This window comes from Gossypium arboreum, chromosome 2 (assembly GCF_025698485.1).
Source record: "Gossypium arboreum isolate Shixiya-1 chromosome 2, ASM2569848v2, whole genome shotgun sequence".
Lineage (NCBI taxonomy): Eukaryota > Viridiplantae > Streptophyta > Magnoliopsida > Malvales > Malvaceae > Gossypium > Gossypium arboreum.
Window position 1 is genome coordinate 39,827,830 of NC_069071.1, and position 72,089 is coordinate 39,899,918.

Here is a 72,089-nt window from a genome sequence, read left to right on the forward strand (position 1 = left end):
TCTAAAAGTTCTCAATTAGTCCCGATCTTTTTCCGATGGCTGTTTTGGGCCTCATACCCATATTAGGGATAATTTATGTATCTATGAATGAAGTTTTTTTAAAGAAAAATTTTATAGCCCGACGTTTTGCATAAATGAATGTGTATGTGATCGGTAATGCCTTGTATCCTATCCCGGTCTTAGGTACGGGTAAGAGGTGTTACAGATTGAGTGTATGTGGTTAGGCAATTGGCCAATTTGTTGGGATGCATATTATCGATATGCTTATTTAATATGAACATTATTGGTAAGTTAAATTCCTGTTATACGAACTTACTAAGCATTAAACTCTTACTAGGTTTTCTTTTCTCTGTTTTATAGTACTCGAAAGATTGTAAAGGTTGGAGAGTAGTCGGCGCATCATCACACTATCTTTCAGCTTGTTTTGGTATAAATAAGAAACTTACTATGGTATAATGGCATGTATAGGCTAATGGTGACAAGTGAGGGTATGTAAATGTTTTGGTTCGGAATGGCTAGTGATAATATGTTTAATATATATATATGAGGTTATATCATTTTTGGTATGTGAGTATGCTTGGATTGGAAATTTAGATATAGCCATACTTGGATAAGTTTATGAACTAAAAAAGGGGTAAAATGAATACTTGAAAGTATGAGTAAACATGTCATGTATAAAACTTGAATATTAGCTTGATTTATATGTCTTGGATTGGTTGGTAAACACATATAATAGGTTGAATGCAAATTTGGGTGATAAATAAGGTTAGGAAATGGCCTTATTTTGTCCACATGAGTAGACACACGAGCGTGTGTCTCGACCGTATGTGACACACAGCCTGGCACCTGGGCGTGTAGTTTGGTCGTGTGTCCCCTGCATCCTTAAAATTTAAAAACAGAATGCTCAAAATCGATAACACAGGCAGAGACAAAGATGTGTGTCTCAGCTGTGTGAGACACACGGCCTAGAACAAGAGTGTGTGTCTTGGCCGTGTGAAACCTGCACCTAATTTTTGAAAATTAAATTGATCAAACGGCCCAACACACAGGCATGTAAGTCAGAGAGTTACACGGGTATAGATACGGGCTAGGACACGGTTCAAATGCCTACATGGCCTAGGACACAAGCGTGTCTCACACAGCCCACTCACACGAGCGTGTAACCCTTGTACATAAGAAAAATTTTGAAATTTCATGAAAAATTCATTGAGTTTTCGATTTAGTCCCGACTTGTTTCTAATGCTTAATTTGGGCCTCGAAGGTCCATTTAAGGGACATTGTGATTGGATATAATTAGTTTCGAATATGAATAGTATTTGACAAGAATTTACTGTAATTATTCTGTAAACTCTGGTAATGTTTCGTAACTCTGTTCCAGTGATGGATACGAGTTGTGGGAGTTACAAAATATCCTACCCAACTCCACTACACACCAAAATGGATTTACCTAGAACTTGCATAACCCAATCACACTAATTGATAACTCTGGATAGTGTCACCTGAATTTGTAGTGAAAATTGCTAGATCAGGGACATGTGGCCAAGCCACTAAATTATAGTCAAGTTGCCAGAACAAATTTATGGATAAACCACCAATAATGCAGATCATTAAACTACTAGAAACTTCCTCCTTGCATATCACCCCAATTCCCATGTAGTATGTCATGGCATGCAGAACAGAGTCAATGTGATAAGAATGTAAGTCATGCTATCGTACACTAGCAAACTAGTAGGCATGGGAGTTCATGCATTGTAAAACAAATTTATCAAATTTCAACAGATCACATCAGATTGCCATGAAGTCATATGCATTGTTATAAATTAGAATCAATATCAATCAATTCAACATATTCGGATATCACATTTTCTAAATCAACAAATTAACACAGAGCCGTACATCTTACTTATCTGAATATAGATTGTACTTGGATAAGTCACTTACCTAAACGTATCCAAACAGGGGTACCTTATATAGTAGCAATCATCTTTACTTACCTTAACTCAAAATAGTCATACATATAGGTAGTAGATTATACACTAACAATTCTTGAATTTTATATCTTAATGCAAATCCTATAGACCATACAGAAGGCCTATATTCAAAACAAACGACGTTCACAACCTTAGGGAAAATTTTAAATTTTTGACCAACATGCTTGTGTGGATCCATACGGCCTAGGTGTCTGGCCCGTGTAGCCCACACAACTTACCACATGCCTATGTAGCCCTCTTAGTAACTCACATGGCCTGTCACACGACCTCGAACATCGCCGTGTGGTCTCAAATAGTGAGTTACACGGCTTAAACACACACTTGTGTGACTCTAAACAGTGCTTCACATGGCCTGGCATACGGTCGTGTGGTGTCGGAGGCCATGTTTTCTGACGTTGGCAAATCACAAAAATTCAGGTTTTTAGTACCCACCTGATACAATTTTGACATAGAAGCAATAGAGACTATCCTGAAACCTAAAAAAATGACTTTACAATGACTAAATCAAACGAATAAAATGAAACAAAAAGCTTGAATTAACATCCAAACCGAAGTTCGTCGAAGGACTTTGACGCTGAATCTTAAACGGAGTTAGACGCTTACCCTTGCTCCTAAATTGAAACACGAAACTCAAATCATTGAGGAAAAGCGTTATTCTTAAGATCTTCGCCTAAAAAACTTGTGCAAATTAGAAATCTACTCCCTCCGGAAAATATAACTCCATTCATCAAAACTCATACACAGAAAAACTTGACAAAGAGCACTTTACAATACAACAAAAATTCAAATAGTAGATACAAAAGGATTCAAATAGTAAACTAAGGCTGGGAGAAGATCCCAACCAAAAAACAAAAGAAAAGGAAACGGTAGAGAGGAAAATGGGAGGAAATTAAAAAATGTAAAAAAGAGAGGAAGTTTTTCTTTGAAAGAAAATTAATTTTAGAAAGTAGAAACTAACTTGCAAGGCAATATAACAAAAAAAATTTCTCATTGCTTTCGCATAAAGTTGAACACAGGACCACATGGTATACAAAATCTTAGCCATTGAACTAGTAAACTCATTCTTGATATCATCTGAACGAAAATAACTTATAAGCCATATGTCCAAAGATAGGGGTTTAATCAAAATAGAAAATTTTCAATAAATAGTTTATGAACCTAGAACCTCACGCATCCTAACACAACACTTAACCATTGAACCAAATTTAAACTATTGTCAAAAATTCCAAAATCTAAACTCAATGTCAAGAGATAACCACTCTTGATTTAACAACTCAATTTCTTCTAACCTGGTTTTTGGGATGTTACAAATCTCCCTCCTTTAAAATAATTTCGTCCTCAAAATTCCCACAGTCTCATTGGTTCTTAAAGCACAGAATCTGAAATGTTCCCATTTATACAGATCACTGCGTTGTCACTGTGCAACTCAAAGTTAATACAAAACCAGACAATATTTCCAACAACTTCCTATTCATCAACTCAAATTATCACGCTAACACATCACAAAAATCACAGTTGGTTCCTAGGTCGCAGATTCGAATTAGTAACACTTGTACTCCTCTCGTTGTTTGAGGTCACTTAATCATAGGTTCTTGATCCACAGATTCAATTTGAGTCTCATCGACCCTAACAAATCATTAAACATAGCCCGACACCACAATGCCCTACGCTTCCTAATTACTGCCCTCATATTCGGGCATCCTAACAAATTCAAGATTTCTCAGATTAGGCTCGTTGCCTCAATAAGAGGACTTGATTCGAGTCACTCGGCTATACCCAACACACCCTCGTATAACTAGGCTATGTGTACTCATTATACTAATGTACAGTTTCAGAAATTTTATGGTTTAGCTTAGGCTTATTAACAATACTAAGTCTGAAGTTTTATTAAAGGTTTTCACAGAATTTCCATAGCTTTATCTAGGACAGAGTAATCAAAACACTACAATTTGTGTTAATTCTTTTAATATAACTAAGGTAGAGATACTTACATGATCGATGTTAGAGTTTTAGATACTCCATTTACAGATTCAAGAATAATAAAAAAACTGAACACACACATTTCAAAAACCTAAATCTCGAAGTCAGTCAGAAGTTCCACTTAATACATTTTCTAGGAAGAGTTCTAAACCCGAAAACCACAGGCTGAGTTTTCCAAACCTGGCTTTGGTACAACTAAATGTAAAACCTCAAAATTGGCCTAGAAGCTTAAGCTAAATCTGGAAGAGTTACACCAACATATTGAAAGCTGATTTCGGCAAGTGTTCAAAAACCATTCAAAACTTTACTTAGTTTGTAGCAGAAATCTTTTCGGATTTTTAACTTTGAAAACAAGAAATCCCTTTTAGTTGATTTAAGCAATTTTGTAGTTTCATGTTTGGAATTGTCAGATACTAATGAGTTTATCAAAAAGAATGGTAGGTTTAAAATAGATTACAAACCCCAAAGATCAAATCATAGTTACATCAGTGCAAAAAAAATTCGAGCTCCCGTATGTCATCCAAACCTAAGTCAGATGTCCCCCCCGAACAGATAAAGGTAAGATGAAGGGTGAGCTACCAAGCACAGCGTATAACCAAACTCAATTACAAACAAATAAATCATAACATAAATCATAGTGATGTAGAGAACTTAGAAACAATGATACCAAGTACGAAATAGATCTAGAGTATCACAGAGATTTCAAAAACTGTAGTGCAACAGAACTGAACAAAGCATAACAGAACATAATAGAACAGAACAAATCAAATAGAGCAGAGCAAAACAAAACAGAAAATATATGTCGATGTCGATGTAGTATGTTCTTTTCAAAACAAATCATAATGTAGATTTATCAGAAAATATCCTACCCAACTCTACTACACACGAAAATAGAGTTCCCTAGAACTCGTCTAACCCAATTACACCAACAGATAACTATGGATAGTGCCACCTGAACTTGTAGTGAAAATTGCGAGATCAGAGAATATGGTCAAGCCATTATATTGCAGTCAAGCTGCTAGAATAAAATTGTGGATAAACCACCAGATAATGCATATCATTCAACTACCAGAAAATTCCTCCTTTCACATCACCCCAACTCTCATGTAGTATGTTATGGCATGCAGATACAGAATCAAGGCGATAAGGATGTAGGTCATGCTATCGTAGGATAGTAGAATTAGTAGGCATGGGAGTTCATGCTTTGTAAATCAGATTTATCAAATCTTAATAGATCACATCAGATTTCCATGAAGTCATATACATGGTTATAAATTAGAATCGATAGCAATCAATTCAACATATTTGGATATCACATTTTCTAAATCAACAAAGTAACACAGGGGAGTACCATCCTACTTAACAGAATACAGATCGTACCTGGATAAGTCACTTACCTAAACACACTCAAATAGGGGTACCTTATACATTAGCAATCATCCTTACTTACCTTAACTCAAAATATTTATATGTATAAATAGTAGATTATACAATAACAGATCAATAATTATTGAGTTTTATAGCTTAATATAGATCCTATAGGCCCTACAGAAGGCCTGCATTCGAACCTGACTATAACAACTCATTTTCAGTGAAATCGAAATAGTAGTTTTGGGACCACAAATTCGAGGTTAAAATAATTATTTTATTATTATTTTAGTGTCTACAGTATGTTGATTGAGTCATATGAAAATTACGTTAAAAAATTTAATCGTTTGTATGCTCAATTTGATGAAAAGGACTAAATCGTATAAAGTACAAAATTAGAGTTCTATTAGTAAAAGGACTTAATAGCTATGAAATTAAATGTTTGGAGGGCTTATATTGTAAATAGACCATTGTTTATTTGAGTGGACAAAAATGGACATTAAATAGGTGAATTTTAAGTTAAAAATAAAGGTTAAATTTGTAATTCATTAATTAAGTATAGTAAAATAATAGAAACAATATATCATCTTTATTTTTTTTGTTCATCTTCCACTGAAAATAAAACTAGGAAAATCCATTGAAGGAGCCTAAACATTCGGCTATTCAAGTCCCTTGCATGGTATGATTTTTTATCTCATTTTTAATGATTTCTATGTTTTTAGAGTCGTTGTAGCTTAATCTAGCTAGCACAGTGACTAATTTGTAAAACTGTTAAAAGGCTAGGGTTTTACTATTCATGAATATGTATGTGTTTTGATGTTTGATGGTAGAAAATGAATGCTTTTTGTTAGATAAACGATATTTGTTTAGTGAATTTTGATAAAATTATCAATTAGGGATTAAATTAAGAATTGTGAAAATTTGTGGTAAATGTGTGAAATAATGAAAATTTTGGGCTGCTATGAGTCTATGTAGAATTTGAATAGTATGGGTTGAAATGGAATTTCATGAATTTTTCATTTTTATGAGAAAAGGACTAAATTGTAAAGATGTTAAAATATTAGGGGTAAAAGTGTAAATTTGCAAAAATATGTATTTTGGGATAAATTTAATAGGATGAATACTAAATGGACTGAATTTGAATATTTAAATCAAGTTAAGCCTTGAATGGATCTAGATTGAGGGAAAGATAAAGTATTAGACTAGTTGATCCTATTCCGTCGTTTTTGTGATCGAGGTAAGTATGTTAATAAGCATTAATGTAATTATGTTGTAAATGCTTTATTATTACATTATTGATGAATACGACTTCACAGGAATATTCGACAAAGATTTGGCTACACATGAAATCCTAATTGAACCTTAGGAATAGATAGGATACAAATGATACGTCATTAGGGGTTATTTTGTTTTGGGTGTTGGTCTGTACGTTCTACCGGTGGCGAGTCTTCTGACATGTGTTACAGTTACTCATCAGCTTGTATGAGCAGCACCATGTAGTTACATTTTGACCGTCAGCTTGTATGAGTAGACCCGATGATAGCTTGAGAGTGAGCATTATATGAGATATGAGATTGAGATGGTTTCGACCATGTATTGGCACTTAGGGTGTGAGATTCCTGAGTATCTGATAATATTCCAAATGGTTCAACTGGTATATTGAGGATATGAAAGGGTGAGAAATTAATAAGTATTAGTACAGGTATGTATGTAAATTATATAAGCATTGAATACATGAAATTTGTGAGTTTCATGATTAACTATGTGAATGAATATATGTTAGCCTTGTGAATAAATGGAGTTGTAGTACATTATGTTTATATTACTTAAATTGTGAATGAATGGTGAGTTATACTTATTAGCCATACGAGCTTACTATGTAATGCCCTAAATTTGGACCTATAAGGAATGGGCCTTGAGCGTGGGAACACATAAAAGTTTATGTGTGCGAGAAATATCACAAATTGCATGTTAGCTTTAGTGGCTAAGTATTTGGGCATATTTGGGAGTGTTGGAGAAGTCCTGGGTTCAAACTTGGGCTTTAGCTAAATTTTTTATTTAAGTGAATAAAACCCTTGGTACTTGGAAGTAAGCCTTTTAAATAATTAAGATTAAAATATGGCACAAGATGAGCTTGTAGTCCAGTGGTTGTGGTATTATTAAGGTGGTAAGAGAGCTTGAGTTCGAGTCACTCTATGCACAAAGGAGTATTTATTTTACTCCTTTGCTGTGTGAGTGGTGGAGTTTGAGTAAAACACTACAAGGGTGGTTGGAATTTGAACTGGAGGAATGGATTATGGAGAAAATCATATAGGGATTTTAGGAGGAAAAAGGGAGTTTGAAGGGAGGTAAGATTGTGCTGAATTTGCTTGGGAAGTACTCAGAAATTCGACTACGAAGGGTGCCTTTCTTTTTCAGCTTTTGGTGATCATTATTTTTTTTGGTTTTTTTTCCTCTGCAACATCTTAGCCGTATACTTTCCTTAAGTGGCCGAATACATTTTGACCTATTTTCATAACTCCTTTATCTATCATTTTGAGTACTACGATCAATCCTATTCTACTTCTTTTTCTATTTTTCACTTCGACATTCGTTTACCCATACTTCCCTTTTTGGTTAGCCTTCTAGTTGTATTCTCTTTTCTTTTGAGTTCTTGCCAGATACCTTTTTCTTTTTCCTTTTTGTCATTTCCTTTGATTTTTGGCAAACGACTATTCTTTTTCCCTCTCTTACTTCTGGCTTCTGCGATTGATTCTGAGCAATCGGCTGAACATCTTCCATCTTGTCTCTCTGCACTTCTCTACCTTCACCTCCAATTGCTTCATTGGCCGAATACTCATGGGTAAGTATCCGAATTGCACTTTCTTTCCTCTTTTAGGTTTTTCCCTTCCTGGCTCTACCCCATCTTTTATTTGGTAGTCTAAGACCGTGGACCAATCGTTTTTAACTTTTTCCCCTCTCGTACTCAAACTTCGGTGTAGCAATATTTATCCATCAGATCAAACTCTCGATGAGCAAAGGGGGTTCTAGCAATAAAGTGATGATAGTGGTGCCGGCTGGGAGTAGACACGTAGCCTCTGCCCCCAAGTTTAAACGACGTAGGGTGTCGGTGGTTCGGGACTTTTCGCCGGGTTGCAGAAGGGTGACTGCACCAAACTTTGGACTAGGTAGGAAAATTACAGTCGATCGATCTACTCAAGTCAAGTGGTAGTTGATCTTTCAGTTAGGTGGTTGTTAAGAGTTTTTCTAACACTATTTGATTAGTGATTAACTAAATGTTATGTTTGAATTTAGGTTCTAGCGATCGTGAATTCTTAGTACTCTATGTAATCAGGTGTGTAACCGTATGCTATATTTGATGATCGGCTGGAAAGCCTAAAGCGTATCTATTTGTATGTGGTATTCGATAATCATTTGAAAGCCGAAAGTATGTGTTGTTTACACTGCTATGACTATAGATCGACGAAATGCCGAAAAGCCAAAAATATGGCGTATGATGCCACATGGGCATGCGATCACATGTGGTGAATCAAGCCCACGGACATGGGCGTTAGACTATAAAGGCCACCACGAGCACTCTCGTGGTCTTGGGTTGTTCTTGGCCTCTTTGGGCTAAACAGGCCGTGTGGCCCAATAGGGTTGTAGGCCCCACATAGATAAATGTATGTGATGTGGTAAGTGTTTTCTGGACTGTGATGTTCGCATAGCTGTGGCTATTTCTGGGCTAAATGGGCCACACGAGTGTGTGGGCCCAGTTAGGCTAAGAATGGGCCTTAGGCCCACTTACACCGTTATGTTTGTTTAGGTTACTTAAGTCGCTCGAGACAACGGTGGACCATCTGTTGGGTCGTTAAGACCCCGATTAGTAAAATTACCAAAATACTCCCAGTTTGTAAAATTATCGAAATACCCTTGTAGTGTAAAATTACTGAAATACCCTTGTAGGGTAAAATGACTGACTTGGACTACGAATTTGACCAATTTGACTGTGACCAAATGACTGTGTTTTAACTGCCTTGACGGTGGTTGTACGAATGATATGCTTTAATATATGTTTAAATGATTGTTACTAAGCATGGCCATTTTACTTACACGTGTGATGATTGAGCATGACATACAAGACATACTGCATGGGGTAGGGACATTGATACGGAGGAAGTTCTGATAGGATCGCATGGGTCACACGAGACGACTGTGGATCCAGTATTGATCTATTAAGGTTGCACGAGTCGCACGAGATGACTGTGGACCGATGGACGACTTAGTGCTGCTTAATCTAATTATGGCTCTATACCAACCTAAATATGGCTCTATGCTATGTTGATTATGGCTTTGTGCAAATCGTATTTACCAGTGGCTATGTGCCTATCATATTTATTGATAACTTTGTGTCAACCATATTTACTCATGGTTGTATGCCGATTATATTACCGTCACTGATGGCTATGTGCTAGATTTATTACAGTTACCGATGGCTTTGTGCCAATTATAATACCGCTACTGAAGGCTTAAAGTTGTATATATACTAGCAGCTTTTCTGCGATTTCGATTAGTGCTGCAACCGGTGCTAACATTGTAAGTGTAGGGATGGCGTGGGTGAGTTGTTCCCCACAGGTAGTGTAGGGTTGGACGGAGGCAAGTGCAGGGTTGGATGGGATAACATGCATCCATGCATTCACACATTCTGTTTTGTTATTGAGATGGACTAGGCCCAATTGATTTTGTTATGGGCTGTCACCCAAATGATATTGTAATGGGCTTTGGCCCACTTATGCTCTGAATTGGACTGTACTGTTACTGTTATAGGGCTCTGGCCCAGACTATTTCTATTTCTGTATACTGGCTGTTACTCTAGTAAAGGGATTACACACTGAGTTTTCATAAACTCACCCCTTTTATTAACCGTGTAGGTAATCCCCAGCGATAGGTGGATCGGTGCTGGGAGGACTCGGAGGTGGCCACACTACGAATAGCTTTAAATTTTCGTATTAATTTTACATTACTTAAATTACTTTCTCTTTGGGTTTTTGATGTAATAAGGCCTTTTCTCTAATTTTCTAGCTTTTAATTTGGGAGTTTTTAACTATTATGATTTATTTCTGTTAAAGGTAAAGCGCGGTTTTCCAAAATGATATCTGTTTTCAAAACATCACGTTTCCACAACATTGTTGAAATGCTTCCACAACAAACATGTTTTTAAAAGTAAGGCTAGTTTAAAATGGTTAACAAATAACTAAGTTGACTTTAGAACTAAACAAAGGGGCTTTTATCTTTCAAGCGAGATTTCTTAATAAGACAAAGTTTTTCAAAAAAGTTTTTTAATGTGGCACGCCAGATTCGGCCATAACGTCTAGGCCGAGTTTGGGGTGTTACATATTAAGCTTAATAGCTTACTCTATTTACTTTTTCGTGTTTTATAGTTATTTTGATGTTTCCTCGGATTGGAAGTTTCCAGAGATCTCATCACACTATCCAGCTATCATTTTGATACTTTTGAACTTGTGTACTTGATTATATGGCATGTATCGGTGTTGTGGTTACTATGGCCTATATGTTTGTAATGTATATAGCCAATTGATTTGGTATGTAAATGATATATGTTTTGGTTATGTGTATAACCATGTGATTTGGCTTATTTTGGTATACTTGGTTCTGTATATATGTGTAAACAGCCTTTAATATTTGGTTTATTATTGCAATGTGAATGCCTTGTTGTGAATTGTTATTTTGAGTACAAATGGATGAAATGAAGAATGTGTTAACATGTTAAATGATAGGTAAGAAAATGCATATATGAAATTGATCATTTAGGTGATTTTTGGATGTGAAATTGGTACGAATTTGAATGACTAATTGGGATGCTTATGAGCATTTTGGTTGTTGGTATTGGTAGTATATGATTTGGGCTTGAAATTGGTTGGTTATAAGTTCCTATTTATCAATTGGTTGTTTGTGCATTGTTAAGCCTAGGTCGACAACATTTTGCGTGAGAAATGTTGCTTGAAACATAGCCTATTTTTGTCAACACGAGTAAAGACATGGGCGTGTGTCTCAACCGTGAGTGACACACAGCTACGTGACACGACCGTGTGTCCCCTGGTACTTATTTAGAAAACAAGTCAGTAGCTTTACATGGCCTAGCACACGGGCTTGTGGCTTGGCCATGTGGCATAAGTCAATATACCCTTCAGTTTGCACACGGCCTGGCACACGGGCATGTGAGGCCATTTCGAAGGGTACATGGGCTAGTCATACGGGCGTGTGGTTGGCCATGTGACTCAATTTAGAGAGATACACGGGGTAGGACATAGGCTGGGACGGCCTTGTGATCCCATTTCAAATGTCCATACGGCCTATGACACGGGTGTGTCTTTAGCTGTGTGAGACACATAGCCTGGCCATACGGGCGTGTATCCCCTGTACTTTGAAAATTTTCTATGTTTTCCCAAAATTTCCTTAAGTATTTGATTTAGTCCCGAATCACTTCTAATGCTTGTTTTGGGCCTTGAAGGCTCGTGTTAGGGACTATATGATTGTATTTGAATGATTTTTATTTGGAATGAGAATTGTAATTAGAATTATATGATTGTTTATGAGATATGTTCAGTAATGCTCGTAACTCTAATCTGGCGACGGATATGGGTTAGGGGTGTTACACAGATGATGTCCATGACCTTAGGGAAAATTTCAAAATTTTGACCACCACGCTCGTGTGGATCCACTCAATCTGGGTCTTTGGCATGGTCTGTCACAAGGCCTCACACACGGCTGTGTCGTCCAAAACAGTGAGCTACACGGCTTGAACAAACGTCTGTGTCCCTAGCCCTTGTGGCTCTAAATAGTGCCTCAGACGATCTACCAGACGGCCTAACACACATGCATGTGGCTTAGGAGGCCATGTTTTTTGGCGTTCGTAAATCACAAAAATTTGAGTTTTGGGTACCCACCTGATACGGTTTTGACGTAGAAGCAACATAGACAATCCTGAAACCTAAACAAATGACATTACAATGACTAAATCAGACACATAAATTGAAACAAAACACTTGAAATAACATCCAAACCGAAGTTCGTTGAAGGACTTCGACACCAAATTTGAAATAAAGTTAGACGCTTACCCTTTCTCATAAATCAAAACATGAAACTCAAGTCATTTAGGAAAAGCGTTATTCTTAAGATCTTCACATAACAAACTTGTGCAAATAAAAAATATACTCCCTATGGAAAGTATAACTTTGTTCATCAAAACTCATACACAAAAAAACTTGACAAAGAACACTTACACAACCCGATTGAAAAATTACAGCACAATAGGGTGGAAGAAGATCCTAACCAAGAAGAAAAGAAAAGGAAATAATAGAAAGAATAATGGAAGGAAAACAAAAAACATAAAAAAGTGAGGAAGTTTTTCTTTGAAAATTTAATTAATTTTAAAAAGTAGAAACTAACTCTCAAGGCAGCATAACAAAAACATTTCTCATTGCTTTGGCATGGACTCGAATACAGGGACCACAGGGCATGTAAAATCTTAACCATTGAACTAGTATTCGAACCTAGAACCTCATGGACCCTAACACAACACTTAACCACCAAACCAAATTTAAACTCTTGTCAAAATTTCCAAAATCTAGATTCCAGGTCAAGAGATAAAAACTCTTGATTTCACAATGCTATTTCTTCTAACCCGATTTTTGGGATGTTACACTGGCCGCACGACTGTGTGACCCCTATTGGGGATTTTTTTCTATCACGTACGACCGGGGAGTTTTCACATGGCTTGAGACACGGTTTTGTCTCCCCTACGTCTTATTATGAATTTTTGTCAGACAGGCATAGAGAGTTACATGATCTACCTACACTGTCGGGTATCTTAGGCACACGGCTGTATATCTCAGTCACATAGTCATGTCTCTTAGCCACACAACCGTGTACCCCTATCACACAGTTTGAACCCTCCCACACGGTCGTGTGGTCTTATTTTTATAGTTTTTAGTCGTTTTTTGCAAATTGATTCATTTTCGACCCTGAGCGATCCCTTGCATGTTTAAGTCTCTATAGGAATAGTTGGAACACCATTACTGATTATCGAATGACTAAGATAGGTGTGTTGCTGGTTGGATTTATTTATTTATGTACATACATGTTTAAACTCGTTTATTTGTGTAGGTTGCTAATATGAATTTGTTACCCTAAATTTTCTATATGAGTTAATTAAATATGTTATTTAAAAATTATAGATGTTATTAATTCTGTTATTTGGTGTTGGTTACAAGTATGTTTATGGGTTATTGGAAACTGATTATGAGCATGTTTGATTTTGTATATTTGCATGCGTAAGATTATTTGCAGTTGCATTATGGTTGGGATTTTGTTATGAAGAGAAGGAAGTTTGATTTGGCAGTTAAACTACATTGTTTTTATTTGGACCGTAAATCCACAACATTGTTGGCAACTTGACTTAATAACACTTAAGTGGCCTACGACCACTTTAGGGCATATCAGTTAGACGGGTCCACCATAACCTAAATATTGGTGAGTAGTGGATAGAAGGGCCTAGTGAACCCTATTTGGTGCGTAGGATGGACCGAGTTGTTGAGATTGGATGGTTGGGAGGGATTTAATTGCATTTTTCACACTTCCGTGCATGTCTTACATATATAGGTGTTGTAAAAATTGTGAACTGAATTGCTTTATATGGTGTGCAAAGTTATCATGAATTATTTGTGATTTTTGTATGTATGATCATCTGTACGAATCTACTTAATTACATTTGTTTTAGACTCACATTGCAACACCCCTTACCCATATCTGACGCTAGAATAGGGTACGAGGCATTACCAGACTTATACACAAGCAATCATACAAAACCGAGACATAAATCTCCATCCAAATTTAAAACTTTTCATATACATTCATATTGTCCCTAAAACGAGCCCAGAAGGCCCAAAACATACATTGGAAGTGGTTCGGGACTAAACTGAGAACTTTAGAAAATTTCACAACACTTATAAAATTTTTCATGTTTTAAGAGCCGCAGGCCCGTGTGGCTTGGGACACGCCCGTGTGGGCAGGCCATGTGGTCACACACGCCCGTGTCCCTAACCCGTGTAACTCTTTGTTTGTCACCCAAGAACAAATTGAAGTCACACGGCCAAGTCACACCCCCGTGTGCTAGAATGTGTGGTCGATTTAAAATTTATGATTTTTCATAAAATAAGTGCAGACTTCACACGCCTGTGCCTGAGGCCGTGTCATCCACACGGCTGAGACACACGCCTGTGTCTCTGCATGTGTGCTTAATTCTGAGCATTCTGTTTTACAACAATTAAGGTGCAGGGGACACACGGCTGGAACACACGCCCATACGGCAAGCCATGTGTCACACGTGGCCTAAATACACACTCGTGTGGACAAAAATAAAGTTATTTACCAAGCCATTTGCCACCCTTCCATGCATATTGTAACACCCTTTACCCATATTCAACGCCGGAACAGGGTACGAGGCATTACCGTACTTAAACACAAACAAACATTCAAAATCGAGACATGAATTTCCACCAAAATTTAAAACTTTTCGCATACATTCATATCTTCCATAATATGGGCCTACGAGGCCCAAAGCATACATTGGAAGTGGTTCGGGAGTGAACCGAGAACTTTCAAAAAATTTTAAAACACTTAGAAATTTTTTCAACAAAATAGGGTCACGCACCCATGTGGCTTGGGACACGCCCATGTAGGTAGGCAGTGTGGTCACACACGCCCATATCCCTAACCTGTGTAGCTCTCTATTTATGATGTCATGAACCAAAGGAAGTCACACGGCTAATACACACGACTGTGTCTCTATTCGTGTGGATAAAAATAAGGCTATTTACAAAGCCATTTTGCCACATTTACTTGCACCAACCTATACAACAACAAGAAACACCAATTCAAGCATATACATACAACCAAATCAACCACAAACAAGACATCAATACATCATTTGCACATACTAACGTCTATCATGCATAAACATCACATACTTTCTTTTTCATTCATGCCAATTTCATCTTCATGATAAGCATCATCACATAAACATACCAATGACCAATGAGATTAGTATTATCCAACTTCCAATGGCCATATACAAAATGCATCATTAACTATTATATTGCCAACACATTTGGCTAAACCCATATGACACATAACAAAATGACCAAGTCCCTATACATGCCATACTCAAAATATTGAAACCAGGTATACCCAAAACAATCATTCGATAGTGAGAATCAAGCTCTGACATCCCTCGATCCCCGAGCTAGCTTGGCGACACTATAAGAAATGGAAAGAAAAGGGGAGTAAGCTTTAAAGCTTAGTAAGTTTGCATGTAAGTAATAAGCAACATTAATCATACATTGATCATATAATTATTCAACATAAGTTAACATAAATATCATCATGTATCTTAGGCACAACTTACTCATTAGCATTCTTACGAAGAGTTCATCTCATACTAAAGTCCATACTCATGAGTTTTACATACATACCTGTACCTACTCGTAACATAGTCACATACTTTGTCATCTTTGACATAATCTTTGGATTACCTATTGAACACTTGGAATACTATCGGATACATGAAAAGTCTTCCACGTAAGTGCCATATATGTAGCTAATGCTATCTCATATCTCATAACACATAGGGCTCGCACACAAGCTAATCACGGACCTGGCCACAACTGACGTAGATACATGGCTGCTCACACAAGCTGTCAGGTATCCGCAACACATGTCGAACTACCCAGCCATCGGTAGGACGTACATGACCAGCACCCGGATTCAAATAAATCACATAACTCATGGTTTCCTAGTGACATGTCACTTATATCCTAAACTATTCCTAAGGGTTCAACCGGGACTTTCTCATCGTTGAAACTTCATTAAATAGTTCCATAGAAACAATCGTACAATTTATGCAATATTAAGCATTAAATACATAATATAACATTGCACTATTTACACACAAACTTACCTCGGTACAAAATAGTAGAAAATGGACCTAATCGTCAATAATGTTGTTTTACCCCAATCAAGGTCTAAACTTCATTTTTCTTGATCTATAATAGAAAATTTAACTTGTTTAATTATCACATTACTCAATGTTGTCCAAAAAATCAACTTATGGAAAAATTATATTTTTGCCCCTAAACTTTGACATATTTACATTTTAGTCCTTAGGCTCGTAAAATGAAATGTATCCATTTTCTTTGTTACCCAAGCATAACCAAACCTAAATCATGCTCATAACAGTCCACATTTCTACTACCCTTTTTTACAACTTTTACAAATAAGCCATTTTTATGCATTTTCACTAAAAATCACTTAGTAAAAGTTGTTTTTCACACCTTAAACATACAATATCTTCCATCAAACATCAAAATACATGCAAGTCACATATGGGTAAATTTTTAAACATGAACCCTACTTCAAAATAATGGTAGAAATAGGTGAATCAGGTTACAAGGACTTCAAAAATGTAAATAGCATTAAAAATAGGGCTAGGATGTACTTACAATCAAGCTTGAAAGTTGAAGAAACCCTAGCTATGGTCTCCTTGTAAAATTTGGCCAAGGTGATTTATTTACAAAATAACCAAAATGCCCTTAATGCGTAACTTTGAAATTTACCTATTCATGTCCATTTTTGTCCACTAACTTATCCAATGGTCTAATTACCAACTAAGGACCTCTAATTTAAAATCTCATAGCAATTGGACACCTCTAGCATGTAGAACTCTACTTTTGTACTTTTTACGATTTAGTCCTTTTGACTAAATTGAGTGCACAAACGTCAAAATTTTCGAACGATATTTTCATAGAATAGTTCTATAAAACTATAGACTATAAAAATATAATAAAAATGGATTTTTCCAATTCAGATTCGTGGTCTCGAAACCACTGTTCCGACTAGCCCCAAAATCGGGTTGTTCACACATACCTACACAATAACATACAACACCAATCGAAGAATATAAATACAACCAAATCAGCCAAAATCAAGACATCCACACATCATTCACATGTTACCATTTATCACATACGAACATCACGCACTTATCTACTTAAACCATGCAAATTCCCACATTTATGAAAACATCATCAGACACATATATACTTAAACCAATATTAGCCAATTTCAATGGCCATTTACAAAATGAATTATCAACCAACATAAGCCAACACATTTGGCCAAATTAATTATGACACATAACAAAATGACCAAGTCCCTATACATGCCATAACTCAAAATGTCGAATTCATTAGTACCCAAAATAATCAGTTGATAGTGTGATGGAGTCTCCGATGATCCCCAAATCCGAGCTAGCTTGCTGACATTATAAGACAAGGAAAAGAAAGGGAAGTAAGCTTTAAAGCTTAGTAAGTTCCTATGCAAATAATAAGAATCATAAACACATATTTAACATACAATTTACATGAAGTAAAATTAACATAAATGTTATTATAAATCTCATAGTCAAACATACTGAATTATACCCTTACGTAGGGTTCAACATATAACGAGCTCATTACGCATGAGTTTTACGTACATACTTGAGTCATCTCGAATTGGATTTACACACAATTTATCTTTAAAAAACTCATTAAATTACCCGTTGAACCACTTGGAATACTAAAGGATACTCGGGAGTCCCGTACACGCGGTACCGTACCAATGTCATATCCCGAATATGGTCTTACATGTAATCTTGTATCGATACCAATAACCCAGCTATGGTCTTACAGGAAGTCTCATATTGATGTCATATCCCAGATATGGTCTTACACGTAGTCTCAGTAACCCTAATGTCATGACATTTGTATCCTATCTAATCCTAATGTTCAACCTGGATTTCATGCCTTTCGAAACTTTGTCGAATACGTCCAAGGGTCAATCACAATTCATACAATAATAAAGCATTTTAAAACATAATCAAAACAATGCATTATTTACATACAAACTTACCTCGGTACAAAAATAGTAGAAATGGGACCTAATCGTCAAACACTTTATTTTTCCTCCAATCTAGGTCTGAACCTCATTTCTCTTAATATATAATAGCAAATTTAACTCATTTATTATTCACATTACTCAATTCAGTTAAAAAATCACATTATGGCAAAATTACTCTTTTACCCTTAAACTTCGACATTTTTACACTTTGGTCCCTGGGCTGATTTCAATTTCTTCAAGACCCAAGCCTAGCCGAACCTCTTTCATGCTTATAAAAGCCCACATTTTTCATTTAATCACACTTTTACACACATTTTATAACCTTTTTACAAATAGGTCCTTTTGACATTTTCATCAAAAATCACTTAGCAAAAGTTGTTTATCATATACCAAACATACATTTTCTACCATTAGACATCAAAATACACACATATCTAACATGGGACAAACCCTAGACCTTAATCATTTCTCAAATTAACGGTAGAAATGGATAGATCGAGTGATAACGGCTTCAAAAGTGTAAAGAGCATTAAAAACGGGACAAGAACGGATTTACACTCGAGCTTGAAAAGTGGAAAAACCCTAGTTATGTCATCCCCCTTCAATTTTTGGCCAAGCAAGAAGAATATGGACTAAATTTGCTTTTATTTTACTTATTTTGTCTTTAATTGACAAATTACCAAAATGCCCTTTTTATAAAACATGAAATTTCCCTTACCCCATGTCCATTTTTGTCTAATAACTTAACAAATGGTCTAATTACCAACTAAGGACCTTAAATTTAAAATTTCATAGCAATTTGACACCTCTAGCATGTAGAACACAACTTTTGCAGTTTTTACAGTTTAGTCCTTTTTACTAAATTGAGTGCTAAGACGTCAAAATTTTTGAACGAAATTTTCACGAAATCATTCCATAAAATTGTAGACCATAAAAATGTAATAAAAACAAGTTTTACTACATCAGATTCGTGGTCCCGAAACCACTATTTCACTAGGCCCAAAATCAGGTTGTTACAACTCTCTCCCCTTAAGGATTTTCGTCCCCGAAAATCTTACCAGAAAATAAGTTTGGGTACTATTTTCTCATAGCCTCATTTGGTTCCGACGTAGCCTCTTCAACCCAATGTCGTTGCCATAAAACTTTCACTAGGGCTATACTCTTATTTCTCAACTGTTTAACTTCCCGAGCTAAAATCTTGATCAGTTCTTCACCATAAGTCATATTTGTAACACCCCTAACACGTATCCGTAGCCAGAATAGGGTTACAGGCATTACTGATCAATCACTACATAAATCATACATTTTTTTCACATAAACATCGATCAATATAATCACAAAACGAAATGCATGTATTTTTTTGGTTACCCAAGCCTAGCCTAATCTATTCCAAACTCATATCAGCCCACATTTTCCTCTATTTTACATTTCTACCATCCATTTTGTACCTTTTACAAATAGGTCCCTTTTTAGTGTTTTCATGAAAAATCATCTAGTAAAAGATGTTTATCTAACATCTAACTTTCATAATCCTCTATAAATCATCAAATAACAATCATATCATGCATGGGTTAAATTTCTAACATGAACCCTAGCTTGAAATATAGGTAGAAATGATAGAGCATGTTATGAGGATCTCAAAAATGTAAAGAACATTAAAAACAGGGCTAGGAATCACTTACTATCAAGCTTGAAAATGCCAAAAGCCTAGCTTATGAAACCCTTGCAAATTTCATCAGCCACAAGGAAGAAGATGACTGAATTTTGCTTTGATTTTCCCATTTTTATTTCATTTATTACTAAATGACCAAAATGCCCTTCCTTACTAAACTTTCAAAATTTTCCATCCGTGCGCATTTTTGTCCAAAAACTTAGAATTTGGGCAAATTGCTATTTAAAACCTCCTAATTAATAATCCAAAGCAATTTCATAAAAATTGATTCTAGAGCACAAGTTTTGCAATTTATTCGATTTGGCACCTTACACCTAGATTTTCTTTATGAAACTTTCACACATGCATGCTTTCATGTCCTAAACCTCAAAACAATCATAAAACAAATACTTTTATGTTGGGTTGTGGTCCCGAAACCACTATTCCGACTAGGCCCTAATTTGGGATGTTACACAATCAAACAGATAAGTCATGAATTTCTAAATACTTTTCAAGTAATAATAATGATGATGAGCTCATCAGATAATAACTTTCATATACATAATCCTTTCATATCGTATTTTCACATAAACTCATACATTTCCATAACAAGTCATCTCAAGTTCAGTTTAGACATGTTAAAACTTTACTCGTTGAATTTATTTGAAATATCGATGGATACATCAGTAGTACACTCTAAGTGTACAAAACTGTAAATCCATCAATTCGTACCCAGGGGTACCCAATTAGGGCACATACTCAGGAAGCACTCTCTTGAGCCATGTAACAGGATGCTCACGTGAGCTATGTATCAAGAGGCTTATCAAAGCTAAACTAGGAAACTCGTAAGAGTTTTAATTAGGAAGCTCATTGAACTAAACAGGTACCTCTGAAGAGTTATTATCAGGGAGCTCCGGATAGCATAACAAGGAGTTCAAGCGAGCGATGCCAGGAAGCTCATAATAGCCTATATCAAGATGCTCACGAAGAGTTGTGTTTGTGTCCGCAAAAAATGCTGGATCACAACCGATCGAATCGTGTAATAGGACACTCACAAAGAGCTGCTGTAGTGCGTAACACATGTAGGATCACTACCGATTAGGATGCTCGCAGGAAATATATAACAGGAATGCTCGAGAAGGCTTTTAACAGGATGCTTGTTTGAGCTATAATGTTCACAACATATGCAGGACTATAATCAATACGAGAAAATACTGTATCCATCGCATTTCATTATTCAAACGGGACTTATCATTTATCAAACAATATCAAACATGTAATTAATTTCATACATTAAACATTTATGCAATTCACACATATACAACATTCGATTCAAACATATTAATATGCATAATTAAATTACACGAACTTACCTCATCACTTGTTCGTATACAGAAATCTACTAATCAGAAACTTTTTGTTTTCCTCGATCCAATTTTGTATTTGGTCTTTCCGAATCTATATAAATGAATTTAATCATCAATTTATTACATTTCAAATTCAATTTAATTCAATTCACATCCTAGGAAAAATTATCATTTTGCCCCTGTACTTTTCACAAATGACAATTTCGTCCTTAAGCTCGGAAAATGAAATTCATGCAATTTAATCCTTATTTCATGCCTAACTAAATTTTATTTGTTACAATAACAGCCACGAATTTCACAAAAAAATTAGAATTTTTCCATGGGTTTTACCATTTTTCAATTTGGTCCCTAAATCGTAATTTCATCAAATTCTCCTAGCGAAAGTTGTTTATCTATCAACAACCTTTCATTTTCTACCATAAATTTCAAAATTTCAGCATTTACATCCATGAAAAAAATTTTATACTTTGATATCCTTTCAAATTAATCCCCAAATAGTTAGATTAAACTATTACGAACTCGAAAATATAAAAATTACTAAAAACGGGACAAGAATGCTTACCCAATTAAGCGAAGAAAGCTTGCTTGAATGTTTTTCTCTTTCCTAGGGTTTTCATGTATTTTAATTTGAGTGTGAAGATGAAATAAGATGATATTAAACTACTATTATCTTTATTTATTCTAAATTCCAATTTAGTCCTTTTCTTTTTCCAATTTCCATGGAGGATTCATCAAAAATATCTACTAACTCGATTTAATGGTCTAATTGTCATATAAGGAGCTCAAGTTTTAAATTCCATAGCTAATTAATCCATTTAGCTAATAGAATTCAACTTTGCATAAAATGCAATTTGGTCCTTTCCATAATTAAACATGAAATCGATAAAATTTTCTTATCAAAATTTTCATATGTCTTTCCTATCATAATGCAGACCATGCAATAATATTAAAATAAATTTTCTTTATGACTCGAATTTGTGGTTCCGAAACCATTATTCTGATTTCACTAAAAACGGGTTGTTACATATTTTCTAATAAATCCATATTATTGTAATATCCTGAATTAGGGCTTAATCGGAATAGTGGTTTTGTGACCACAAATCCGAGATAGAAATAATTATTTTATAATTATTTTGATGATTATGATATGATTGCATGATTGTGTGAAAATTTCGTGATGAAATTCTATGCCTAAAGTGCTTAAATTGAAAATAGGGACTAAATTGAATACGTTGCAAAACTTGCATTCTAGAAGTTTTTAGTATGAAATTGTTTTGGAATATTAATGAGGAGGTCTTAAATAGCAATTTGACCAATTTTAAGTTCATGGACAAAATTAGGACATGGAAGGAATTTTTGGAAAGTTTAGTAGTAAGGGTATTTTGGTCATTTAGTTATTAAAATGAATTAAAAACAAAATTAAAAGCCAATTTTTGTCCATCTTCTTCATTAGGCAGAAATTTCAAGGGTTCTCCATAGCTAGGGTTTGTTTCAAGCTTCCAAGCTCCATAGTAAGTGATTCCAAGCCCCGTTTTTAATGTTCTTTACGTTTTTGGAATCCCGGTAGCTCGATTAAGCTTGTGCTAGCAATAATTCAACCTAGGGTTCATATTTGGAAAAATACCCATAGGTGAAATTTGTGTATTTTGATGTTTTATGATAGAATATGAGGTTTTAAATTATGTTAGACAACTTGTGCTACTCGGTTTTGAGTGAAAACGAGTAAAAGGGCTTAATCGGCAAAAATACCTAATAGTTACAAGTATATGTTAGAGAGAGAATTTGATGTTGCCATAGAAGGGAAAAGTGATCAGCATTTTATAAAACATAAGAATAAGGAATAAAGTTTAATTCCGGAGCCTAGGGGCAAAAGTGTAATTATGCAAAAGTCTAGGGGCAAAAGTGTAATTTTTCCAAAGTTCGTATTAAATGTTGTTTTGATGAATGTATGTATTAAATAAGATTAATTTGGCATTATAGATCAAGAGAAACAAGATTCAAGTCGCGATCGAGGAAAAGAAAAGATTGTGGACTAAATTGCAAAATCTTTATATTTTGGTACCAAGGTAAGTTCATGTGTAAATGTAGTAACATAATTGTCATTTTAAGCAATTTAATGTTGTTTATATGATATGATGCTGATTATTATCATGAAATATTAAGCTTTGTGGTTATTGTTGAATAATATGTAATTATGTGAATTACTTGATGAGTATGAACTATCACCGAAGTACCGATTTCGATATTCCGTGGAAGACGGCAAAGATGTGTGATCGAGGAAAACGCCCGTTTGAACCTTAGGAATAGATTAGGATACAAGTGACATGTCATTAGGATGGTTGAGCATCCTAACTCGTTGAGTTGAGTCTGAGTTCACTTATGGATGCGAATGTCCGAACTCGTTGAGTTGAGTCCGAGTTCGTGAGATGTAACTAGGCATCCGAACTCATTGAGTTGAGTCCGAGTTCACTTATGGATGCGAACGCCTGAGCTCGTTGAGTTGAGTCCGAGTTCACTTAGGGGCGGGTTACATGATTTCTTGATTACATATGAGGCACTTATGTGCAAATTATCCGTGTATCCGAGTTGTATTCCGATGTGTTCAACGGGTGAAATTTCTAGTGAAATGGAAGAACACTTAAGATGCAAGCGATGTTTTGGTAAGTGTTGTGAAATGGACACTTTGGACAGGTATGTTCTTAACCCTCGGGTTGAAAATAGATACAAAAACGATAAGGTGGTAAGATGATGAATGATGTTTAGAAATGTGATATATGTTTTGGTGATACCATGCTAAAGTTGTTTGGTATATTTGTATTGTTATGTTACTTGTTATTTACATATGAACTTACTAAGCATTTATGCTTACTCCTCCTCTTTATTTACTGTAGTTTTGAACAAGCCAGCTCGGGAATCGGGAAGGGTCAAGGTTCGATCACACTATCCAAAGGACTTTCATCTGGGTAAATGGCTTGTAAAACTTAAGTATGGCATGTATAGCAATATACTTATTTTGTGTAAATAATTTTATGATATGGCCATGTTTGGTTGAGAAAATGTTTGATATTGATAAGTCATGCTGATGGCTAATTTAGATCATGTTTGATATTATGGAAGTTTAATAGGTTATCTAGTTCATAAAAATTCATGGAAGGATGAAACTTGCCTTAAAACAGAATATTGCTGCAGCAATGACATTAATTTGAAAAATCACTAAAAATAGTATAAATGGAACTAAATGATGAGTAAGTTATGAAATTGAAGCTTAATGAGTCAATTTTATATGGATTAAAAAAAAGAGGCATATAAATTATACTTTATGAGATATTTGAAACCTTGTGAAACAGGACTAGAGTGATTTCTGGATCCTCTATTCTGACTTTAAAAATTCATAATAAATTGTAAAAAAATAATTAGAAGTAATTATTTATATGCAAAGATTCCTTGTTGAGTATAGTTTTAATAGAAACAAATCTTGTAGTTATTTAAAGTCTGTATAGAGAGATATCTGATTTGTAATACACAGAGGTCAGGGCAGTCGAACCCTGAAACAGGGGAGAATTTAACTAATAAACTGTACTAATTGGCCCAACCAAAAATTCTAGAAAAATATTAGTAAATATATATATGAGTCTAGATTTAGGGAAAATTTATGGATCTTGATTTCGAGTTTCTTAACTCGAGATATGATTTTTCTTGTAACTGTGACGCGGGTAGCTAGAAAGCTGTGAATGTAGAAACTAATGATTTGAAGTTCTTAATTTGATAAATTATGTTCGGTAACCCCTCAAGCTCGACTCCGGTGACGGTTTCGGGTGTGGGGGCGTTACAATTATGATTTGTTTTGAGAAGAACATACTGCACCGACATCAACATATATTTTATGTTTTTGTTCTGTTCTATTTGATTTATTTTGTTCTATTTTGTTTTGTTTGATTCTGTTATACTACCATTGTTGAAATCTCTAGGATACTCTAGATCTGTTTCGTACTGGGTATAATTGTTACTAAATTCTCTACGTCACTATGATTTGTATGTTATGATCTATTTATTTGTAATTTAGTTTGTTTATAAGTTGTGCTTGGTAGCTTACCCTTTGTCTTACATTTATCTGTTCATAGGGACATCTGACTTAGGTTCGGACGGCGTACGGGAGCTTGGATTATTTTTGCATTGATGTAATTGGGGTTTGTAATCTATTTTTGAACCTGCCATGTTTTTTGATAAACTCGTTAGTATCTGACAATTCCAAACACGAAACAACAAAATCGGTTAAATCGACTAAAATGGATTTATTGTTTTCAAAGTTAAAACTCTAAAAAGATTTTGTTACAAATCAAGTAAATTTTTGAATGGTTTCCAAACACTTGCCGAAATTAGTTTTCAATATGTTGGTGTAACTCTTCTAGATTTGGCTTCAACTTCTAAACAGGGTTCGAAGTGTTACAGCCAGCCCGTGTGACTCACCCCAGGCTGTGTGACAAGAGAATTAACCTAATTTTTAAAACAGCACACGACCGTATAGATTGCCTATGTTCGGCATATGCCCGTGTGGTTAAAAAACCATCTAAAATCTTATTGTAAATCACGAAAATTAACCAAAAAACCACCCCTAATTAGGAGTGTTCAAGAAACACATCTGAAACAAGCTTCTAAAGCTCTAAGTATCGACCAAAGCACCTGTAAAAAAATGATTTGAAACTTGATTACACAAACATACTAAACCTATAAGGAAATTGACCATACAGTATAAAAGGAACGAAGGAAAATCGATCTAAAAAAAACCCAAAGACAACACTTACTTGCTTCTTGTTGAGTGAAAATATGGACGAACGAATGAGACTAGAGAGATGACACAAGATTACTAGATCATCAAGTAATGTAATAGTGAAGCAAATAAGAAAAATCAAAGAACAAGAAAGATGGTGGGAAAAAGAAAATTCAATGGCAAAAAGAGTCAAAATCTGAAATTAGAAGAGAAAGAGAGACTAATGTGAGAGAGAGTGAGGGAAATGGGAAAGGATTTTTGGGATTATTTCTTCTAAAATTACAATTGTGACAGCCCTAGTGTGACCCTAATCGGAAAGTGGTTTCGGGACCACAAAACCGAGTCATAAAAATAATTAATTGCTATATTCTATGCTTATTATGTGTGTACATGAGTATGTGGAAGTTTCATTCTCTAATTTTGCCAATTGCATGAGAAATTATTAAATAGGGATCAATATGAGACATAGTGAAATATGATAGGCTAATTTTAAATGGCTTATTAGTGCATGTTAACACAAAGGTGGACTTGCATGTCAAGTTGCCCAATTTCTTTATAGTGGCCGGCCAAGATGGAATGTTGATGGGCAATACATATGTTTAATTAGATATTATAATAAGAAATTGGGTTATTGGAAATAAAATAATGTTAGTAAAGAAGGAAAAAGAAAAAATGCTCATCTCTCTTCTCCATTGCCGTGACTTGAGAAGAAGAAGGAGTGTTCATGTTTTCTTTCTTTTGCAATTCTGTAACTAGAGGAAGGGAAGAAGGAAGATTCGCCAAGGTGGTCCTCTAGATTAAGCTCAAGGAGTTAAAGGAGGAGAATCAAGCAAGGGAAAGACGAAGGTCATCGAGTAGCTGACTTGGAACTATTTTACCCAACACAAGGTAAGTCACTAAGCATATATTTTGTATTGATTTAAATAGACATAATGTCTATGTAATTATGCCGAAAGGAATGATAAATTTATATACATGTATGTATGTGGTGATGAAAGTATTGAATGAAAAGAAAAGAGGTGAGATGTATTGAGTTGTTGATTTCGGCACTAAGTGTGCGAGTATAAACATTTATGATCATGAGATTGGCACTAAGTGTGCGGGTTTAAAATTTGTATAGCACTAAGTGTGCGAGTTTGATTATATAGCACTAAGTGTGCGAGTTGATTATATAGCACTAAGTGTGCGGACTCACTATATGTTTTGAATCACTATTGACACCGAGTGTGCGACATTATTGAGTTGATCACAGACAATGGATCGGGTAAGTACCTTGAGTTCATGGCTAATAGGCGCTATGTTTATATTTGGAGTTGAGCTTGGTAAGTTTTGAACCTATGTGACAATTTTAATTGAAGTCACGTACATAAGAATTATCGTGGAATAAGTGAAAGGTCATTTAGTTGTATGATTGTAACGAAAACAAAATGATGTATAAAAATGCCTCAAATATCCTATTGATTAGTATATGGAATGTGAATGTGTAACTTGGTATGAGATTGAACCGAAAGGTCTAAGGAACTATGGTATAGTTCGGTTTGGATGGAGTAATTAGCCTCGTTCCATTTTGTTTCCTCTTGTGATAATGTTATTAATGGATGGTAGTGCATTGATTATGACTTACTGAGTTATATACTCATTCGGTGTTTGCTTGTCACCTATTTTAGGTTTCTTGGACTCGACTTTTTGCGTACTCGGGACCATCATCAAGTCATCACACCGCTAGCAACTTTTGGTATCTTCTTTTAGTTGGTCTAGGAGAACATTTCGGCATGTATAGGCTATTATGTTTTGTTGAAATTTGGTATGTAAACTTTAGCCATGCGAAAATGGCATAATGTTCGGTTGGATTTGGTTCTATGATGTTTGGACACAAGTCTTGGTAATTCGGTTTTGGTTGAGTATTGGTTGAGGCCTACTCGATTATTATGCCATATGTCATGGCTGATTATTTTCGGTGTTAAATTCATGATTTGGTAATAGTGTAGTAGGGAGATGCTCGGTGATGATTAACCTTTTGCATGGCTAGTCATGGTCATAATTTGTAATATGTATGATGAATTATTAGTTAGATCAAGGAAAAATCATGAAATAGGCATAGTTTGCTTTAGTAACAGATGCTGACAGCAGCAGTGATGTGAGATTGAAAAATCACTAAAATAGTAGAAATGGAATTAAATAATGAATAAATTATGTAATCGAAGCTTGATGAGTCTATTTCCATATGGAAGAAACGAAACTACCATATGAGCTGTATGTTAGGAGATAATTAAATTCTTGTGAAACAGGGCCAGAGCGATTTCTGGATCCCCTGTTTCAACTTAGAAAATTCACCGTAAATTTTATCGAGATAATTAGAGGTCGTGCATTATATGTACAGATTTTTTATCGAGTCTAGTTTCATTAGAGACAAACAGCATAGGCATTTAAGCCCTTTACAGGGAGATATTTAAATCATAAGGTACAGAGGTCAGTGTAGTCGAACCTTGAAACAGGGGAGACTTTAATGAATAAAATGTACTAATTGGCCCAACCAAAAATTCTACAAAAATTCCCCCATATAGATATATGAGTATAGTTTTGGAGAAAATTTACATAATTGGATTTCGAGTTCAATAACTCAAGATATGATTTTTAAAGCGACTACGATACAGTTAGCCAGCTTGCCTGGAACAAAAAAAAAAGAAAAAGAAATAGATAGGGGAAATAAATGAAGTAAGCTCGGTAACACCTCGTATTCGATTTTCGGTAAGGACACGGGATTGGGGTGTTACATTTGATTGGTATCAGAGCTATGGTTTAGTCGGTTCTAGGACTACCATAGCGCGTATGAGTCTAGCTATACATGCCTTAATGTTAATGTTTAAATGTGTGATGACTTCGACGGTTAAAATTTTTGTTTTGATTAGTAAATGGATCCGGTGTAGAGAGAACCTTCGGATGACGTTGAAAGTATAGCGCTGCTCTCTGTACAAGGGACGTCGCTGTTGAACCTCGGTCATCCGCTAATAATCAAGGTGAGGGGCTAAACAAGCCTTCTTTACCATGATGAATGAGTGGGTCGCATAATATGCCCGAACCAATCCGGCTGTCCAACATTTCCGAATTTGAATAATCCACCCCAAGAGCCCGTAATGCCAGCGATTCGATCTGTGAGGCTGATTAAGCCACCGTAGACTTGATTAGGAAGCGGGCCGAGGAGTTCAGGCCATAGTTACCGATGATGCCGAAAGGGCCGAAGTTTCGCTTGATAACACCATTCGGTGTTTGATGAACTGTCATGCACACCGATGAATGTCTAAAGTGTGCTATATCTTTGTTGCGGGACTCAGCCTACTATTGGTGGAGGACCTTAATTTCCATAGTCCCAAATGAACGAGTTACTTGGGATTTCTTTCAAACGGAATTTCGAAAGAAATATATTAGTCAACGGTTCATCGATCAAAACGTAAGGAATTCTTGGAACTCAAGCAAGGCCGTATGACAAGATCGAATCTGAACATGAGTTCGTAAGACTCGATCGGTATGCCGGAGTGTGTGGCTGATGAGGTTGCTATGTGCAAAAGATTCGAAGAGGGATTGAATGAAGATTTAAAGCTACTAGTGGGTATTTTGGAGATAAAAGAATTCGTAACACTAGTTGAACGAGCCTGCAAGGCGGAAGAACCTGGAAAGGAGAAGAAGAAGGCTAAATTTGAAGCTAGAGACTATCGTAAAAGATCGACGGGTAAAGCTCCATTCTCGGCTGTAAAAAAGTTCAGGGAGGACATTAATAAATCGAGGATGACGGCGGGAATTTCCATTAGAGCACGACCATCGACGGACTCCCGAGCTACTTCGGTAGCTAGTGTGGGCAATAATCGTCAAGAGAAACCTGAATGTCCCCAATGCGGAAGACGACAACTAGGTGAATGTTGGGGTAAGTCTACTAACAGGGCCTGTTATGGATGAGGTTCGAAGAACCACTTCATTCGAGATTGCACGGAGCTTGATGAGAAGAATAAGATGCAAGGTGCAAGACCTAGTGGAATGACAGCTAGAGGTAGATCACCGAGAATTTCAGGGGGTAGGGGTGGTAGTCAGAGAGGGGCCTCTGATGCGGCTGTTCGAGCCGAGACCCGTACTCCTGCTAGAGCATATGCCATTCGCGCACGAGAGGAGGCATCCTCCCCTGATGTCATCACTGGTACTTTCACTCTCTTTGATACTAATGTGATTGCATTGATTGACCCTGGCTCTACTCATTCATATGTATGTGAAACCTTAGCATCCAGTAAGACTCTACCTGTTGAGTCTACTAAGTTCGTAATTCGAGTGTCAAACCCTTTGGGTCAATACGTACTTGTTGATAAAGTGTGTAAGAGATGCCCTCTAATAATCCGAGAATCCTGTTTTCCGGCCGATTTGATGCTTTTACCATTTGACGAATTTGATGTTATTCTTGGTATGGGTTGGTTGACCGTACATGATGCAATGGTGAACTGCAAAAGAAAAACCATCGATTTGAGGGGTACAAATGATGAGGTAGTCTGAGTTGAGTCTACCGAGTTGAAGGGGGTGCCAGCGATAATATCTTCAATGACCGTTCAGAGATATGTGAAAAAGGGGTGTGAAACATACCTTGCGTATGTATTTGATAGCAAAGAGATGGAAAGGAAACTTGAATTAGTACCAGTGGTTTGTGAGTATTCAGATGTTTTTCCTGAGGAGTTACCGGGGTTGCCACCGGTTCGAGAGGTGGAATTCGGCATCGAGATTGTACCTGGTACAACGCTAATCTCAATAGCCCCGTATCGTATGGCATTAACGGAATTAAAGGAATTGAAAGTTCAATTGCAAGAATTGATGGATAGAGGTTTCGCCGATCGAAGTTTCTCTCCATGGGGCGCACCTGTATTGTTTGTGAAAAAGAAGGATGGAACCATGAGATTGTGCATCGACTATCGTTAGTTGAATAAAGTGACCATAAAGAATAAATACCTGTTGCCATGTATTGATGATTTGTTTGATCAATTAAAGGGAGCCTCAGTATTTTCCAAGATAGATTTGAGATCTGGTTATTATCAGTTGAGGGTTCGAGACTCGGACATACCCAAAACCGCTTTTAGAACGAGGTACGGTCACTACGAATTCTTAGTGATGCCGTTTGGGCTCACTAATGCCCCTGCGGTATTTATGGATTTAATGAATCGAGTATTCAGGCCATACTTGGATCAATTTGTGGTTGTGTTTATTGATGATATTTTAGTTTATTCACAAGGTGAAGCCGAACACGCCGAGCATTTGAGGTTAGTATTACAGATTTTGCGAGACAAGCAGTTATACGCAAAATTCAGTAAATGTGAATTTTGGTTGAAAGAGGTTAGCTTTTTGGGGCACGTGGTGTCCGTGACGGTGTTAGAGTGGATCCGAACAAAATTTCGTGATGCCCAAAATTGACCCTAGTCGGGAAGTGGTTTGGGACCACTAAACCGAGTCACGTAAATGTTTGAACGTAATATTTATTGTCTAGAATATGTATTTACGAATGTGTAAAAATTTCAAGCTTTGGTTTAGTCGATTGCATGTGAATTCAGTTAGTAGGACTTGTATGTCACTTTTGAAAATGATAGGCTAATCTATAAGGACCTAATAGTACATGTAGTCAAAAGGAGGACTTGCATGTCAAAATCCCCCAAGTGCTAGTGGCCGGCCATGACAAGGAAGCATGGGCAAGACATGTCATGAAACATGTTGGGTGAGTGTTTTATGTTGAAATAAATAAAATAAGGTGCATGAGTAATAAAAAAAAGTGTGTGTGTGAAGGCTTTCCCTCCCTCCCCATTGCCGTGCAAGTGAGAAAAAAAAACAAAAAAAAAAGCTTTGTTCATCTTTTTTTCCATCCTTTTGGCCGAAAATCTCAAGGGAGAAGAAAGGGTCCTTGCTCATGGTTGGTTTGGAATAGGTTGGCCATCCTTGTAGCTAGATTAAGGTATGTTTAATATGGTGCCATGAGATTCATGCATGTTCTTAGTTGCTAGTTTTAGTTCTAATTAGTCCATGATTCAAAACCTTGCTATGTCATGGGGATGATAGTATGAAATGAAAATTTGAGATAAGTAAGGTTAAATTTGATTTGGTAAAATCGCCATATGGGTGTATATGTTTGTAAAAATATATTTTCTTTGTTAACTCCTTACAATCGGTTGTAGGAGTAATATTGGCTTATAAGGTTGAGTTGATTCATGATGTTGTATGTTAGGATTAAAATACTTGAGACTAGATTAGCTTAATGGTGACCATGCATTCGGCCTTGAAGCATTAAACAAATGTTGGTTGAGATTTTGATATTTTGAACAAAGATAGTTGTGAAATGGGGTGAAAACCATTAAGTTATACACATAAAAATCCAGCAAGAAGATTAAACTACTAAATGTATTCATTTTAGATCAAGACATCAAAGAGGGAGAACCAAGCAAAGGCAAAGCAAAGATAATCGAGTAGTAGATTGGGAATCATTTCATCCGATATAAGGTAAGTCATTAAGCACTTATTTGTACTAATTTAAAGGGTCGTAATGTCCAAGTAATGATGCTGAATGGAATGGTAGAATATATATATAAACATGTATGTATGTGGTGATAAAAATATTGAATTGAAAGAAAAGAGGTGAGATGTATTGAATGATCGGTTTCGGCACTAAGTGTGCGGGTGTAAACATTTATAATCACAAATTGGCACTAAGTGTGCGGGTTCAAATTATACAGCACTAAGTGTGCAAGTTTGATTATATAGCACTAAGTGTGCGAGTTCGACTATTAAGCACTAAGTGTGCGGGCTTATTGCACATCCTCTAATAAACGTACATGTTCTATGTGCGGCCTTACCGAGTCAATCATGGACAGCGATGCGAGTAAACACCTTGAGCTCATGAGGAATGGACATTTTATTTATATTTGGAATTTTGGTTTGGTAAGTCTTGATCTATGTGGTGATTATGCTCGAAAATAAATGCATGCAATGTCATATGGCGTAATGTATGAAATATCAAGTAGGGCTTGGTATGTGACCAAACCGAAATGCCTAAAGAATTATAGTACCGTTTGGGGTGTGGATGGAGGATTTTAATCCCGCATTAATTATTTTCTTTTATGGTATATTATTACTGAACGGCAATATAATGCTTATGGCTTACTGAGTTATATACTCACCCGGTGTTTGCTTGTCGCCATTTTAGGTTTCTCGGACTCGTCCTTTTTGCGTGCTCGTGATCGTCATTGGAGTCATCACACCGCTATCAACTTTTGGTATTTTTTGTGTAGTCGGTTTAGGAGAACATTTTGGCATGTATAGGCTAATATGCTTTGTTGAACTTTGGTATGTAAACTTTTAGCCATGCGAAAATGGCATAAATGCTCGGTTGGATTTAGTTCTCCAATGTTAAGTCACAAGTCTTGGTAATTCGATTTCCATGCCTTATGCCATGGTTGATTATTTTGGTGTTAAAATGCATGTTATGGCAATAGTGTAGTAGGGAGATGTTGGATAATGATTAGCCTCTGGTATGGCTAGTCATGATCATGATTTGTGACATGTATGATGAATCACTAGTTAGATCAAAGGGAAATCATGAAATAGGCATAGTTGCTTTAGTGACAGGTGCTGGCAGCAGCAGTAACGTGAGATTGAAAAATCACTAAAAATAGTAGGAATGGTATTAAATAGTAAATAAATTATGTAAATGTACCTTGATGAATCTACTTTTATATAGAAGAAACGAAATGGTCATATGAGTTATAAGTTAACAGATATATTAAAGTTCTTGTGAAACAGGGCCAGAACGGTTTCTGGATCCCTGTCCCGACTTTGGAAAATCATTGTAAATTAACCAGAGATAATTAGGAGTCATGCCATATGTGTAGATTCCTCTCTGAGTCTAGTTTCTATAGAAACAAACGGCATCAGTATTGAAGCCCTGTACAGGGAGATATTCAATTCGTAATGCACAAAGGTCAGTGTAGTCGATCCCTGCAACAGGGGAGACTTTAACTAATAAACTGTACTAATTGGCTCGACCAAAAATTCTAGAAAAATATATGTAGATGGAATTATGAGTCTAGTTTCAGAGAAAAATTGCGAAACTGATTTTCGAGTTGTAAAACTCAAGTTATGAATTTTGGAGCGACTAGTACACAGATTGGCAGCTTGTCTGGAAACTCTCAATAAGTGGGTTGAAGTCTGTTAACACCTCGTGTTCGACTCCGGCGATGGTCTCGGGTTCGGGGTGTTACATTTTTATTGGTATCAGAGCTATGGTTTAGTCGGTTCTAGGACTACCATAGCGCGTATGAGTCTAGCTATACATGCCTTAATGTTAATGTTTAAATGTGTGATGACTTCTGACGGTTAAAATTTTTGTTTTGATTAGTAAATGGATCCCGGTGTAGAGAGAACCTTGGCGGATGACGTTGAAAGTGTAGCGGCTGCTCCTGCACAAGGGACGCCGCCTGTTGAACCTCAGTCATCTGCGAATAATCAAGGTGAGGAGGCAAAACAAGCCTTCTTTACCATGATGAATGAGTGGGTAGCATAATCGCTTGAACCAATCCGGCTGTCCAACAATTCCAATTTAAATAATCCACCCCAAGGGCTGTAATGCCATCGATTCATTGATCCTATGAGGCCGAGTAAGCCACCTGTAGACTTGATTAGAAAGCGGGGCTGAGGAGTTTAAGGCCATAGTTCTTGATGATGCCGAAAGAGCCGAAGTTCGCTTGATAACACCATTCGGTGTTTGATGAACTATCATGCACACCGATGAATGTCTAAAGTGTGCTATATCCTTGTTGCGAGACTCACTTACTATTGGTGGAGGACTTTGATCTCCATAGTCCCAAACGAAGCGAGTTACTTGGGATTTCTTTCAAACGAATTTGAAAGAAGTATATTAGTCAACGGTTCATCGATCAAAAGCGTAAGGAATTCTTGGAACTCAAGCAAGGCCGTATGACAAGATTACGAATCTGAACATGAGTTCGTAAGACTTAGTCGGTATGCTCTGGAGTGTGTGGCCGATGAGTTTGCTATGTGCAAAAGATTTGAAGAAGGATTGAATGAAGATTTAAAACTACTAGTGGGTATTTTGGAGATAAAGGAGTTCGTGACGCTGGTCGAACGAGCTTGCAAGGCGGAAGAACTTGGAAAGGAGAAGAACAAGGCTGAATTTGAAGCTAAAGACTATCGTAAGAGATCGATGGGTAAAGCTCCGTTCTCGATGTAAAGAAGTTCAGGAGGACACTAATAAATCGAGGACGATCGGGAATTTCCATTAGAGCACGACCATCGACGGACTCCGAGCTACTTGATTGGCTAGTGTGGGCAATAATAGTCAAGAGAGACCTGAATGCCCCCAATGTGGAAGACGACACCTAGGTGAATGTTGGGGTAAGTCATTAACCTGCCTGTTACGGATGTGGTTCAAGGACCACTTCATTAGAGATTGCACAGAGCTAGATGAGAAGAATAAGATACAAGGTGCAAGATCGAGGGGCGACGACTAGAGGTAGACCCCGAGGATTTCGAAGGTAGGGGTGGTAATCGAGAGGAGCCACCGATACACGGCTGTTCGATCCGAGACCCGTGCTCTGCTAGAGCATATGCCATCCGCAAGACGAGAGGAGGCATCCTCCCCGACATTATCATCGGTACTTTTACTCTCTTTGATACTAGTGTGATTGCATTGATTGACCCCGCTCTACTTATTCATATGTATGTGAAACTTTAGCATCCAAGAAGACTCTACTGTTGAGTCTCTGAGTTCGTAATTGAGTGTCAAACCCTTTGGGTCAATACGCACTCGTTGATAAAGTGTGCAAGAGATGCCCTAATAATTCGAGAATCTGTTTTCCTACCGATCGATGCTTCTACCATTTGATGAATTCGATGTTATTCTTGGTATGGATTGGTGACCGTACATGATGCAATGGTGGATCGCAAAAGGAAAACCATTGATTTGAGGAGTGCAAATAATGAGGTAGTCCGAGTCGAGTCATCGATTTAAAAGGAGTGCCAGCGATAATATCTTCTATGACCGCCGGAGATATGTGAAAAGGGTGTGAAACATACCTTGCGTATGTGTTTGAAAGTAAAGAGACGGAAAAGAAACTCGAATCGGTACCAGTGGTTTGTGAGTATTCAGATGTTTTTCCGGAGGAGTTACCGGGATTGCCACCGGTTCGAGAAGTGGAATTCAGCATCGAAGTTGTACCGGGTACTATGCCGATCTCAATAGCTCCGTATCGTATGGCATTAACGGAGTTAAAGGAATTGAAGGTCCAATTGCAAGAATTGACGGATAGAGGTTTCGCTCGACCAAGTTTTTCTCCATGGGGCACACCAGTATTGTTTGTGAAAAAGAAGGACGGAAGCATGAGGTTGTGCATCGACTATCGTCAACTCAATAAAGTGACGATAAAGAATAAATATCCGTTGCCACGAATTGACAATTTGTTTGATCAATTAAAGGGAGCCTCGGTGTTTTCAAAGATAGATTTGAGGTCGGGGTACTATCAGTTGAGGGTCCGAGAATCGGACATACCCAAAACCGCTTTTAGAACGAGGTACGGTCACTACGAATTCTTGGTGATGCCGTTTGGGCTCACTAATGCCCTGCGGTGTTTATGGATTTAATGAATAGAATTTTCAGGCCATACTTGGATCGGTTCGTAGTTGTATTTATCGATGACATTTTGGTCTATTCGAGAGATGAAACCGAACATTTGAACACCGAGGCTAGTGTTGCAAATCTTACGAGATAAGCGATTATACGCAAAGTTCATAAATGTGAATTTTGGTTGAAAGAGGTTAGCTTTTGGGGCACGTGGTGTCCGTGATCGGTGTCGGATGGACCGAACAAAATTTCGCCATAGTCGATTGGAAACCACCAAGGAATGTTACCGAAGTTAGGAGCTTTTGGGGCTTGCGGTTATTACCGATGATTTGTAAAAGGTTTCTCGACGATAGCCACGCCAATGATGAAGCTACTCCAAAAGGATGTTAAGTTCGAATGGACGGAGAAATGTCGAAAAGTTTCGATCAATCGAAAGCTTATTTGATGAAGCCCCAATTCTAGTGCAACCGAATCGGGCAAAGAGTTTGTCATTTATAATGACGCATCCCTACTTGGGTTGGGTTGCGTATTGATGCAAGAAGGGCGAGTTGTGGCCTATGCGTCGAGACAATTAAAGCCACATGAGAAAATTATCCGACCCATGATCTCGAATTGGTCGCCATCGTATTCGCCTTAAAGATATGGCGACATTACTTATTTGGTGAGAAGTGCCATGTGTATTCGGATCACAAAAGTCTCAAATATTTGATGACTCAAAGAGACTTAAATCTGCGACAAAGACGTTGGCTCGAGCTGTTAAAAGATTATGAGTTGGTCATTGACTATCACCCGGAAACGCTAATGTGGTTGCGGATGCCTTAAGTCGTAAATCACTATTTGCGTATGAAGCGATGAATGTACACTTGTGCGTTTCTACCCGACAATGTGTTAGTAGCTGAATTGAAAGCCAAACCATTATTGACACGTCAAATTCGTGAAGCTCGTAAAGTCGACGATGAGTTGGTTGCAAAAGCGGGATGAGTGTGTTCGAACAAGGAATCGAATTTCAGATTGACGACCATGATTGCTTGACGTTCAAGGGTCGATTATGTATTCCAAGGAATTCGAACTTGTTTCGATGATTTTGAACGAGGCTCACACAAGAGTCGAATGTCAATCCACCCGGGAGTACGAAAATGTACAACGACACGAGACACCGTTTTGGTGGCATGGTATGAAACGAGACATTTCCAACTTTGTTTGAAGTGCTTAGTATGTCAACAAGTAAAGGCGAACATCAAGTGCCCACGGGTTTGCTTCACCAATCATGATACCGAATGGAAATGGGAACGAGTCACGATGGATTTTGTATCCGGCTTGCCGTTGTCGGCAAGCAAGAAAGATGCAATTTGGGTCGTCGTTGATAGATTGACTAAGTCGGCTCACTTTATCCCCCGCACGCACGGATTTTTCATTGGATAAGCTAGCTGAATTGTATGTTTCGAGTTGTGAGATTACACGGGTACCGATTTCTATTGTGTCGGACGAGATCCGAGATTCACCTCACGATTTTGGAAGAAATTGCAAGAAGCTTTGGGTACCAAGTGCATTTTAGCACCGCTTTTCATCCCCAAACCGATGGTCAATCCGAGCGGATAATTCGGATACTTGAGGATATGTTGAGATGTTGCATCCTCGAGTTTAATGGTTCATGGGAACGGTATTTACCCTTGATTGAATTCGCACAACAATAGTTTTCAGTCAAGCATTAAGATGGCGCCTTACGAGGCTTTGTATGGTCGTAAATGCCGTACACCATTGTTTTGGACCGAGCTCGGTGAAAGCAAAATTTTCGGGTGGATTTGATTAGAGATCTTGAGCAAAAGTTCGAGTAATTCGTGAAAGTTTGAAGGTGCTTCAATCGTCGAGAAGTCGTCGCGGATTTAAAACGAAGAGATATTGAGTATCGGTGGGAGACAAAGTGTTTCTTAAGGTATCACCGAAAAGATACTCGATTTGGCCGTAAGGGCAAATTGAGTCTGAGATTCATTGGGCCATATGAGATCTCCGAACGAGTCGGCCCGATGGCGTATAGGTTGCTTTTACCCCGAACTCGAAAGGATCCACAACGTTTTCCATGTTTCGATGCTTGACGTTACCGATCCGATCCTTCGCATGTAATAAACCCTCCGAGATTGAAATTCAAGCCGATATGAGTTATGAAGAAGAACCGATTCAGTATCCTAGCTCGTGAAGTGAAGGAGTTTGAAACAAAAGGGTTCCGTTAGTAAAAGTGTTATGGCTCAAACACGGGATGGAAGAAGCTACTTGGGAACCCGAGAATTCTATGAAAGAGCGTTACCCAATCACATTTACGGTAAGATTTTCGGGGACGAAAATTCCTTAAGTGGGGAGAGTTGTGACAGCCAAAATTGACCCTGGTCGGGAAGTGGTTTGGGACCACTAAACCGAGTCACCGAAATGTTTGAACGTAATATTTATTGTCTAGAATATGTATTTACGAATGTGTAAAAATTTCAAGCTTGGTTTAGTCGATTGTATGTGAATTCAGTTAGTAGGACTTGTATGTCACTTTTGAAAATGATAGGCTAATCTATAAGGACCTAATAGTACATGTAGTCAAAAGGAGGACTTGCATGTCAAAATCCCCCAAGTGCTAGTGGCCGCCATGACAAGGAAGCATGGGCAAGACATGTCATGAAACATGTTGGGTGAGTGTTTTATGTTGAAATAAATAAAATAAGGTGCATGAGTAATAAAAAAAAGTGTGTGTGTGAAGGCTTTCCCTCCCTCCCCATTGCCGTGCAAGTGAGAAAGAAAACAAAAAAAAAAAAGCTTTGTTCATCTTTTTTTCCATCCTTTTGGCCGAAAATCTCAAGGAGAAGAAAGGGTCCTTGCTCATGATTGGTTTGGAATAGGTTGGCCATCCTTGTAGCTAGATTAAGGTATGTTTAATATGGTGCCATGAGATTCATGCATGTTCTTAGTTGCTAGTTTTAGTTCTAATTAGTCCATGATTCAAAACCTTGCTATGTCATGGGGATGATAGTATGAAATGAAAATTTGAGATAAGTAAGGTTAAATTTGATTTGGTAAAATCGGCCATATGGGTGTATATGTTTGTAAAAATATATTTTCTTTGTTAACTCCTTACAATCGGTTGTAGGAGTAATATTGGCTTATAAGGTTGAGTTGATTCATGATGTTGTATGTTAGGATTAAAATACTTGAGACTAGATTAGCTTAATGGTGACCATGCATTCGGCCTTGAAGCATTAAACAAATGTTGGTTGAGATTTTGATATTTTGAACAAAGATAGTTGTGAAATGGGGTGAAAACCATTAAGTTATACACATAAAAATCCAGCAAGAAGATTAAACTACTAAATGTATTCATTTTAGATCAAGACATCAAAGAGGAGAACCAAGCAAAGGCAAAGCAAAGATAATCGAGTAGTAGATTGGGAATCATTTCATCCGATATAAGGTAAGTCATTAAGCACTTATTTGTACTAATTTAAAGGGTCGTAATGTCCAAGTAATGATGCTGAATGGAATGGTAGAATATATATATAAACATGTATGTATGTGGTGATAAAAATATTGAATTGAAAGAAAAGAGGTGAGATGTATTGAATGATCGGTTTGGCACTAAGTGTGCGGGTGTAAACATTTATAATCACAAATTGGCACTAAGTGTGCGGGTTCAAATTATACAGCACTAAGTGTGCAAGTTTGATTATATAGCACTAAGTGTGCGAGTTCGACTATTAAGCACTAAGTGTGCGGGCTTATTGCACATCCTCTAATAAACGTACATGTTCTATGTGCGGCCTTACGAGTCAATCATGGACAGCGATGCGAGTAAACACCTTGAGCTCATGAGGAATGGACATTTTATTTATATTTGGAATTTTGGTTTGGTAAGTCTTGATCTATGTGGTGATTATGCTCGAAAATAAATGCATGCAATGTCATATGGCGTAATGTATGAAATATCAAGTAGGGCTTGGTATGTGACCAAACCGAAATGCCTAAAGAATTATAGTACCGTTTGGGGTGTGGATGGAGGATTTTAATCCGCATTAATTATTTTCTTTTATGGTATATTATTACTGAACGGCAATATAATGCTTATGGCTTACTGAGTTATATACTCACCCGGTGTTTGCTTGTCGCCATTTTAGGTTTCTCGGACTCGTCCTTTTTGCGTGCTCGTGATCGTCATTGGAGTCATCACACGGCTATCAACTTTTGGTATTTTTTGTGTAGTCGGTTTAGGAGAACATTTTGGCATGTATAGGCTAATATGCTTTGTTGAACTTTGGTATGTAAACTTTTAGCCATGCGAAAATGGCATAAATGCTCGGTTGGATTTAGTTCTCCAATGTTAAGTCACAAGTCTTGGTAATTCGATTTCCATGCCTTATGCCATGGTTGATTATTTTGGTGTTAAAATGCATGTTATGGCAATAGTGTAGTAGGGAGATGTTGGATAATGATTAGCCTCTGGTATGGCTAGTCATGATCATGATTTGTGATATGTATGATGAATCACTAGTTAGATCAAAGGAAATCATGAAATAGGCATAGTTGCTTTAGTGACAGGTGCTGGCAGCAGCAGTAACGTGAGATTGAAAATCACTAAAATAGTAGGAATGGTATTAAATAGTAAAACAATTATGTAAATGTACCTTGATGAATCTACTTTTATATAGAAGAAACGAAATGGTCATATGAGTTATAAGTTAACAGATATATTAAAGTTCTTGTGAAACAGGGCCAGAACGGTTTCTGGATCCCCTGTCCCGACTTTGGAAAATCATTGTAAATTAACCAGAGATAATTAGGAGTCATGCCATATATGTGTAGATTCCTCTCTGAGTCTAGTTTATATAGAAACAAACGGCATCAGTATTGAAGCCCTGTACAGGGAGATATTCAATTCGTAATGCACAAAGGTCAGTGTAGTCGATCCCTGCAACAGGGGAGACTTTAACTAATAAACTGTACTAATTGGCTCGACCAAAAATTCTAGAAAAATATATGTAGATGGAATTATGAGTCTAGTTTCAGAGAAAAATTGCGAAACTGATTTTCGAGTTGTAAAACTCAAGTTATGAATTTTGGAGCGACTAGTACACAGATTGGCAGCTTGTCTGGAAACTCTCAATAAGTGGGTTGAAGTCTGTTAACACCTCGTGTTCGACTCCGGCGATGGTCTCGGGTTCGGGGTGTTACAATTTTGGCCATACTCGATTGGAAATCTCCGAGGAATATTACTGAAGTTAGGAACTTTTTGGGACTTGCCGGATACTACCGACGGTTTGTATGGGGTTTCTCGATGATAGCTGCACCATTAACGAAACTACTCCAAAAAGATGTTGAGTTTGAATGGACAGAAAACTGTCAGAAGAGTTTCGATCAACTAAAGACCTGTTTAACCGAAGCTCTAGTGCTAGTACAACCGGAGTCCGGCAAAGAGTTTGTCATTTATAGTGATGCATCCTTACTTGGGCTAGGTTGTGTGTTGATGCAAGAAGGTCGAGTTGTGGCTTACGCGTCGAGACAATTAAAGCCGCATGAGAGAAACTATCTGACCCACGATCTTGAATTAGCAGCCATAGTGTTCGCCTTAAAAATATGGCGACATTACTTGTTTGGAGAAAGGTGTCATATTTATTCGGACCACAAGAGTCTAAAATATCTGATGACTCAAAGAGATCTAAATCTCGACAAAGGCGTTGGCTTGAGTTGTTGAAGGACTATGAACTTGTTATTGATTATCACCGGAAAGGCTAACGTGGTTGCCGATGCTTTAAGTCGAAAGCACTGTTTGCTTTGAGAGCGTGAATGCTCACTATCCGTCTCACGATGGGGTGCTAGTAGCTGAATTAGAGGCCAAACCATTATTGATTCGTCAAATACTTGAATCTCAGAAAGTCGACGCTGAATTGGTCACTAAACGAGCTGAATGTGCTTCGAATGAGGAATCGGAGTTTCGGATTGACGACAATGATTGCTTGACGTTCAGAGGTCGATTATGTGTTCCAAGAAATTCGGAACTTATTTCGACGATTTTGGACGAGGCTCATAGTAGTCGAATGTCAGTCCACCCGGGTAGTACTAAAATGTACAATGACCTGAAACGCCAATTTTGGTGGCCCGGTATGAAACGAGACATTTCTGAATTTTTCTCAAGGTGTTTGATATGTCAACAAGTGAAAGCGGAACATCAAGTGCCATCGGGATTACTTCAGCCAATCATGATACCCAAATGGAAATGGGATCGAATAACAATGGACTTTGTATCTGGGTTACAGTTGACTCAGAGTAAGAAAGACTCGGTCTGGGTCATTGTCGATAGATTGACCAAGTCTGCTCATTTTATCCCTGTCCGTACGGATTTTTCGCTCGATAAATTGGCAGAATTATGTCTCCCAAATAGTTCGATTGCATGGGGTACTAAGATGCATTTTAGCACCGCATTTCACCCCCAGACTGATGGCCAATCTGAACGAACAATTCAGATACTCGAGGATATGTTGAGATGTTGCGTCTTAGAGTTTTGTGGTTCATGGGAAAGATATTTGCCTTTGATTGAATTCGCTTACAACAATAGCTTTCAATCAAGCATTAAGATGGCACCTTACGAGGCTTTATACGGTCGTAAATGCCGAACCCCATTGTTTTGGACAAAACTTAGTGAAAGTAAAATCTTTGGGATTGATTTGATTAAGGATCTTTGAGCGAAAGTTCGAGTAATTCGTGAATGTTTGAAAGCCGCTTCGGATCGTCAAAAGTCGTACGCGGATTCAAAGAGAAAAGACATTGAATATCGGGTTGGGGACAAGGTATTTCTCAAAGTTTCACCCTGGAAGAAGGTGCTTAGATTTGGCCATAAGGGCAAATTGAGTCCGAGGTTCATCGGCCCGTATGAAGTATCCAAACGAGTTGGACCAATCGCATACCGATTAATTTTGCCCCCTAAGCTTGAGAAGATTCACAACGTTTTTCATGTCTCGATGCTTCGATGATATAAGTCCGATCCATCGCACGTAATCACTCCATCTGAGATCGAGATTCGGCCTAATTTGAGTTATGAAGAAGAGCCGATTCGCATTTTGATGTGTGCAGTGAAAGAATTGCGAAATAAGAAGATCCCATTAGTGAAGGTGTTGTGGCATAAACACGGAATCGAAGAAGCCACTTGGGAACTTGAGGACTCTATGAAGGATCGATATCCTAAATTGTTCTTTGGTAAGATTTTCGGGACGAAAATTTCTTATGTGGGGAGAGTTGTGACAGACCCTAGTGTGACCCTAGTCGGAAAATGGTTTGGGACCACAAAACCGAAGTCATAAAATAATTAATTGCTATATTCTATGCTTATTATGTGTGTACATGAGTATGTGGAAGTTTCATTCTCTAATTTTGCCAATTGCATGAGAAATTATTAAATAGGGATCAATATGAGACATAGTGAAATATGATAGGCTAATTTTAAATGGCTTATTAGTGCATGTTAACACAAAGGTGGACTTGCATGTCAAGTTGCCCAATTTCTTTATAGTGGCCGCCAAGATGGAATGTTGATGGGCAATACATATGTTTAATTAGATATTATAATAAGAAATTGGGTTCTTGGAAATAAAATAATGTTAGTAAAGAAGGAAAAAGAAAAAATGCTCATCTCTCTTCTCCATTGCCGTGACTTGAGAAGAAGAAGGAGTGTTCATGTTTTCTTTCTTTTGCAATTGTCGTAACTAGAGGAAGGGGAAGAAGGAAGATTCGGCCAAGGTGGTCCTCTAGATTAAGCTCAAGGAGTTAAAGGAGGAGAATCAAGCAAGGGAAAGACGAAGGTCATCGAGTAGCCGACTTGGAACTATTTTACCCAACACAAGGTAAGTCACTAAGCATATATTTTGTATTGATTTAAATAGACATAATGTCTATGTAATTATGCCGAAAGGAATGATAAATTTATATACATGTATGTATGTGGTGATGAAAGTATTGAATGAAAAGAAAAGAGGTGAGATGTATTGAGTTGTTGATTTCGGCACTAAGTGTGCGGGTATAAACATTTATGACCATGAGATTGGCACTAAGTGTGCGGGTTTAAAATTTGTACAGCACTAAGTGTGCGAGTTTGATTATATAGCACTAAGTGTGCGAGTTGATTATATAGCACTAAGTGTGCGGACTCACTATATATTTTTGAATCACTATTGACACTGAGTGTGCAACATTATTGAGTTGATCACGGACAGTGGATCGGGTAAGTACCTTGAGTTCATGGCTAATAGGCGCTATGTTTATATTTGGAGTTGAGCTTGGTAAGTTTTGAACCTATGTGACAATTTTAATTGAAGTCACGTACATAAGAATTATCGTGGAATAAGTGAAAGGTCATTTAGTTGTATGATTGTAACAAAACAAAATGATGTATAAAATGCCTCAAATATCCTATTGATTAGTATATGGAATGTGAATGTGTAACTTGGTATGAGATTGAACCGAAGGTCTAAGGAACTATGGTATAGTTCGGTTTGGATGGAGTAATTAGCCTCGTTCCATTTTGTTTCCTCTTGTGATAATGTTATTAATGGATGGTAGTGCATTGCTTATGACTTCTTGAGTTATATACTCATTCGGTGTTTGCTTGTCACCTATTTTAGGTTTCTTGGACTCGACTTTTTGCGTACTCGGGACCGTCATCGAAGTCATCACACCGCTAGCAACTTTTGGTATCTTCTTTTAGTTGGTCTAGGAGAACATTTTGGCATGTATAGGCTATTATGTTTTGTTGAAATTTGGTATGTAAACTTTAGCCATGCGAAAATGGCATAATGTTCGGTTGGATTTGGTTCTATGATGTTTGGACACAAGTCTTGGTAATTCGGTTTTGGTTTAGTATTGGTTGAGGCCTACTCAATTATTATGCCATATGTCATGGCTGATTATTTTCGGTGTTAAATTCATGATTTGGTAATAGTGTAGTAGGGAGATGCTCGGTGATGATTAACCTTTGGCATGGCTAGTCATGGTCATAATTTGTAATATGTATGATGAATTATTAGTTAGATCAAGGAAAAATCATGAAATAGGCATAGTTTGCTTTAGTAATAGATGCTGACAGCAGCAGTGATGTGACATTAAAAAATCACTAAAAATAGTAGAAATGGAATTAAATAATGAATAAATTATGTAATCGAATCTTGATGAGTCTATTTCCATATGGAAGAAACAAAACTACCATATGAGCTGTATGTTAGGAGATAATTAAATTCTTGTGAAACAGGGCCAGAGTGATTTCTGGATCCCCTGTTTCGACTTAGAAAATTCACCGTAAATGTTATCGAGATAATTAGAGGTCGTACATTATATATACAGATTCATTATCGAGTCTAGTTTCATTAGAGACAAACGGCATAGGCATTGAAGCCCTTTACAGGGAGATATTTAAATCGTAAGGTACAGAGGTCAGTGTAGTCGAACCTTGAAACAGGGGAGACTTTAATGAATAAACTGTACTAATTAGCCCAACCAAAAATTCTACAAAAATTCCCCCATATAGATATATGAGTCTAGTTTCATAGAAAATTTACAGAATTGGATTTCAAGTTCCAGAACTCAAGATATGATTTTTAAAGCGGCTACGATACAGTTAGCTAGCTTGCCTGGAACAAAAAAAAAAGAAAAGAAATAGATAGGGGGAAATAAATGAAGTATGCTCGGTAACACCTCGTATTCGATTTCCGGTAACGGTCACGGGATTGGGGTGTTACAACAATCCCACTAAATCCCAGACTAACCACCTATCAAACTCTAGAGTGTTAAATTGAATTAATCTCATCTAATTGGACTGCACATTGGAGAACTAGCAAAAATAATATTCTCATTTGCATAAGCAGGGATTCGAGCACAGGAGAAAAGAGTATATAAAAGCTTAACCAGTAAACCAACAAATTCATTCTTGTTTCCAAAATGAATGGAAATACTTAAAAGCCCAATAGTAACCATTAACTCACTCACAAAACTTGATTCTCTAACCCCATTTTTAGGATATGACATTTAAAATTTGGTTGAATTGGACTTGTGAGTCCAATTTAATGAGCTTCTTGTCCACATAGGGTAAAAATTAACTTGTGTGATATTAATTAGCTCCCACACTTGTTAATTCAATGGTCCCACTACAACAATTAAAGCACAAAAATTACTAAGTAACATAAGATAGTTAAATTATGCAAAATTAAATACATAAATTTATAAAATTTCATACTATACTACAATTATGCCTATTGTCTCAAAATGAAAAAAGTTACCCAATTAAATATCCAAATACTCGAGATTAACATAAATTCTAAGTAAAATGGTAATATAAACAACTATAGAAATCTATATAATTTAGAGTTTACACACCCCCAAACTTATCCATTACTCATCCTGAGTAATGTTTCATGCAAAGCAAAATTTAGGGGAATCTTGCATAATATTTACAAAAAACCAACTTTTCATATAAACATTGTGACAGCCCAAAATTGACCCTAGTCGGAAGGTGGTCTCGGGACCACAAAACCGAGGCATAAAAATAATTAAAAATTTATTTTGATGCCTATAATATGTGTGTGCTCATGTATGACATTTTATGATGATTGATTTAGTGTTATAAGGGTGAATTCCACAAGAAAGGACTTAGTAATGAACTTTGAAAGTATGATAGGGAAATGTGTGATGACTAATTAAAGCATGCATGCAAAATAATGGACTTGCATGTCAAATTCCCCCTTTATAGGTGGTGGCGGCCATGACAAGGGAGGATGGGCTAAACATGTCATGAAACATGTTTTGTTGGTGCATTAGGGTGAAATAATAAACAAAGGTGTATGGGTGATAAAAAATGAAAAAAAATGTGTGTGAGTGTGGTAATCCCCCATTGCCGTGAGTTGTAAAGAAGGAAAGAAAAAATTTTGTTAATCCTTTCTTTGAGCCAAAACTAAGGAAGAAGGAGGATTTTTGCTTCATGCTTGGTTTGGAAGAGATCTAGAAGGAGATTTGGCTAAGTTTGCATCAAGATTAAGGTATGTATGAGGTTGTGTTAGGAGTTTCATGCATGTTTTGGTTGCTAACTTGATGTGCATGTTAGCCATGGCTCAAATCTTTGTTAAGCCATGGAAATGGTATTTGGCCAAAGTTGTTATGGTGATAAAGCCATTGCATGCTAAGTGTGAAGCTTGATGATGATGCATGCAATGATGGATTGTCTACTCTTGAGTAAGATTTTGAGCTTTCTTTTGTTTTATCATGATTGAAGTTGAAAAGGAGCATGATTGTCATATTCGGCCATGATGCATTCATGAGCATGGTTCATGCTTCTTGCATGTTAGTTAAAATTTGTGTTTTGGATGGCTATGGACACCTTGAAATTGACCATGCTCATATATGTATATATATGTTTGCACATGATGTTTTGGTTATGAAGGAAGTGATGAATAAGTTTGTTTAAAGAAGAAGATGTTGAAGAATAATTGTGAAATTGTAAGCACATTCGGCCTAGCACACATATGAGTGCTTGATGCTATATTGTAAGTTTTGAGCTACAATATGCAAAGCATTAACTAGTAAAATGCATGCTGTTTTGTGTGGTATTAAGTGCATAATTGGCCTCAACATGGACAAGTATATTCGCCTTGGGTAGCCTATTGAAGGCCTTAGCTTTTCCTTGATGCTCGAATAAATTGTATTGAATTGCTTGATGTAGTATAAAATGTGCATGACCATTGTGTATTCAAGCTAAAGGGTGGCCATATGACCATTTAAATTCCTTGTCATATTCGGCCATAAGCTAGCACAATGAGGTTTTGATAAATTGAATTTGTTTGAATTAGCTCAAGAGCTAAGAGGGCCACAATTGGACAAGGGGAAGGAAAAAGTAATCGAATAGCCGTAAAAGCCGTTCGACAACATCCGAGGTAAGTCCTCAAGAAGTGACCTTACTTGAATTATGTGGAATGAAATATGGATGTATTGATTATTGATTTATGTGTGTATGAGTATTGAATGATACCGGGCTAAGTCCCGAAGGCGATTATGTTAGTGATTATAATTGTGTTTGAGCCTTAGTAACGAAAATAAATATGTATGTCCAATGATTATTGATGTATGTGTGCATGAGAAATTGAATGATATCCGGGCTAAGCCCGAAGACAATTATGCTGGAAATTATATCCGGTTAAGACCGAAGGCAATTGTGCTAGTGGCTATATCCGGGCTAAGACCGAAGGCATTAAATGCGAGTCATTCTATCGGGCTAAGACCGAAGGCATTTGTGCAAATCGTGATATCCGGGTTAAGTCCGTGAGGCCTTGGTGCGGGTTACCATAACCGGGCTATGTCCCAAGGCGATTGATCGAGTAGCGACATCCGGTTAAACTCGAAGGTATGTGATTTGAAAATTATAAGCTTGCTGGAAAATTTCAGCTAATGCACTTGTAAAATTTCCCAATGACAAGGTAAGTGCGGTGTGTGCTTTTGCGCTAGGAGTAGAGCGTGTGAATATCCGCTCCTATGATGGAACGAGTTATCGGCCTTAATGAAGCCGTTATTTGTGTATGAACATAAGAGTTTGGATGGTGAAGTAAGTATGATTATGTGAATGTGCATTAATGAAATGATGCATTTAACTATGTGAATGTATTGCTGTAATTAGAGTTGATTATATTCCTTGAGACTTACTAAGCATAAAAATGCTTACTCATTGCTTTGGCTCTCGTTTTCTAGATTTCGCTCGATAGCAATCGGATTCGGGATCGTTGAAGTGAAGTCATCCACACTATCAAGCCCCCATTTTGGTATAAATTCTTGGTAGAACTTGAAATGGCATGTATAGGACTACCCTTGTTGGTTTAAATATGTTATGATGTATATGTATACGGCCATGCGAAAATGGCTCGTAATAGTGAAGTATCAACTTAAACTATTTGCGGTTTGTATATATATATATGGTGTCATGATGTGACTATGAATTGGAAATGGGAATGTTGGTCACATGATCAGCCATTGGCATGGTTAAAATGATCATATGTGGACCTATGTAAGGCAAGACTAGTTGGTTCATGGAGACTACAAAATAGGTAAGACCTACCTTAAAACAGATGCTGCCAGCTGCAGTAACGTGAATGTGAAAAATCACCAAAATTTGTAGGAATGGTATTAAATAGTGAATCAGCTATGTAAATGAACATTGATGAGTCTATTTTCATATGGAAGAAACGAAATGGTCATAGGAGTTACATGTTAAGAGATATTAAAGCTATTGTAAGACAGGGCCAGAACGGTTTCTGGGTTCCCTGTCTCAACTTTAAAAATTTACTATAAATTATCCAGAAAGAATTAGGAGACATACCTTATATGTACAGATTCCATTTTGAGTCTCGTTTCATTAGAAACAAATGGCACCAGAATTAAAGCCCTGTACAGAGAGATATTCAAGTTATACCGCACGAAGGTCAGAGCAGTCGATCCCTGTAACATGGGTGACTTTAACTAATAAACTGTACCAATTGGCCCGACCAAAAATTCTAGAAATAAATCCATGGGTGGATATATGAGTCTAAATTCAGGAAAAAGTTACGAAACCAGTTTCCGAGTTTTAAAACTCGAGATATGATTTTTAAGGCGACAGTGACGCAGTTTTTCCAGCCTGACTGGAAATGTCCAATGGATGGGCAAAACAAGTGAACTTGGCTTGCTAACCCCTCGTGTCCGACACCGGCGATGGTCTCGGGTTTGGGGTGTTACAATTTTATTGGTATCAGAGCCACGGTTTAGTCGATTCTAGGACTACCGTGAGGTGTTTGGGGTCTAGCTATACATGCCATTAAATGATGAATCGATAGTGTGGTGATTTCGACAATTTGACTTTGAGTTTGTTTATAGCAATGGATCCCGATCCCAACCGAGCAATAGCTGATGATGTGGAGAGTGTGGCGCTGCTCCGCACAAGGGACAGCGCCGCGGACTCTCAACCTATGGCCACAATCCGAATGATGAGGCTAGGCAAGCCTTTTATAGTGTGATGAGCGAATGGTTTAATCAATACATTCGAACTAACACGGCTGTCCCACAACCTCCATTCCCGACAAATGCAACCCCGCACCTACAATACCTCCGTAACTGACCAAATAAGGTCAAGTAAGCCCCGATCGATAGGATTCGAAAACATGGGGCCTTTGAATTTAAAGCTACGGATGATGATGATGCGAGCGAGCTGAATTTTGGTTGGACAACACTATCCGGTGCTCGATGAGCTATCTTGTACACCCGATGAGTGCTTAAAGTGTACCATCTCCTTGCTCGTGATTCCACCTACTATTGGTGGAGTACTCGACTTGTGGTACCTAGAGAGCAAGTGACTTGGGAATTCTTTCAAACCAATTTCCAAAAAAAAAAAAAAAAAAAAAGTATATCGATCGAGATTCATTGACCAAAAGCGAAGGAATTTCTTGATCTTAAGCAAGGTTCTATGTCGGTTACCGACTATGACGAAAATTTGTGAGGCTTAGCCGATACACGCGAGAATGCATTTCGTCAAAGCTATTATGTAAACGCCGAGGATGGGCTGAATGATGATATAAGGATGTTTGTTGGCATTCTCGAAATCGAGAGATCGTAGTACTTGTTGAGCGAGCTTGTAAAGTCGAAGAGCTTAGAAAGGAGAAACAAAAAGCTGATGTGGGAACTGGAGAATTCGAAAGAGGTCCTCGGAAAGTCTCTTCAAGAGCATCAAGAGATTTCGAGATGATGTGAACCGGTCTAGAGGCGCTTTGGGCTTTTCTAGGCGAGGACGCGATCGACCCTGTGACCCACGAGTCACTTGATCGCTGATGGTGGAAATGATCGCAGAGAGAGGCGGAGTGTCAACATTGTGGCAAATGGCATTCGGGGAGCTGTTGGTTTCGTGATCGCTCTGCTATAAGTGTGGATCGGCCGACCACTTTAGGAAGGATTGCCCGAGGATGCTTGAGCAGAATGTGAGTCGAGTGGAAACTCGGGTGCTACCATCTTGCTCGAGGTAGGCCACCTAGAAATATGGGCAATGTCGATTGGCGGTCGAGAGGATCTAGAGATGCTACCATCGGATCCGAGGCTCGTGCTCCTGCGAGGACTTATGCCATCTGCGCGCCTTGAGGATCTGCCTCTCCGGATGTCATTACGGTGCTTTCACTCTTTTCAATACTAATGTGATTGCTTTGATTGACCCTGGTTCTACTCAATCTTATATATGTGAAACCTTAGCATCCAAGAAGACTTTGCCTATTGAGTCTCTTGAGTTTGTAATTGGTGTCAAACCCTTGGGTCATTACGTGCTTGTCAACAAGTGTGCAAGAAAAGTCCCTAGTGTTCCGAGGTTCTTGTTTCCGGCGGACTTGATGCTTTTGCCGTTCGATGAATTGACGTTATTCTTGGTTTGAATGGGTTGACCATGCACGATGCGGTCGTAAATTGCAAAAGCAAGACTATCGATTTGAGGTGCGCGAATAACGAGATAATTCGGGTTAAGTCTACGGACATAAAGGGTTGCCATTGTAATATCGCAATGTTGGCCCGAAAATATGTAAGAAAAGAGTGCGAAGCGTACCTTGCGTCGTGCTCGATGACAAGGAATCGAAAGAAACCCGAATCTGTGCCGTGGTTTGTGAATACCGGATGTTTTCCACGAAGAATTGCCGGGTTTACCACTGTTCGGAAATAGAATTTGGCATCGAATTGGTACTGGTACCACTCAATTTCGATAGCTCGTATCGTATGGCACCAATGAAATTAAAGGAGTTGGAAGCTCGGTTGCAAGAATTGGTGGATAGAGGTTTTGCTCGCTTGAGTTTTTCGCCTTTGGGTGCGCCGGTGTTGTTCGTGAAAAGAAGGATGGAACCATGCGGTTGTGCATCGATTATCGTCGACAATAAGCGACAATAAAGAACAAATATCCGTTGCCACGTATCGATGACTTGTTCGATCAACTAAAGGAGCCTCGGTGTTCTCGAAAATAGATTTGAGATCGGGCTATTATCAATTGCGAATCCGAGATTGGACGTACCCAAGACCGCCTTGAGCGAGATATGGTCACTATGAGTTCCTAGTGATGCCGTTTGGGCTCACTAATGCCCTCGCGGTATTTATGGATTTAATGAATCGGATCTTTAGACCATATTTGGATCGATTAAGTAGTCGTGTTCATTGATGACATCTTGGTCTATTCAAGAAATGAGACCGAACATCTTGAACACTGCGGTTAGTCTGCAAATTTTACGGGATAAGCAATTATATGCTAAGTTCACAAGTGTGAGTTACGGTTAAGAGGTTAGCTTCTTGGGTCATGTGGTATCTGCATCGGGTATTCGAGTCGACCAGAATAAAATTTCAGCCATACTTAATTGGAAGCCTCAGAAATATTCTTGAGGTTGGAGCTTTTGGGGCTTCTTAGGTTATTAACGACGATTTGTAAAGGCTTCTCAACGATAGCCACGCCGATGACGCTTACTCCAAAAGGATGTTAAGTTCGAATGGACGGAGAAATGCCAAAAAGTTTCGATCAACTGAAAACTTATTTGGTGAAGCCCCAATTCTAGTGCAACCCGAGTCCCAAGCAAAGAGCTTGTCATCTATAGCGACGCCTCTCTACTTGGGTTAGGTTGCGTATTAATGCAAGAAGGTCGAGTTGTGGCCTATCGTCGAGGCAATTAAAGCCACATGAGAAAAATTATCCGACTCATGATCTCGAATTGGCCGCCATCGTATTCGCCTTAAAGATTTGGTGACATTACTTATTTGGTGAAAGGTGCCATGTATACTCGGATCACAAAAGTCTCAAATATTTGATGATCCAAAGAGACTTAAATCTGCGACAAAGGCGTTGGATCGTACATTAAAGGATTACGAGTGGTCATTGACTATCACCGGGAAAGGCGAATGTGGTTGCGGATGCCTTGAGTCGTAAATCATTATTCGCTTCTGAGCGATGAGCGTGCACTTATGCATTCGATCCGATAGTGTGTTAGTAGCTAAATTGAAAGCCAAACCACTATTGATACATCAAATTCGAGAAGCTCGGAAAGTCGACGACGAGTTGGCGCAAAAGCAGTGAGTGTGTTCCAAACAAGGATTGAGTTTCAAATCGATGATGGCGATTGTTTGAGGTTCAAAAGTCGTCTGTGTGTTCCAAAGAATTTGAACTCATTTCGATAATTCTGAATGAAGCCCATTGTAGCCGAATGGCAATCCACCGGGAGTCGAAGATGTACAATGATTTGAAAGCGTCGGTTTTGGTGGCATGGTATGAAGCGAGACATCTCCGACTTTGTTTCCGGATGTTTAATATGTCAACAAGTGAAAGCGAGCATCGGTGCCTTGAGATTACTTGACCAATCACGATACCCGAGTGGAAATGGGATCGAGTCACAATGGACTTTGTATCCGGACCGCCATTGTCGACCAAGTAAGAAGGATGCGGTTTGGGTCGTGGTAGATCGATTGACTAAGTCGGCCCACTTTGTCCCCGTGACGCACGGATTTTCAATTGACAAATTAGCTGAATTATACGTTTCTCAGTTGTGAGATTACACGGGTGCCTATTTCCATCGTGTCGGATAGAGATCCGAGATTTACCTCGCGATTTTGGAAAAAGTTGCAAGAAGCTTTGGGTACCAAGTTGCATTTCAGACCGCCTTTCACCCCCAAACCGATGGTCAATCCGAGCGGATAATTCGGATACTTGAGGATATGTTAAGATGTTGCGTCCTCGAGTTTAGTGGTTTATGGGAACGGTATTTGCCGTTGATTGAATTCGCTTACAACAACGACTTTCAATCAAGTATTAAGATGGCACCCTACGAGGCCTTATGCGGTCGTAAATGCCGTACACCATTGTTTTGGTGAGCTCGGTGAAAGCAAGATTTTCGGGTGGATTTGATTAGGGATCTGAGCAGAAAGTGAAAGTAATCCGTGAAAGTCTGAAGATAGCCTCCGATCGTTAGAAGTTGTACGCGGACCTGAAGCGTAAGGATATCGAGTATCAGGTGGGTGATAAAGTGTTTCTCAAGGTATCGCCTTGGAAAAAGATACTCAGATTCGGCCGTAAGGACAAGTTGAGCCCGAGGTTCGTTGGGCCATATGAGATATCCGGCGAGTCGATCCGGTGGCATATCGTTTGATTTTGCCCCCGAACTCGAAAAGGTTCACGATGTCTTTCACGTTTGATGCTTGACGCTATAGATCCAATCCATCGCACGTGATTAGTCCATCAGAAATTGAAATTCAAGCTAATATGAGTTATGAGGAAGAACCGATTCGTATCCTATCACGAGAAGTGAAAGAGTTGTGAAATAAGCGGGTTCCGCTAGTAAAAGTGTTATGGCTCAAGCACGGGATAGAAGAAGCTACTTGGGAGACCGAGAACTCTATGAAAGAGCGATATCCAAACCTATTTACCGGTAAGATTTTAGGGACGAAAATTTCTTAAGTGGGGAGAGTTGTGACACCCAAAATTGACCCTAGTCGGAAGGTGGTCTCGGGACCACAAAACCGAGGCATAAAAATAATTAAAATTTATTTTGATGCCTATAATATGTGTGTGCTCATGTATGACATTTTATGATGATTGATTTAGTGTTATAAGGGTGAATTCCACAAGAAAGGACTTAGTAATGAACTTTGAAAGTATGATAGGAAATGTGTGATGACTAATTAAAGCATGCATGCAAAATAATGGACTTGCATGTCAAATTCCCCCTTTTATAGGTGGTGGCCGGCCATGACAAGGGAGGATGGGCTAAACATGTCATGAAACATGTTTTGTTGGTGCATTAGGGTGAAATAATAAACAAAGGTGTATGGGTGATAAAAAATGAAAAAAAAATGTGTGTGAGTGTGGTAATCCCCCATTGCCGTGAGTTGTAAAGAAGGAAAGAAAAAAATTTTGTTAATCCTTTCTTTGAGCCAAAACTAAGGAAGAAGGAGGATTTTTGCTTCATGCTTGGTTTGGAAGAGATCTAGAAGGAGATTTGGCTAAGTTTGCATCAAGATTAAGGTATGTATGAGGTTGTGTTAGGAGTTTCATGCATGTTTTGGTTGCTAACTTGATGTGCATGTTAGCCATGGCTCAAATCTTTGTTAAGCCATGGAAATGGTATTTGGCCAAAGTTGTTATGGTGATAAAGCCATTGCATGCTAAGTGTGAAGCTTGATGATGATGCATGCAATGATGGATTGTCTACTCTTGAGTAAGATTTTGAGCTTTCTTTTTGTTTTATCATGATTGAAGTTGAAAAGGAGCATGATTGTCATATTCGCCATGATGCATTCATGAGCATGGTTCATGCTTCTTGCATGTTAGTTAAAATTTGTGTTTTGGATGGCTATGGACACCTTGAAATTCGCCATGCTCATATATGTATATATATGTTTGCACATGATGTTTTGGTTATGAAGGAAGTGATGAATAAGTTTGTTTAAAGAAGAAGATGTTGAAGAATAATTGTGAAATTGTAAGCACATTGACCTAGCACACATATGAGTGCTTGATGCTATATTGTAAGTTTTGAGCTACAATATGCAAAGCATTAACTAGTAAAATGCATGCTGTTTTGTGTGGTATTAAGTGCATAATTGGCCTCAACATGGACAAGTATATTCGCCTTGGGTAGCCTATTGAAGGCCTTAGCTTTTCCTTGATGCTCGAATAAATTGTATTGAATTGCTTGATGTAGTATAAAATGTGCATGACCATTGTGTATTCAAGCTAAAGGGTGGCCATATGACCATTTAAATTCCTTGTCATATTCGCCATAAGCTAGCACAATGAGGTTTTGATAAATTGAATTTGTTTGAATTAGCTCAAGAGCTAAGAGGGCCACAATTGGACAAGGGAAGGAAAAAGTAATCGAATAGTAGTAAAAGCCGTTCGACAACATCCGAGGTAAGTCCTCAAGAAGTGACCTTACTTGAATTATGTGGAATGAAATATGGATGTATTGATTATTGATTTATGTGTGTATGAGTATTGAATGATACCGGGCTAAGTCCCGAAGGCGATTATGTTAGTGATTATAATTGTGTTTGAGCCTTAGTAACGAAAATAAATATGTATGTCCAATGATTATTGATGTATGTGTGCATGAGAAATTGAATGATATCGGGCTAAGCCCGAAGACAATTATGCTGGAAATTATATCCGGGTTAAGACCCAAGGCAATTGTGCTAGTGGCTATATCCGGCTAAGACCAAGGCATTCGTATGCGAGTCATTCTATCCGGGCTAAGACCAAGGCATTTGTGCAAATCGTGATATCCGGGTTAAGTCCGTGAGGCCTTGGTGCGGGTTACCATAACGGGCTATGTCCCGAAGGCGATTGATCGAGTAGCGACATCCGGTTAAACTCGAAGGTATGTGATTTGAAAATTATAAGCTTGCTGGAAAATTTCAGCTAATGCACTTGTAAAATTTCCCAATGACAAGGTAAGTGCGGTGTGTGCTTTTGCGCTAGGAGTAAGAGCGTGTGAATATCCGCTCCTATGATGGAACGAGTTATCGGCCTTAATGAAGCCGTTATTTGTGTATGAACATAAGAGTTTGGATGGTGAAGTAAGTATGATTATGTGAATGTGCATTAATGAAATGATGCATTTAACTATGTGAATGTATTGCTGTAATTAGAGTTGATTATATTCCTTGAGACTTACTAAGCATAAAAATGCTTACTCATTGCTTTGGCTCTCGGTTTTCTAGATTTCGCTCGATAGCAATCGGATTCGGGATCGTTGAAGTCGAAGTCATCCACACTATCAAGCCCCCATTTTGGTATAAATTCTTGGTAGAACTTGAAATGGCATGTATAGGACTACCCTTGTTGGTTTAAATATGTTATGATGTATATGTGTGCGGCCATGCGAAAATGGCTCGTAATAGTGAAGTATCAACTTAAACTATTTGCGGTTTGTATATATATATATGGTGTCATGATGTGACTATGAATTGGAAATGGGAATGTTGGTCACATGATCAGCCATTGGCATGGTTAAAATGATCATATGTGGACCTATGTAAGGCAAGACTAGTTGGTTCATGGAGACTACAAAATAGGTAAGACCTACCTTAAAAACAGATGCTGCCAGCTGCAGTAACGTGAATGTGAAAAATCACCAAAATTTGTAGGAATGGTATTAAATAGTGAATCAGCTATGTAAATGAACATTGATGAGTCTATTTTCATATGGAAGAAACGAAATGGTCATAGGAGTTACATGTTAAGAGATATTAAAGCTATTGTAAGACAGGGCCAGAACGGTTTCTGGGTTCCCTGTCTCAACTTTAAAATTTACTATAAATTATCCAGAAAGAATTAGGAGACATACCTTATATGTACAGATTCCATTTTGAGTCTAGTTTCATTAGAAACAAATGGCACCAGAATTAAAGCCCTGTACAGAGAGATATTCAAGTTATACCGCACGAAGGTCAGAGCAGTCGATCCCTGTAACATGGGTGACTTTAACTAATAAACTGTACCAATTGGCCCGACCAAAAATTCTAGAAATAAATCCATGGGTGGATATATGAGTCTAAATTCAGGGAAAAGTTACGAAACCAGTTTCCGAGTTTTGAAACTCGAGATATGATTTTTAAGGCGACAGTGACGCAGTTTTTCCAGCCTGACTGGAAATGTCCAATGGATGGGCAAAACAAGTGAACTTGGCTTGCTAACCCCTCGTGTCCGACACCGGCGATGGTCTCGGGTTTGGGGTGTTACAAACATGCAACAATAAATTTATGTCCACAGTCTCTTTTTTGCTAATAAATTGCTCACATATATATATTACTGCAGAATTTTATTTTAAGCACAAGAAGATGCTATCCTAAGTTAGAATTTGCATGCATTCCAAAGTCGTATATAAAATTCACCACTCAAAAAATATTTCTTATCTAATTAGACAAAACAATCATAAGGTTTAATTATTGGTTTTCATATGTTTCACCTAGTAATTTCTCTCGACTAATGTAGTCTGCATAATTACCAAAATCAATATGTCTTTTATAAGGTTGTAATGGGGCTAGGATCAAGGCAGGGATAAAGAGAAGTTATTTTTAGGCTAAATCATCTTAACCCTATATTTTTCTTAGATCTTTTTGGGGTACAACCTTCCTACTAACGGGTTTTAATACCCTCAAACTTAGCTTGAAGCTTATGCTTAACAATACATCTTAATACTTTAGCAAAGATATATTTATTTTACTCTAATTTTTGCATATTTCCAATAATCCTTTTGTTGGTTATGCATAAATTTCCATATATCCATCATAGTTGAAAATTTTGACTTATTCATAGTGTTTGAAGAAATGGGCATTGGAATGGTCAACTCAGGACTAACACTTATGTAACACCCCTAACATGTATCTGTCATTGAAACAGGGTTACTGAGCATTACCACACAAACAGAATATGATACGCACTCACCTTGGGTTGATTTGAGTCTTATTAGTTGCCCGATCATAAATTGGGTTAGACTTTGACTCGGTTGGAAAGAAGATGAAATCAAAGTATGGATTGGCTTAAAAGGGGTCTCAAAAGAAGGGTGTATGATGTTTGGACAGTGGATGGGAATAAACAGCTAAGGTCGAAGAATGAACAAACAATAGGGATTGTTGACCTGAGTCTCAAAATGGCTCTTAAATGAAGTTCAGTTTTAGGAAAATAACAAAGAACCTTGACCCGCTATCAAGCGTGATAGGAACCAAAGGTATAATTTTGAACGCCACATCAAAAAGGTGATAAGTTCGGTTTAACAAGGAAAGATTGACGCCACAAGGAAAATCTCGATAAGTCAAATCAGTCCTAGAATGAATTAAGAGAATTGAAAATTCTCACAAGAAAATGATAATTCATAAAATTGGAAAAAGTCCCTACAATAAGAAAATAACTAAGTATTTGTAGCTAAACAACATAGCTAGCCGAATAGGAACTTGTGAAGCTGATTGGCCATTTGTGTTTAGCTTTTAATGAGCTGAAAATTCAAGAATTAATCCATAAAGGTGCCATGAACCTTCAAAAATGTCCCATGGTGTTTCCCAAGTCATCTTAATAAATTGGAGCAATTATGGACTTGAAACAAGCTAATTAAATTCGTCCAAAGGTGTGAAGTAGGAGAACTGAACGGTCAGATTTTTTTTATCAACTCAAATAAGTTGGAAATTTTCATGAAGTTTCCTTGGAGCTTCTTTGAACGTTACAGCAGCTGGACATTAAATTGAGCTGAATGGCTGTAATAAATTCGGCCAAATAAAAGTGCATGAAAGTGAAATGGGCTGCTTCGGTTAGCTGAACAGCTTTGGTGCTTTAATAACTCAGCTTGGGGCACACCAAAAGTCAAAGAAGTATTAATTTGCTCAAGGACCTTTTGAGCTGCACAAAAAAGGTACATGGGAAATTCCAATGAGCAGCCCTCTCTTAATTGCCGTTCATGAACATGCAAGTTCATGTTCCCTCATTAATAACATTCAATGCACCTTGTTGATCAGCTGAATTAACATCAATTAAATTCGGTCCAAGCATTATAATTACCTGCACATTGGAAATCAAACAAAGTCAGCTCAAGACACATTAGAATTCGACAGCCTTAAGAAAACTTTAATTTTGCTGAATTCAATGCCATGTTCAACTGGACAACACAATTAAATATGTCCTATTCTTGACACCCTAAATGGCTGTAGCAAAGCAAATTAAAACATGTTCTAATTCATACATATTAATTTTGGCTAGAACATATTAAAACCATCTATTAAGCTAAACATAATTATGAGCTAAGCTAATTAAATTTAACTAACACATTTAAACATAATTAAAATGTTCAGATTTTGACTTATTAAAATAAAAACAACCTAATTATTGAGTTAATTTAATTAATTTAACTAGACTCAATTAATTTATTCTAGCATCTAATAAAATACCTAAATTAACCTGAGCTAGGCTTGAGCTCATTAAGCTAAGTTTGGGCTAAATTAATCTCATGGAAAGAACAAAATGAGCTCATTGAGCTAGAAATGAGTTGATTTGAGCTTGTTGAACTGAAATCTAGCTTCATTTTTCACTTGGGCCCTTCGAGCTTAGGTTACTCTCAATAGCGTCGAGTTGGGTCGAAGCATGAAGCGACCGGATTTGTAGCATTCCCTCCCTCTTGAAGATGATTTGTCCTCAAATCGGACCATTTCCTTGAAAAAAAATTTCTGGATCACAATCCCTTTTGCTCATGAACCTAACAGATTTGGTTGCAAAAATTCGAGAACCACAAATGGTTCGGACAGAAAGTAGGTCATCTCCATGCCCTCCCTCTTTAGGAGGATGCCATCTCCAAGTGTCACCTACATAAAAGAGGAAAAGATTAGTGACACTAGAAATTATAAGCCTATAAATACCTTTGAGAATCTTATGCAGAGATTGTACGTAGGAATCAATGCCAGGATCAAAAACAGAAATTGGTCTTACCTTTTCAAAACAAATCAAAAAGTTCATAGATGGAAATAAACCTGAATCACAAGGCATTCGATAGCCATAGTTTTGAACATCAACGTGTCATGTTTCAAATCCCTTAGACAATGATACAAAATGATGTAAATCGGGATCGAAGACAAAATATTCTCTTGCCTTTGCAATTTGGTGTGACAATTTCAAAACCGGCAGCATAGAAAGGATACGATACAATTTTAAGTCATTATCAAGCAAAACATGTTTGAACCCTTTAAACCACAATATGGAGCAATTTTCAGAATCATAAATCGAATTTTGATCTCGCAAGCCAACAATATTCACATGCTTTGTCTTCACACATAGTGCTAAAATTCGGAGAAGATGAGTACGTTCAACACTTTTATTCCAAACAAAATTACAGTGCTCACCTTTACTTAGCAACAACTTAGGATCACATACTTCGGGCTTAAAAACTTAGGTTTGGTCACCCGTTCCAAAATGCCGTAAGAATTTTGTTTTCATCAATAAATCACACACGCCAAATGAAAAGGATTTAAGTAGACAAATGTGCAAACTATCAAGTCTTTCAAATCTCTTTCGAATTGGCATATGAATACAAGAGTAATTCGCACAAGAATTTAGAGACTTCACATTATCTTCGCAATCAAACAGATTGAAGGTTTTACAGAAAAAATCTCTATCACATGTAACCAAATTTTGTATATGGCAATTTATTCTATCTACATCAATAGCCTTACCAAAACAATACATGTCATGAGACAAACTCTTTGTAACGCAACTTGAGATAAATTCATCAACAACAATCAAAGAATGACAATTAATCGTAATAGGGTACGGAGATCTTTTGAAAACCAAGTCATTGGTACCTTTTTCAACATCGTTCAAATCAAGTTGGCGTGATTCATTTGCCAAAGATTTCTTACCTCGTTTACATTTAAACACTTGTGGACTAATGCCGTGTTCGATCTTACCTTTCTCGATCATTCGAAATCTTCTCACATCGGGAAAGTATTGAAGTTGGAACTTGTCGAATGAGTTTTTAGAGACCTAAAAAGAAGGAAATACAATACAAGGACAACTCAAATATAAGTAAGTAGAAAAATTCCTCACTTTCTCTCGATCACTTGTATCTTATTCACTAATCTCTTTTTTATCGAGAACTCACTTTCATTTTCTTTTTCAACTTCTCTCGATTCTGGCTCACCATCTTCTCTTTCTTTAGTCTCTCTCTCTTTTCAATCTTCTTTTCTTGATCAATTTCTTTTTCTTTTTCGACTTTTTTTCTTTTTCTCATTCTCTTTTTGCTTTCTTTCACACTCTTTTTCTTTCATTTCTTTTTTCTTTCAAATTCTTTCTCACATGCTTTTTCGATTTTATAACAAGAGGGAGATAACATAAAAGAATCAAAATGAGAAACCTTTTGTTTGGGAAGATATGAAGGATCCACATATGAAATATGATTATCTTTTCGAGATTGAATCTTCATAGGTGAATACCTTTGTGCATACGAAGAATTACTTGGACCTCCTCGTTCTTCATCGTAATAGGGTTCAAACTCGAAGTTTTCTTTGCTTCGTCTTGAATTCCTCATTGAATAGGAATCATGATATGGATCTCTTCGGGGATGACTTTCCGTGAGCTAAGACTTGGATGCATACGAACCATGTTCACTTATTCATTTTGGACTTCTTCGCAGATGAATACTTTAAATTGTTTGAAGAAGAATTTCTACCTTCTAGTTGGTAGCCTCTAAACGTTTCAAATTCATGGTTTGTTTCATACCGACTTGACTTCCTTGATGAATAATAACCTCGGTATGATTCTATCCTTGAATAATCTTCAAATATGTGTCTCTGAGATGATCTTGTCTTCGTCTTTTGATTTACAGAACTTCAATTCGTTTGGGCTCTTTCTTCGATATGTTCCAAACGTTCTCGTATTGGTTTTAATTGTCTTTAAAGCATTTGACCCACCTCGTGAATAAATTCTTGATATGTTGGATCGGACAGATTATTACCATCATCAACAATACTTTCGGTATTTCGAAACATGGTGTTTACTCACGCAAACCTCACACTTTCTCTCAAAAGGAAAAATTCTCACAATTTTGGCTTTTACACACTCGAATAATCTCACTACACACTCCTGCCTTTTTCCACTCTATTCACTTTTCTCGATTTACAATAGAGTACTTAGACTTAACAGTCGTCAGTGTGGAGTCAGCTTACAAAAATGATTTCGGTTTGGGTAGGAAATGATGTTGGGACCATGGGTAGGCTACAAAAACAACAGATGGGAGTTTAGGTGTGGCCGTTCAGTATTAGTAAGGAATGAAATGATTTTTGGGCAGAAAATTTGTTTGTGTACGAACTTTATTTTTTATTATATTTTCGTAACTCCTCTTTTTTTTTAATTTTTGATTTTTCACTACTGATACATATTCTTTTCCTTTTTTTCACGAATTTTTTCTAATTTTTCGCTAAAATGTAATCCCGGGAATATCAGAACGTTGATTCTTACCTCAATTTTACCACTGCTGATACCAAACGATACGAACCCACCTTGGGTTGATTTGAGTCGTATTAGTTGCCCGATTGTAAATTGGGTAAGTTTTTGGCTCAGTTGGAAAGAAGATGAAATCAAAGTATGGATTAGGCTCAAAAAGGGTCTCCAAGGAAGGGTGTATGATGTTTGGACAGTGGATGGAAGTAAATGACTAAGGCTGAAGAATGAACCAATAATTGGGATTGTTGACCCGAGTCTCAAAATCGCTCGATATCAAACGGACCTCCCCAGAAGGTAATTTTAATATGGCCGATTTCCCCCGTCTAATACAGAGATGCCAAATAATCTTAGATCTACTTCAATGAAGGTCAAATCTGTTATGCTTTAGCCTGTTACCCTACTGCTTAGGGGGTTAAGGCGCATCAATCTTCATTGTCCCTTGAAGGACATAAACTGTATAATGTGTATGAGTTCATGCCTAATGATTAGGATGCTATGATCGAAGTGAGTCAAATGCTCTTAATTAAACTTGTTATAATGCAAAATGTTTATGAATATGACCCCTATTCCAGACGTCACCACTCATTCTTTTGTCAAAGTTTATCCTTATTTCTCTCGAAGTATCATTCATACTCAGCCTGTGGGTTTGTACCATTCTTCAATTGCTATGACCCACCAAAAATGTATGTAAGATGATCCTCTCTTAGGATCGAATCGTTTGATTTGTCCAATCATCATTTTGGACTAAAGAAATAATTTCCTTGAGTTCTTTCAAACCTCACTTACGTGAATTCTTCGAACAATTGTTTTGTTTTAGTTTCTTGTATTATCTAGAAATTTCCAGAGTAATGAGCAAAACTTCATTTGTGAAAATTATTTAGTTCATCTATCATTATTTTAATGCAACATACTTTAAGAATAATGGAAGATGAATTTAATCTTGAGAATAATTAGATTTGAATAAATTTGTCAAAAATACAAAGGAAATTAATCTGAAAGCCTATCTTTGAGAAGAAAAAGAATCTAAAGATAGCAAACAGGACAAAAGTTAGATGCCCTAGATATCGCTGCTTGAGCATTTATATGCCAGCTCCATTAAGACTTTCTTGAATTCAACATGTGCTTAAAAGATCTAAAGTACTTTGTTGATGCCCCGATATGCAATGCGCTTCACTCTTTGTTGAATCAGATATAGCAAGATTACCGTGTGCTCTTCAAAATTTGAGCTGCCCTTTTGGGTTTTCAACTCAAAACCCCTTTAGTCACAAGGTGCCCTTTGCAGGTTTTCACCTTGGCCTTCCCATTTTTTTTTCGAAAACTCAAGGCGCCCTTGCGGGTTTTCACCCTAAATTCTTCTCTCCTTTAGACAAAGTACTTTTTGACTGAGTCTGAATTCACTGGATTGGGCAAACTCTTCCCATCCATTTCTGTTAAAATCAATGCACCCCCAAAGAAGGCCTTCTTCACGACATACGGCCCTTCCCAATTTGGCATCCATTTTCCTCTAAAGTCATTCTGAATAGGGAGGATATTTTTCAGCACAAGATCCCCCTCGTGGAATTCTCTTGGTTGCACTTTCTTGTCGTAAGCTCGCATTATTCGCTTCTGATACATCTGACCATGACGAATGGCCTTTAACCTCTTTTCCTCAATCAAGTTCAACTGATCATATCGCGATTGTATCCATTCAGCTTCATTCAACTTTATCTCTGACAAGACTCGAAGAGACAGTATTTCCACTTCAATGGGTAACACTGCTTCCATCCCATAAACCAACGAGAAGGGAGTTGCCCCGGTAGAGGTTCTAACAGACGTTCGATAAGCTAAGAGTGCAAATGGTAACTTCTTATGCCAGTCTCTGTAGGTTTTAATCATTTTCCTCACTATCTTCTTGATGTTTTTGTTAGCAGCTTCCACTGCCCCATTCATCTTTGGGCGATACGGCGAAGAGTTATGATGCTTAATCCTGAACTGACTGCAAACTTCTGCTATCGTTTTATTGTTCAAGTTCAGTGCATTGTCTGATATGATCCTTTCAGGCATCCCATACTGACAAATAATCTCTTTCTTCAAGAAACGACTTACAACCGACTTAGTAACTTTCGCATAAGAAGCAGCCTCTACCCACTTCGTGAAGTAATCAATGACCACAAAAATAAAGCGATGCCCATTTGAAGCTTTTGGTGATATTGGCCCAATGACATCCATTCCCCACATAGAAAAAGGCCACGGAGAAGTCATAACATGTAGAGGTGAAGGTGGTACATGAATCTTGTCTCCATAAATCTGTCATTTATGGCATTTTTTGGCGTAGTTGATACAATCTCCTTTCAAAATAACCAATAATACCCAAACCTTATGATTTGTCTAGCCATCGTGAAACCATTAGCGTGCATCCCACAAATACCCTCATGAACTTCTTCCAAGATTAACTTAGCTTCCACAGCGTCAACACATCTCAACAGTATTTGGTCCTTTCTTCTTTTGTACAAGATGTCCCCATCCAAAACGTAGTTGCAGGCTAATCTCCTTAAAGTTCGCTTATCATTTTTAGTTGCCTGTTCTGGGTATTTACGATCTCTCACATATCGCCATATATCCTGATACCAAGGGTTATCATCCTTTTCTTCTTCCTCAATGTTACAACAGTGAGCTGGAACCTCGAAGATACTCATCTGAATGGGTCTCATCTCCTCCTCTTTATTCACTTTAATCATTAAAGCCAAGGTTGCTAGAGCATCTGTCATCTGGTTTTCGTCTCGTGGGATATAATTGGAAGTGATGTCATCGAACTCCTCAAGTAACCCCAAAACCACTTTTCGATAATTGATCAATTTAGGATCCCTTGTCTCTTATCCACCTTTAAACTGGTAAATTACCAACGCGGAGTCTCCATAAACTTCCAAGGTTCTTATTCTTCACTCTATAGCCACTCGGAGTCCCATGATGCACGCTTCATACTCGACCATATTGTTTGTGCAATCAAAATCCAATTTTCATGTGAATGGATAATAATCACCATTTGGGGATACCAAGACTGCCCCAATTTCATTTCCCACAGCATTGGATGCCCCATCAAAGTTCAACTTCCAAGGATAATCCTCTATAGCTACTACACACATCAACTTCTCATTTGGGAAATCAAAATTCAACGGCTCATAGTCTTCTAGAGCTCTACTAGCCAGAAATTCCGCTATCGCACTTCTTTTTATAGCCTTCTGGCTCACATAAACTATGTCAAACTCTGAAAGCAGAATTTGCCACCTCGCCATTCTTCCATTCATAGCTGTTGACTCCATCATATACTTTAGAGGATCAAGTTTTGAAATAATCCAAATAGTATGATACAACATATATTGCCTCAACCTTCGAGTTGTCCAGATTAAAGCACAGCACAATTTCTCAATTGAGGAATATCTCATCTCACACTCTGTGAATTTCTTGCTGAGGTAGTATATCGCCTTCTCCTTTCTTCCCGACTCGTCATGTTGGCCAAGCACACATCCCATAAAATTGCTAAACACTGATAAGTACAGAATTAATGGTCTACCTGGATTAGGTGGAGATAACACAGTAGCATTTAACAAGTATTACTTAATCTTATCGAAAGAACTCTGGCATTCCTCATCCCAAATACCTTGGTTGTGTTTTCTAAGGAGGCGAAATATAGGGTCACATTTCTCAGTTAATTGTGAATAAACCGAGCAATATAATTCAACCTTCCAAGAAAACCCCGAACTTCTTTCTGAGTACGCGGCGAAGGCAAATCTTGTATGGCTCTAACTTTGTCTGAATCAACTTCTATTCCTTTTTCACTGACCACAAAACCTAGTAACTTCCCCGACCTAGCTCCGAAAGTGCATTTTGCCGGATTAGGTTTTAACTGAAACTTCCTTAATCTCAAGAATATTTTCTTTAAAACCTCAATATGTTCCTCATCTGTTCGAGATTTGGCAATCATATCATCAACATAAACCTCAATTTCCTTATGCATCATATCGTGAAATAAGGTCACCATAGCCCTTTGGTATGTTGCCCCTACATTCTTTAGCCCAAAGGGCATTACCTTGTAACAGAAAGTCCCCCACAAGGTTATGAAGGTGGTTTTGTCCATGTCTTTAGGATGCATCTTTATTTGATTGTACCCTGAAAAACCATTCATGAAGGAGAACAACGAATATCCCACTGTGTTGTCTACCAAAGTGTCTATGTGAGGCAGAGGGAAATTATCTTTTGGGCTAGCTTTGTTCAGATCCCTGTAATCAATACACATTCGTACCTTCCCATCCTTCTTAGGAACTAGTACAATGTCAGCTACCCATTCAGAATACTTCACCTCTTGTAAGAATCCTACATTGAACTGTTTCTTGACTTCATCCTTTATTTTTGTGACAGCCCAAAATAGACCCTAGCCGGAATGTGGTTTCGGGACCACTAAACCGAGTCATAAAAATAATTAATTGTTATATTCTATGCTTACTATGTGTGTGCATGCATATGTGGAAATTTCATTCTCTAATTTTACCCATTTGTATGAGAAAGTATTAAATAGGGATCAAAGTGAAACATGGTGAAATATGATAGGCTAATTTTAAATGGCTTGTTAGTACATGTTAACAAAAGGTGGAGTTGCATGTCAAATAATCCCTTCCTAAGGAGGAGTGGCGGCCATGACAAGGTTATGGGCAAGGGAACATGTTTCCAACATGTTTTGCTAGTGGTGTATGTAGGAAGTCATAAAATAAAGACTAGCATTAAAGAAAAAAAATTGTTCATCCATTCTAAACACTTTGGCGAATGTCCTAAAGAAAGAAAAGAAAATTTGTTCATCCTTTCTCATCTTCTTGGCTGAAAATACTAAGGGAAAAGGGGAGGATTTTTGCTTCATGCTTGGGTTGGAAGAGACCTAGAAGGAGATTTGGCTAAGTTTGCATCAAGATTAAGGTATGTATGAGGTTGTGTTGGGAGTTTCATGCATGGTTTGGTTGCTAATTTGATGTGCATGTTAGCCATGGCTCAAATCCTTGTTATGCCATGGAAATGGTATTTGGCCAAAGTTGTTATGGTGATAAAGCCATTGCATGCTAAGTGTGAAGCTTGATGATGATGCATGCAATGATGGATTGTCTACTCTTGAGTAAGATTTTGAGTTTTCTTTTGTGTTTAACCATGATTGAAGTTGAATGGAGCATGATTGTCATATTCGCCATGATGCATTCATGAGCATGGTTCATGCTTCTTGCATGTTAGTTAAAATTTGTATTTTTGGATGGCTATGGACACCTTGAAATTCGCCATGCTCATATTGTATATATATGTTTGCACATGATGTTTTGGCTATGAAGTAAGTGATGAATATATTGGTTTAAAGAAGAAGATGTGGAAGAATGCTTGTGAAATTGCAAGCACAATTCGGCCTAGCACACATATAAGTGCTTGATGCTATATTATAAGTTTTGGGCCACAATGTGCAAAGCATTAACTAGTAAAATGCATGCTGTTTTTGTGAGGTATTAAGTGCAAAATTGACCTCAACATGTACATGAATATTCGGCCTTGGGTAGCCTATTGAAGGCCTTAGCTTTTCCTTGATGCTCAAATAAATTGTATTGAATTGCTTGATGTAGTATAAAATGTGCATGACCATTGTGTATTCAAGCTAAAGAGTGGCCATATGACCATTTAAACTCCTTGTCATATTCGGCCATAAGCAAGCACAATGAGGTTTTAATAAATTGAACTTGTTTGAATTAGCTCAAGAGCTAAGAAGGCCACAATTGGACAAGGGGAAGGAAAAGGTGATCGAATAGCCGAAAAAGCCGTTCGACAACATCCGAGGTAAGTCCTCAAGAAGTGACCTTACTTGAATTATGTGAGATGAAGTATGGATGTGTATGATTATTGATTTATGTGTGTATGCGAAATTGAATGATACCGGCTAAGTCCCAAGGCGAATATGCTTGTGAATATATATGCGTTTGAGCCTTAGTAACGAAAATGAAATATGTATGTCCAATGATTATTGATGTATGTGTACATGAGAAATTGAATGATATCCGGCTAAGCCCAAGACAATTATGCTTGAAATTATATCCGGTTAAGACCAAGGCAATTGTGCTAGTGGCTATATCCGGGCTAAGACCAAGGCATTCGTATGCGAGTTATTCTATCCGGCTAAGACCAAGGCATTTGTGCACGTGATTATATCCGGTTTTATTCGAAGAATCTTGGGCTGGAGGTGAGTGTTGGTTGCTGTAATGAATTCAATTAGTACACTCGAAAAGCCCAAAGGATAAGGTACGTTATATGTGCATTGAAAGTCGACATGTTTGAGCAACATTCGCTCAATCGACTAATGAATTTCAGTTATTAAATTGATTGATACTTTGTGAAAGTATATAATGATGAAGTGTGAAGTAAGAATGTGTATTAATGAAATGATGCATTTGGCTATGTGAATGTATTGCTGTAATTAGAGCTGATTATATTCCTTGAGACTTACTAAGCATAAAAAATGCTTACCCGTTACTTTGGCTCTCTGTTTTATAGATTTCGCTCGATAGCAATCGGATTCGGGATCAATAAAGTCGAATTCATCCACACTATCCACGCCTCTATTTTGGTATAAATTTTGGTTGAACTTTGAAATGGAATGTATAGGACTACCCTTGTTGGTTGAATATGTTGTGATGTATATATATACGGCCATGCGAAAATGGCTCGTAAAAGTGAAGTATCGACTTAGACTAATTGTGGTTTGTATGTATATATTTGGTGTCATGATGTGGCTATGGCTTGGAAATGGGAATGTTGGTCATATGATCAGCCATTGGCATGGTTAAAATGATCATATATGAACCTATGTATGGCAAGACTAGTTGGTTCATGGAGACTACCAAATAGGTAAGACCTACCTTAAAAACAGATGCTGCCAGCTGCAGTGACGTGAATGTGAAAAATCACCAAAATTCGTAGGAATGGAATTAAATAGTGAATAAGCTATGTAAATGAACCTTGATGAGTCTATTTTCATATGGAAGAAACGAAATGGTCATAGGAGTTACATGTTAAGAGATATTAAAGCTATTGTGAGACAGGGCCAGAACGGTTTCTGGGTTCCCTGTCGCAACTTTAAAAATTTACTATAAATTATAAAAAAATAATTAGGAGACATACCTTATATTTAAAGATTCCATTTTGAGTCTAGTTTCATTAGAAACAAACGGCACCAGCATTAAAGCCCTGTACAGAGAGATATTCAAGTTATACCGCACGAAGGTCAGAGCAGTCGATCCCTGTAACATGGGTGATTTTAACTAATAAAATGTACCAATTGGCCGGACCAAAAATTCTAGAAATAAATCCATGGATGGATATATGAGTCTAAATTCAGGGAAAATTTACGAAACCAGTTTCCGAGTTTTGAAACTCGAGATATGATTTTTAAGGCGACAGTGACGCAGTTTTCCAGCCTGACTGGAAATGTCAAATGGATGGGCAAAACAAGTGAACTTGGCTTGTTAACCCCTCGTGTCCGACACCGGCGATGGTCTCGGGTTCGGGGTGTTACAATTTTTAATACGATATCTGGTCTCTTTCTTTGCAACTTCTGTTCAATTGGTTTACAATCCTGTCTTATTGGAAGACGATACACCACAATATCAGTATTTAACCCTGGCATATCTTGATAGGACCATGCGAAGATATCCTTGAACTCACGTAACAACTCAATCAGTCCTTGCTTTATATCATCAGCAATATGCGTGCCAATTTTCACCTCTTTCCCTTCCTCTAGGGATACATTCTCTACTCTCTCTTTCTCATGTGGCATAATTTGTTTCTCCTCCTGTTTTACCATCCTCAATAGATCCGGAGACACATCACAATCCTAGACATCTTCAAAATCCTGAGATTCCTCTAAACACATGTCTTGTTCGCGAGAGAAATCAGGATTTGTAATATTAATGCTCATGTCATTGATTCTAGGTACCTGTGAAGTATAAAGAATATACAAAGAATGAATGAATTTAAGAATGATTATTTATGTGCTATGAATAAGAATTGCAAAAGTTTAACGGAATATTGGTTGATAAAAAAAACAATACTCGTTCAAATTGATAAAAGTTATGTTTTATTAAAAAAAAATAGATGATCGTAAGCCCATCCCACAAATGTAATCCTATTACTCCTAGGCCCTAGAGTAACAAGAATGTTTTGAAAATTACTCTGAAAAATTCCCAAAGACTACAGGAAACTCCTCCGCAGTCCAATTGTTCAGAAAGCTTCCCGGTTCGTAAGGGCAAATGCCCTCAAGGT